At 57.2% G+C, this 51522-nt stretch overlaps 1 protein-coding gene, 1 long non-coding RNA gene and 2 other non-coding genes across 4 annotated transcripts; 3 read left to right on the forward strand and 1 right to left on the reverse strand.

Moving 5' to 3' along the window:
- Positions 1–1424: 1424 nt before the first annotated feature.
- On the forward strand, positions 1425–40191 carry IPO7 (importin 7). The gene is made up of 25 exons (XM_069740383.1): positions 1425–1634; positions 16363–16444; positions 16648–16801; positions 17989–18147; positions 22459–22615; positions 22700–22789; positions 22874–22968; positions 23061–23145; positions 24100–24234; positions 24312–24411; positions 24842–24918; positions 25488–25604; positions 26156–26245; positions 26528–26693; positions 26945–27105; positions 27435–27563; positions 27647–27713; positions 27791–27916; positions 31987–32084; positions 32255–32350; positions 37574–37794; positions 37905–38110; positions 38537–38740; positions 38824–38940; positions 39106–40191. Exons 1-25 carry the CDS (start codon positions 1551–1553, stop codon positions 39201–39203), a joined length of 3114 nt encoding a protein of 1037 aa, XP_069596484.1. The 5' UTR covers positions 1425–1550; the 3' UTR covers positions 39204–40191.
- Positions 26296–26475, forward strand: LOC138649891 (small nucleolar RNA SNORA23). Its single transcript, XR_011315396.1, has one exon. It is a non-coding gene; the product is annotated as a small nucleolar RNA SNORA23 (small nucleolar RNA).
- LOC138649890 (small nucleolar RNA SNORA23) lies at positions 27194–27373 on the forward strand. Its single transcript, XR_011315395.1, has one exon. It is a non-coding gene; the product is annotated as a small nucleolar RNA SNORA23 (small nucleolar RNA).
- Positions 40192–42897: 2706 nt separating the features above from the next.
- On the reverse strand, positions 42898–44526 carry LOC138648842 (uncharacterized). Its single transcript, XR_011315197.1, has 2 exons — positions 43881–44526; positions 42898–43563 (listed from the first exon to the last, which is right to left on the reverse strand). It is a non-coding gene; the product is annotated as an uncharacterized lncRNA (long non-coding RNA).
- Positions 44527–51522: the final 6996 nt, after the last annotated feature.

Consider the following 51522-nt stretch of genomic DNA (forward strand, 5'->3'; position numbering starts at 1 on the left):
ATAAGGGGCAGGAGTGCGGATGATAAGGGGCAGGAGTGCGGATAAGGGTCAGGAGTGCGGATGATAAGGGGCAGGAGTGCGGATAAGGGTCAGGAGTGCGGATGATAAGGGGCAGGAGTGCGGAGAATAAGGGGCCGGAGTGCGGAGAATAAGGGGCAGGAGTGCGGAGAATAAGGGTCCGGAGTGTGGAGAATAAGGGGCAGGAGTGCGGAGAATAAGGGGCAGGAGTGCGGAGAATAAGGGGCAGGAGTGCGGAGAATAAGGGGCAGGAGTGTGGAGAATAAGGGGCAGGAGTGTGGAGAATAAGGGGCAGGAGTGTGGAGAATAAGGGGCAGGAGTGTGGAGAATAAGGGGCAGGAGTGCGGAGAATAAGGGGCAGGAGTGCGGAGAATAAGGGGCAGGAGTGCGGATGATAAGGGGCAGGAGTGCGGATGATAAGGGGCAGGAGTGCGGATAAGGGTCAGGAGTGCGGATGATAAGGGGCAGGAGTGCGGAGAATAAGGGGCAGGAGTGCGGAGAATAAGGGGCAGGAGTGCGGAGAATAAGGGGCAGGAGTGTGGAGAATAAGGGGCAGGAGTGTGGAGAATAAGGGGCAGGAGTGTGGAGAATAAGGGGCAGGAGTGCGGAGAATAAGGGGCCGGAGTGCGGAGAATAAGGGGCAGGAGTGCGGAGAATAAGGGGCCGGAGTGCGGAGAATAAGGGGCAGGAGTGCGGAGAATAAGGGGCAGGAGTCTGGAGAATAAGGGGCAGGAGTGTGGAGAATAAGGGGCAGGAGTACGGAGAATAAGGGGCAGGAGTGTGGAGAATAAGGGGCAGGAGTCTGGAGAATAAGGGGCAGGAGTGTGGAGAATAAGGGGCAGGAGTACGGAGAATAAGGGGCAGGAGTGTGGAGAATAAGGGGCAGGAGTACGGAGAATAAGGGGCAGGAGTGCGGGGAATAAGGGGCAGGAGTCTGGAGAATAAGGGGCAGGAGTGTGGAGAATAAGGGGCAGGAGTACGGAGAATAAGGGGCAGGAGTGTGGAGAATAAGGGGCAGGAGTGCGGAGAATAAGGGGCAGGAGTGCGGAGAATATTGAGAACTTTATGGATTTGTAAATAAAGTGTAACAAGTTGTGGAAAGTTTGATTGTCAGTAACCATAGAAACAGCGACTAAAGAGCAAAAATGTGAAAAACAAAACTTGTGTCAGTGCAGAATCTTTGTGATCATCTCCTATTAGTTCCTCCCCTGCCCATGAAGCAGGAAGCGCAGGATGAGCAGGGCTGTGTCTAGCGTCCCGTGTTCTGTGCAGGTTTCCTCCTGTCAGCCCTATCACCCTCCTGTCTGGCTTGTAGGCTACAGCTGAACTGAAGCTGCCGGAGACTACAGTTCCCATGAGGCAGCGCAGCGCGGGCCGGAAGTGACGTCCTGCAACGCTCGGAGGAGGCGGATCCATCCGGGGCCTTGGCGCTCTCCTTCCTTTCGCGCCGGGCGCTGGGCTGTGTGGCGGCTCCATGTGCGCAGCTCGTCTGTAGCCCGGACACAGGCAGGAAGCGGCGCGTCTCCGGCACCATGGACCCCGGCGTTCTCATCGAGGCCCTGCGGGGCACCATGGACCCTGCCCTGAGGGAGGCGGCCGAGCGGCAGCTCAATGAGGTGAGAGCCGGGGCCCCGCGCCGCTCCTGAGGGCCCCGACATCCTCAGCTCCGGCAGCGCGAGAACACGGCCGAGAACCAATACGTAATAATGAAAACAAGGCGGTTGCTGTCCCCCCCCGGGCCTCCCCGCCGCCGTCTCTCCCCCCCCCCCCCCCCATCCCCCGGGCCTCCCCGCCGTCTCCCCCCCCCCATCCCCCGGGCCTCCCCGCCGCCGTCTCCCCCCCGGGCCTCCGGGCCGCCGTCCCCCTCCGGGCCGCCGTCCCCCTCCGGGCCGCCGTCCCCCTCCGGGCCGCCGCCCCCCTCCGGGCCGCCGTCCCCCTCCGGGCCGCCGTCCCCCCCCCCCCCGGGCCTCCGGGCCGCCGTCCCCCCCGGGCCTCCGGCCGCCGTCCCCCCCCCCCCCCGGGCCTCCGGGCCGCCGTCCCCCCCCCTCCGGGCCTCCGGGCCGCCGTCCCCCCCGGGCCTCCGGCCGCCGTCCCCCCCCGGGCCTCCGGGCCGCCGTCCCCCCCCCCCCGGGCCTCCGGGCCGCCGTCCCCCTCCGGGCCGCCGTCCCCCCCCCCCCTGGGCCTCCGGGCCGCCGTCCCCCCGGGCCGCCGTCCCCCCCCCCCTGGGCCTCCGGGCCGCCGTCCCCCCGGGCCGCCGTCCCCTCCGGGCCCCCGCCGCCACCACAACTCCCTCGTCGGTGTCTCCCGTTCCTCCTCCGCCCCCGTTGCCTCTCCGGTGTCCATGGACTGAGGCTCCTGGGGAGAAGCGGCGAGAGATCGGCCAATAACAGAACAATGTTCGACTTCTAGTTCCGTAATCTGCCGCCACTCGGAGCATTTCCAGAGGTAGGAAACTAGTCACAGCTGAGTGCTTGTTACAGTGGATCAGTCCGGACAGTCCTCTGTGAGCCACGTGGGCCGGACTGATACATTGTAACAACCCTGCAGCTGTGGCATCGCTCCATGCCGAGGTTTCAGCCTCTGGATGCTGTTATTCCCTCACAGCAAGCAGAGATGTGCGGTGACGCCGCCTTCATACGGTCACTGCTGTAGTCACATGATCTCCTCGCGCTGTTGTGGCGGCTGCGGATCCTTTGCTCACGTTTTGCTCGCTGCAGCGCTCTGGGGTCCCTGCTGATGAGGAGCAGTATTAGGCTGTGTGCCCACGTTGGGGATTTGGCCCTGCGGATCTGCTGCGCTCTGGGGTCCCTGCTGATGTGGAGCAGTATTAGGCTGTGTGCCCACGTTGGGGACTTGGCCCTGCGGATCTGCAGCGCTCTGGGGTCCCGACTGATGAGGAGCAGTATTAGGCTGTGTGCCCACGTTGGGGATTTGGCCCTGTGGGTCTGCAGCGCTCTGGGGTCCTGGCTGATGAGGAGCAGTATTAGGCTGTGTGCCCACGTTGGGGATTTGGCCCTGCGGATCTGCAGTGCTCTGGGGTCCTGGCTGATGAGGAGCAGTATTAGGCTGTGTGCCCACGTTGGGGATTTGGCCCTGCGGATCTGCAGTGCTCTGGGGTCCTGGCTGATGAGGAGCAGTATTAGGCTGTGTGCCCACGTTGGGGATTTGGCCCTGTGGGTCTGCAGTGCTCTGGGGTCCTGGCTGATGAGGAGCAGTATTAGGCTGTGTGCCCACGTTGGGGATTTGGCCCTGCGGATCTGCAGTGCTCTGGGGTCCTGGCTGATGAGGAGCAGTATTAGGCTGTGTGCCCACGTTGGGGACTTGGCCCTGCGGCTCTGCAGCGCTCTGGGGTCCCGACTGATGAGGAGCAGTATTAGGCTGTGTGCCCACGTTGGGGATTTGGCCCTGTGGGTCTGCAGCGCTCTGGGGTCCTGGCTGATGAGGAGCAGTATTAGGCTGTGTGCCCACCTTGGGGATTTGGCCCTGCGGATCTGCAGTGCTCTGGGGTCCTGGCTGATGAGGAGCAGTATTAGGCTGTGTGCCCACGTTGGGGATTTGGCCCTGCGGATCTGCAGTGCTCTGGGGTCCTGGCTGATGAGGAGCAGTATTAGGCTGTGTGCCCACGTTGGGGATTTGGCCCTGCGGGTCTGCAGTGCTCTGGGGTCCCGGCTGATGAGGAGCAGTATTAGGCTGTGTGCCCACGTTGGGGATTTGGCCCTGCGGATCTGCAGTGCTCTGGGGTCCTGGCTGATGAGGAGCAGTATTAGGCTGTGTGCCCACGTTGGGGACTTGGCACTGCGGATCTGCAGTGCTCTGGGGTCCTGGCTGATGAGGAGCAGTATTAGGCTGTGTGCCCAGTTGGGGATTTGGCCCTGTGGGTCTGCAGTGCTCTGGGGTCCCGGCTGATGAGGAGCAGTATTAGGCTGTGTGCCCACGTTGGGGATTTGGCCCTGCGGATCTGCAGCGCTCTGGGGTCCCTGCTGATGAGGAGCAGTATTAGGCTGTGTGCCCACGTTGGGGATTTGGCCCTGCGGTTCTGGATTCCTGGCTGATGAGGAGCAGTATTAGGCTGTGTGCCCAGTTGGGGATTTGGCCCTGTGGGTCTGCTGCGCTCTGGGGTCCTGGCTGATGAATAGCAGTATTAGGCTGTGTGCCCACGTTGGGGATTTGGCCCTGTGGATCTGCTGCGCTCTGGGGTCCTGGCTGATGAATAGCAGTATTAGGCTGTGTGCCCACGTTGGGGATTTGGCCCTGCGGTTCTGCAGCGCTCTGGGGTCCCGGCTGATGAGGAGCAGTATTAGGCTGTGTGCCCACGTTGGGGATTTGGCCCTGCGGATCTGCAGCACTCTGGGGTCCCGGCTGATGAGGAGCAGTATTAGGCTGTGTGCCCACGTTGGGGATTTGGCCCTGCGGCTCTGGGGTCCCGGCTGATGAGGAGCAGTATTGGGCTGTGTACCCACGTTGGGGATTTGGCCCTGTGGGTCTGCAGCGCTCTGGGGTCCCGACTGATGAGGAGCAGTATTAGGCTGTGTGCCCACGTTGGGGATTTGGCCCTGCGAATCTGCAGCGCTCTGGGGTCCCTGCTGATGAGGAGCAGTATTAGGCTGTGTGCCCACGTTGGGGATTTGGCCCTGCGGTTCTGGATTCCTGGCTGATGAGGAGCAGTATTAGGCTGTGTGCCCAGTTGGGGATTTGGCCCTGTGGGTCTGCTGCGCTCTGGGGTCCTGGCTGATGAGGAGCAGTATTAGGCTGTGTGCCCACGTTGGGGATTTGGCCCTGCGGATCTGCTGTGCTCTGGGGTCCCGGCTGATGAGGAGCAGTATTAGGCTGTGTGCCCACGTTGGGGATTTGGCCCTGCGGACCTGCAGCGCTCTGGGGTCCCGGCTGATGAGGAGCAGTATTAGGCTGTGTGCCCACGTTGGGGATTTGGCCCTGCGGATCTGCAGTGCTCTGGGGTCCTGGCTGATGAGGAGCAGTATTAGGCTGTGTGCCCACGTTGGGGACTTGGCACTGCGGATCTGCAGTGCTCTGGGGTCCTGGCTGATGAGGAGCAGTATTAGGCTGTGTGCCCAGTTGGGGATTTGGCCCTGTGGGTCTGCAGTGCTCTGGGGTCCCGGCTGATGAGGAGCAGTATTAGGCTGTGTGCCCACGTTGGGGATTTGGCCCTGCGGATCTGCAGCGCTCTGGGGTCCCTGCTGATGAGGAGCAGTATTAGGCTGTGTGCCAACGTTGGGGATTTGGCCCTGCGGTTCTGGATTCCTGGCTGATGAGGAGCAGTATTAGGCTGTGTGCCCAGTTGGGGATTTGGCCCTGTGGGTCTGCTGCGCTCTGGGGTCCTGGCTGATGAATAGCAGTATTAGGCTGTGTGCCCACGTTGGGGATTTGGCCCTGCGGTTCTGCAGCGCTCTGGGGTCCCGGCTGATGAGGAGCAGTATTAGGCTGTGTGCCCACGTTGGGGATTTGGCCCTGCGGATCTGCAGCACTCTGGGGTCCCGGCTGATGAGGAGCAGTATTAGGCTGTGTGCCCACGTTGGGGATTTGGCCCTGCGGCTCTGGGGTCCCGGCTGATGAGGAGCAGTATTGGGCTGTGTACCCACGTTGGGGATTTGGCCCTGTGGGTCTGCAGCGCTCTGGGGTCCCGACTGATGAGGAGCAGTATTAGGCTGTGTGACCACGTTGGGGATTTGGCCCTGCGAATCTGCAGCGCTCTGGGGTCCCTGCTGATGAGGAGCAGTATTAGGCTGTGTGCCCACGTTGGGGATTTGGCCCTGCGGTTCTGGATTCCTGGCTGATGAGGAGCAGTATTAGGCTGTGTGCCCAGTTGGGGATTTGGCCCTGTGGGTCTGCTGCGCTCTGGGGTCCTGGCTGATGAGGAGCAGTATTAGGCTGTGTGCCCACGTTGGGGATTTGGCCCTGCGGATCTGCTGTGCTCTGGGGTCCCGGCTGATGAGGAGCAGTATTAGGCTGTGTGCCCACGTTGGGGATTTGGCCCTGCGGACCTGCAGCGCTCTGGGGTCCCGGCTGATGAGGAGCAGTATTAGGCTGTGTGCCCACGTTGGGGATTTGGCCCTGCGGTTCTGCAGCACTCTGGGGTCCCGGCTGATGAGGAGCAGTATTAGGCTGTGTGCCCACGTTGGGGATTTGGCCCTGCGGCTCTGGGGTCCCGGCTGATGAGGAGCAGTATTAGGCTGTGTGCCCAGTTGGGGATTTGGCCCTGTGGGTCTGCTGCGCTCTGGGGTCCTGGCTGATGAATAGCAGTATTAGGCTGTGTGCCCACGTTGGGGATTTGGCCCTGCGGATCTGCAGCGCTCTGGGGTCCCGGCTGATGAGGAGCAGTATTAGGCTGTGTGCCCACGTTGGGGATTTGGCCCTGCGGATCTGCAGTGCTCTGGGGTCCTGGCTGATGAGGAGCAGTATTAGGCTGTGTGCCCACGTTGGGGATTTGGCCCTGTGGATCTGCAGCGCTCTGGGGTCCCGACTGATGAGGAGCAGTATTAGGCTGTGTGCCCACGTTGGGGATTTGGCCCTGCGGTTCTGCTGCGCTCTGGGGTCCTGGCTGATGAGGAGCAGTATTAGGCTGTGTGCCCACGTTGGGGATTTGGCCCTGCGGATCTGCAGCGCTCTGGGGTCCCGGCTGATGAGGAGCAGTATTAGGCTGTGTGCCCACGTTGGGGATTTGGCCCTGCGGTTCTGCAGCGCTCTGGGGTCCTGGCTGATGAGGAGCAGTATTAGGCTGTGTGCCCACGTTGGGGATTTGGCCCTGTGGGTCTGCAGCACTCTGGGGTCCCGGCTGATGAGGAGCAGTATTAGGCTGTGTGCCCACGTTGGGGATTTGGCCCTGCGGTTCTGCAGTGCTCTGGGGTCCCGGCTGATGAGGAGCAGTATTAGGCTGTGTGCCCACGTTGGGGATTTGGCCCTGTGGGTCTGCTGCGCTCTGGGGTCCTGGCTGATGAGGAGCAGTATTAGGCTGTGTGCCCACGTTGGGGACTTGGCCCTGCGGATCTGCAGTGCTATGGGGTCCTGGCTGATGAGGAGCAGTATTAGGCTGTGTGCCCACGTTGGGGATTTGGCCCTGCGGTTCTGCAGTGCTCTGGGGTCCTGGCTGATGAGGAGCAGTATTAGGCTGTGTGCCCACGTTGGGGATTTGGCCCTGCGGATCTGCAGCGCTCTGGGGTCCTGGCTGATGAGGAGCAGTATTAGGCTGTGTGCCCACGTTGGGGATTTGGCCCTGCGGTTCTGCAGCGCTCTGGGGTCCCGGCTGATGAGGAGCAGTATTAGGCTGTGTGCCCACGTTGGGGATTTGCTGCAGTGGAAACGCTTATAAACCGCATTCCCGTGCCATCCTCTGGCATTCCGCAGTTGCTGTTCCCAATGCTGCAGATTTTCCCACTGCAGAATCACATAGTCGTCCAGTCCACATGTTCATTATTTCTGCGTTATCGCTGTGATTCCGCCTCCATAGCAGTCCATTGAAACGCTCACTTTACACATGTTCAAAAAAAAATAATAATTAAAATATAAAATATTTATATACCGGTACTTACCTTCTGATGGCCCCCAGAGTCCTCCCGGCTCTCAGCGGTGCACGCTGCGGCTTCTGTTCCCAGGATGCATTGCGTAAATCCCCTGGGATGATGTCAGTCACGTGGCTGTGACATCACAAATGTCCTTCGCGCAAAGCATCCCTGGGAACGGAACGTGGCGGGAGCGCCGCTGAGATCGGGGGCCGTCGGAAGGTGAGAATAACCATAATTTTTATTTTTGTTATTTTTAACATTCTATCTTTTACTGTTGATGCTGCATAGGCCGCATCAGTAGTAAAAAGTTGGTCACACTTGTCAAGCACTATGCTTGTGACCAACCTGTCAATCACTTTCCCAAGCGATGCTTCAAATCACTCGGAAAATGCTAAAAACGCTTGCAAATTCCTCATGCGCTTTACCCGCAGCAGGGAGTTGCAGAGATGCTGCAGACATTTCTGCAGCGTGAAGCACATAGCCTTACTCTGCTGTTGCCACTTATCCACACTTCCTGGAGTTTTTGTGGCGCAGCTTGTCCTGAATTGTCAGCTACACTCTGTGTGTTGTAAGTGCCTTGACGGCAACTGTAGTGTGTGCGCACGTGCTCTTTCACGGCGACTACAGGCACACACACCGCAGATGCTGTCAAGGCGCGCACACACCTCAGTCCTTGCCGGCAACTGCGTCGTGTGTGTGCCTTGACGGCGTCTGCGTTGCGTGTGTGCCTTGACTGCGTTGTGTGTATGCATTCGCCGCGGCTGCGTTGTGTGTGTGTGCTTACGCCTTGACAGCGGCTGCGTTGTGTGTGCATTCACCTTGGCGGTGGCTGCGTTGTGTGTGTGTACACGCGCGCCTTTGCGGCAGCTGCGTTGTGTGTGTGTGTGTGCGCGCGCCTTGGCGGCGGCTGCGTTGTGTGTGCTTGCGCCTTGGCGGCGGCTGCGTTGTGTGTGCTTGCGCCTTGGCGGCGGCTGCGTTGTGTGTGCTGGCGCCTTGGCGGCGGCTGCGTTGTGTGTGCTGGCGGCGGCTGCGTTGTGTTTGCTTGCGCCTTGGCGGCGGCTGCGTTGTGTGTGCTTGCGCCTTGGCGGCGGCTGCGTTGTGTGTGCTTGCGCCTTGGCGGCGGCTGCTTTGTGTGTTTGTGCTTACGTCTTGGCGGCGGCTGCGTTGTGTGTGTGTGCTTTTTGCCTTGGCGGCGGCTGCGTTGTGTGTGTGTGCTTTTTGCCTTGGCGGCGGCTGCGTTGTGTGTGTGTGCTTGCGCCTTGGCGGCGGCTGCGTTGTGTGTGTGTGCTTGCGCCTTGGCGGCGGCTGCGTTGTGTGTGCTTGCGCCTTGGCGGCGGCTGCGTTGTGTGTGCTTGCGCCTTGGCGGCGGCTGCGTTGTGTGTGCTTGCGCCTTGGCGGCGGCTGCGTTGTGTGTGCTTGCGCCTTGGCGGCGGCTGCGTTGTGTGTGCTTGCGCCTTGGCGGCGGCTGCGTTGTGTGTGCTTGCGCCTTGGCGGCGGCTGCGTTGTGTGTGCTTGCGCCTTGGCGGCGGCTGCGTTGTGTGTGCTTGCGCCTTGGCGGCGACTGCGTTGTGTGTGCTTGCGCCTTGGCGGCGGCTGCGTTGTGTGTGTGTGCTTGCGCCTTGGCGGCGGCTGCTTTGTGTGTGTGTGCTTGCGCCTTGGCGGCGGCTGCTTTGTGTGTTTGTGCTTGCGCCTTGGCGGCGGCTGCTTTGTGTGTTTGTGCTTGCGCCTTGGCGGCGGCTGCTTTGTGTGTTTGTGCTTGCGCCTTGGCGGCGGCTGCTTTGTGTGTTTGTGCTTGCGCCTTGGCGGCGGCTGCTTTGTGTGTTTGTGCTTGCGCCTTGGCGGCGGCTGCTTTGTGTGTTTGTGCTTACGTCTTGGCGGCGGCTGCGTTGTGTGTGTGTGCTTTTTGCCTTGGCGGCGGCTGCGTTGTGTGTGCTTGCGCCTTGGCGGCGGCTGCGTTGTGTGTTTTTGCTTACGTCTTGGCGGCGGCTGCGTTGTGTGTTTGTGCTTACGTCTTGGCGGCGGCTGCGTTGTGTGTTTGTGCTTACGTCTTGGCGGCGGCTGCTTTGTGTGTTTGTGCTTACGTCTTGGCGGCGGCTGCGTTGTGTGTGTGTGCTTTTTGCCTTGGCGGCGGCTGCGTTGTGTGTGTGATGATGGAAGCTGTGAGGTAATTCCCCAGTGAGGCCGCCGTCACACGTCTGCCATGTCGGCCGTCGCACAGAGGAGTCTGGTTATTTCGGTGGTCCCTACTTTATCAGTCTGGCATTGCTGGACCTCGGATATCTTAGAATTGGGGGAGGGCTGTCCTGACAAACCTTCGGGCGACCACACGAAAGTGAACGGAGCCCCCAAATTCCGGACCAGTCCACCCACCACTCTTCAGAACAGGGGTCCCCCTTAGTGAGCTGTTCCCAGAGTCTGCAGTCGTCCTTTATCCATGGGGGCTTGTTATGTAGTGAACGCCAGGACCCCTGTGACCCTGCAGTGCCTGTTCTGAATGGAGCACAGTTGTCCGTCACTGCCGCAGACCCCGTCCAGTGCTGCTTCCACAAGTCCCATAGACCGTGACCCCTCCGCCCCATTATGTTGGGGATCTGCAGGGCTCCCAGTGATCAGTAATATTGCTTGCCTCTAGGATTGCTTAATTTTTTTGGAATATCCCTTTAAGGCCTGGAGGACCACTTTGCCTTTTCAGGACATTTTGGGCACCCCCTTCATAGTGGTGACTTAGACCCCTCTTGGATCTTTGCATTCCCTGTTGCTGGGGTCTTTCCCGTGTGTTCGGCCGCTCACACCCCCGGCCCCGAGGTGTCAGTATTGGGGCCGCTCCTGTGTGGTGCCTGCCCGGACCGGCCACCATGTGCCCCCGGAGCCACAGCTTCTACAAGTCCGAGGTGTCAGTATTGGGGGCCGCTCCTGTGTGGTGCCTGCCCCGTGTCCGTCCACCATGTGCCCCCGAAGCCACAGCTTCTACACGTCCGAGGTGTCAGTATTGGGGCCGCTCCTGTGTGGTGCCTGCCCCGTGTCCGTCCACCATGTGCCCCCGGAGCCACAGCTTCTACACGTCCGAGGTGTCAGTATTGGGGCCGCTCCTGTGTGGTGCCTGCCCCGCGTCCGTCCACCATGTGCCCCCGGAGCCACAGCTTCTACAAGTCTGAGGTGTCAGTATTAGGGGCCGCTCCTGTGTGGTGCCTGCCCCGTGTCCGTCCACCATGTGCCCCCGGAGCCACAGCTTCTACACGTCCGAGGTGTCAGTATTGGGGGCCGCTCCTGTGTGGTGCCTGCCCCGCGTCCGTCCACCATGTGCCCCCGGAGCCGCAGCTTCTACACGTCCGAGGTGTCAGTATTGGGGGCCGCTCCTGTGTGGTGCCTGCCCCGCGTCCGTCCACCATGTGCCCCCGGAGCCACAGCTTCTACACGTCCGAGGTGTCAGTATTGGGGGCCGCTCCTGTGTGGTGCCTGCCCCGTGTCCGTCCACCATGTGCCCCCGAAGCCACAGCTTCTACACGTCCGAGGTGTCAGTATTGGGGCCGCTCCTGTGTGGTGCCTGCCCCGTGTCCGTCCACCATGTGCCCCCGGAGCCACAGCTTCTACACGTCCGAGGTGTCAGTATTGGGGGCCGCTCCTGTGTGGTGCCTGCCCCGTGTCCGTCCACCATGTGCCCCCGGAGCCACAGCTTCTACACGTCCGAGGTGTCAGTATTGGGGCCTCTCCTGTGTGGTGCCTGCCCCGTGTCCGGCCACCATGTGCCCCCGGAGCCGCAGCTTCTACAAGTCTGAGGTGTCAGTATTGGGGCCTCTCCTGTGTGGTGCCTGCCCCGCGTCCGTCCACCATGTGCCCCCGGAGCCACAGCTTCTACACGTCCGAGGTGTCAGTATTGGGGGCCGCTCCTGTGTGGTGCCTGCCCCGTGTCCGTCCACCATGTGCCCCCGGAGCCACAGCTTCTACAAGTCTGAGGTGTCAGTATTGGGGGCCGCTCCTGTGTGGTGCCTGCCCCGTGTCCGTCCACCATGTGCCCCCGGAGCCACAGCTTCTACAAGTCTGAGGTGTCAGTATTGGGGGCCGCTCCTGTGTGGTGCCTGCCCGGGCCGGCCACCATGTGCCCCCGGAGCCACAGCTTCTACACGTCCGAGGTGTCAGTATTGGGGCCTCTCCTGTGTGGTGCCTGCCCCGTGTCCGGCCACCATGTGTCCCCGGAGCCGCAGCTTCTACAAGTCTGAGGTGTCAGTATTGGGGCCTCTCCTGTGTGGTGCCTGCCCCGCGTCCGTCCACCATGTGCCCCCGGAGCCACAGCTTCTACACGTCCGAGGTGTCAGTATTGGGGGCCGCTCCTGTGTGGTGCCTGCCCCGTGTCCGTCCACCATGTGCCCCCGGAGCCACAGCTTCTACACGTCCGAGGTGTCAGTATTGGGGCCTCTCCTGTGTGGTGCCTGCCCCGCGTCCGTCCACCATGTGCCCCCGGAGCCGCAGCTTCTACACGTCCGAGGTGTCAGTATTGGGGGCCGCTCCTGTGTGGTGCCTGCCCTGCGTCCGTCCACCATGTGCCCCCGGAGCCACAGCTTCTACACGTCCGAGGTGTCAGTATTGGGGCCGCTCCTGTGTGGTGCCTGCCCCGTGTCCGTCCACCATGTGCCCCCGGAGCCGCAGCTTCTACAAGTCTGAGGTGTCAGTATTGGGGGCCGCTCCTGTGTGGTGCCTGCCCGGGCCGGCCACCATGTGCCCCCGGAGCCACAGCTTCTACACGTCCGAGGTGTCAGTATTGGGGCCGCTCCTGTGTGGTGCCTGCCCGGGCCGGCCACCATGTGCCCCCGGAGCCACGGCTTCTACAAGTCTGAGGTGTCAGTATTGGGGCCTCTCCTGTGTGGTGCCTGCCCCGTGTCCGTCCACCATGTGCCCCCGGAGCCACAGCTTCTACACGTCCGAGGTGTCAGTATTGGGGGCCGCTCCTGTGTGGTGCCTGCCCCGTGTCCGTCCACCATGTGCCCCCGGAGCCGCAGCTTCTACAAGTCTGAGGTGTCAGTATTGGGGGCCGCTCCTGTGTGGTGCCTGCCCGGGCCGTCCACCATGTGCCCCCGGAGCCGCAGCTTCTACACGTCCGAGGTGTCAGTATTGGGGCCGCTCCTGTGTGGTGCCTGCCCCGTGTCCAGCCACCATGTGCCCCCGGAGCCGCAGCTTCTACAAGTCTGAGGTGTCAGTATTGGGGGCCGCTCCTGTGTGGTGCCTGCCCTGCGTCCGTCCACCATGTGCCCCCGGAGCCACAGCTTCTACACGTCTGAGGTGTCAGTATTGGGGCCTCTCCTGTGTGGTGCCTGCCCCGTGTCCAGCCACCATGTGCCCCCGGAGCCGCAGCTTCTACAAGTCTGAGGTGTCAGTATTGGGGGCCGCTCCTGTGTGGTGCCTGCCCTGCGTCCGTCCACCATGTGCCCCCGGAGCCACAGCTTCTACACGTCTGAGGTGTCAGTATTGGGGCCTCTCCTGTGTGGTGCCTGCCCTGCGTCCGTCCACCATGTGCCCCCGGAGCCACAGCTTCTACAAGTCTGAGGTGTCAGTATTGGGGGCCGCTCCTGTGTGGTGCCTGCCCCGTGTCCAGCCACCATGTGCCCCCGGAGCCGCAGCTTCTACAAGTCTGAGGTGTCAGTATTGGGGCCTCTCCTGTGTGGTGCCTGCCCTGCGTCCGTCCACCATGTGCCCCCGGAGCCGCAGCTTCTACACGTCTGCTTCAGTCATTTCCTGCAGATGAGTCAGGTCACACAGCAGCTGACACTACTCCTCCCATCATCCATGTGGCTCCGGCTCCTCCCTCTGGGCCGCTTCTTACGTCTCCCAAAACCATGATGGCCTCATCCCTCCGCTCAGAAGATCCTCTGAGTAAATAAAATGAAAGCAAACGGAGATCGTACAAGTGAGAAACTAAAACTCTGCTGCATCCAGGATTAAAGGTGATTAACATTTGGTTACAAAGAACAAAAACGAGGAAGAAGGAAAAAACGAGTGGAGAAAGTGCAGGATGATGTGGGGGATGAACGTCGTCATTGCTGTAGCTGCTTATATCCATTTTATGTGAATGTTCACACTCCGCTTCATCCTGCACTTTTTTACACTTTTTTTTTTTCTCCCTTTTTTCCCTCGTTTTTATTAGTTATTTTGTAATCAAATATTGTTACCTTTAATCTTGGTTGTTGTATAATTCCAGTGGATCCACATCTGTATTATTGTCTATGAACATATGCGGTTTATTGGAAAGTGGTGACACGTTGGCTCATACTGACCGGACGCAGGCCCTGGATGTGGAGGAGCGATCCCGGGGTCAGAATGTCGGGCGCTGTCCTGGAGAACGTGACGCTGCACAGAAGACCCTCGTTCTCCCCCAGATCATTCAGTCACTATACAGACATTTCACACCAATTATGTCTTGTTGCAGTGAATCACAAGGAGCCTGTAAGTGGTGGGGGCTTGCGGCAGTACATCAGCGTGCTGAGTGTGTGTATATATATATATATATATATACAGTACGTATATGTATGTCCTACTCATCATCCTGGGCCTCCTGGTTCATTGATTAAATTTGCATTGATGTCAATTCATTTGATTTGAAGACATTAACCCCCTTCTTACTCTTAACTGCGAACCAAGAGGAGAGCGGTACAATGTAACTCCACAAAGCTCAGCAGATTTGGAGGTCTCTCGGGGTCTGTGGATAGCTGGATTAGCTTGTTGTCCTCCTCCATGTTTGACCTTGGGTTACATTGTAGCGGTGAAGCGTGGCCGTGGATGGATTCATCTGCTGCTGAGGAGGCAGAGCCGGAACAGGTGAGCAGTGAGCCGGCACTTCTCCTCGTTCAGCACGTTCTATATAATCCATACCTTGGCTCCATTGTATCTCCAGCCCTACGGCCGTCACCCATGGCTGACCCCAGACCTGTCACTGTCCACTCTCTCGGTGGTCCTGAGATTTGACCTTGTTCTCCTTGTCTGTGTGCAGTCCTGGCACGTGTCCCCACTCTCCCGCTCCTCAGCCTGGCACAGCCCCACTCTCCCTGTTAACCAGCCTGACACCTCTACCGCACGCCCTCCTCTCTGGCCTGGCATGGCTCCGCCTGCGCCCTCCTCTCTGGCCTGGCATGGGTCCGCCCGCGCCCTCCTCTCTGGCCTGGCACAGGTCCGCCCGCCCGCGCCCTCCTCTCTGGCCTGGCACAGGTCCACCCGCCCGCGCCCTCCTCTCTGGCCTGGCACAGGTCCACCCGCCCGCGCCCTCCTCTCTGGCCTGGCACAGGTCCGCCCGCCCGCGCCCTCCTCTCTGGCCTGGCACAGGTCCGCCCGCCCGCGCTCTCCTCTCTGGCCTGGCACGGGTCCGCCCGCCCGCGTTCTCCTCTCTGGCCTGGCACGGGTCCGCCCGTCCGCGTCCTCCTCTCTGGCCTGGCACGGGTCCGCCCGTCCGCGTCCTCCTCTCTGGCCTGGCACAGGTCCGCCCGCCCGCGCCCTCCTCTCTGGCCTGGCACAGGTCCGCCCGCCCGCGCCCTCCTCTCTGGCCTGGCACAGGTCCGCCCGCCCGCGCCCTCCTCTCTGGCCTGGCACAGGTCCGCCCGCCCGCGCCCTCCTCTCTGGCCTGGCACGGGTCCGCCCGCCCGCGCCCTCCTCTCTGGCCTGGCACGGGTCCGCCCGTCCGCGTCCTCCTCTCTGGCCTGGCACAGGTCCGCCCGCCCGCGCCCTCCTCTCTGGCCTGGCACAGGTCCGCCCGCCCGCGCCCTCCTCTCTGGCCTGGCACAGGTCCACCCGCCCGCCCGCGCCCTCCTCTCTGGCCTGGCACAGGTCCACCCGCCCGCCCGCGCCCTCCTCTCTGGCCTGGCACAGGTCCGCCCGCCCGCGCCCTCCTCTCTGGCCTGGCACAGGTCCACCCGCCCGCCCGCGCCCTCCTCTCTGGCCTGGCACCCTGTCCTTTTCCTTCCCCATCATCACATCTGCACATGGGAATGAAAGTGAAACTCTGCTTCTCCCAGACACTCGGTGATATCATTCCAGTCATCCAGTCATTGAGCAATAACACGTACTTCATACATGTTGTTTTTTTAATAGAATTTTCAGATCTAGCAATTATTTTAATCCGCGCCGCTCTGTGGCCCCTCGTCTGGCGCCGCTCTGTGGCCCCTCGTCTGGCGCCGCTCTGTGGCCCCTCGTCTGGCGCCGCTCTGTGGCCCCTCGTCTGGCGCCGCTCTGTGGCCCCTCGTCTGGCGCCGCTCTGTGGCCCCTCGTCTGGCGCCGCTCTGTGGCCCCTCGTCTGGCGCCGCTCTGTGGCCCCTCGTCTGGCGCCGCTCTGTGGCCCCTCACCTGGCGCCGCTCTGTGGCCCCTCGGCTGGCGCCGCTCTGTGGCCCCTCGTCTGGCGCCGCTCTGTGGCCCCTCGTCTGGCGCCGCTCTGTGGCCCCTCGTCTGGCGCCGCTCTGTGACCCCTCGCCTGGCGCCGCTCTGTGGCCCCTCGCCTGGCGCCACTCTGTGGCCCCTCACCTGGCGCCGCTCTGTGGCCCCTCGGCTGGCGCACACATGCAGCAGATTATTTGCCCCTTTAGATATGCCGTTCACCCCTTCCCTCTGATTCTTCGCACCCCAGCAGGAAATGTTGCAAGTGGAACCCAAAGTTCCTTATTTTTGATGCTTAGTTTGCCGATGTCTCCTGTAAATACAGATTTCTATGTTTGGTTTCAATGTTTCCCTTTTCTCACTGTTTGCTGTCAGTGAATGGGAACCTTCTTGTGTCTGGCTCACAGCTGTGGCTTTGTTACAGTGTGTCGGCCAGCTTTCTCCTTTGTTACTGACTGTTTTGTGTTTCCCCTCCAGTCGCACAAGTCCGTGAACTTCGTGTCAACTCTGCTGCAGATCACCATGTCTGAGCAACTGGATCTACCAGTACGACAAGCGGGTAAGAGCGCGCCGGGCCGCGTACCAGCCCGACTGAGGATCCCGCGCGTAACCCTTCAGTGCCTGAGCATAGACACAATGAAATTACTGGGACCTGATTATCAAATATTCTGGATTATCAGATATTGTGAGGTCCTGTGTGCGGCACAAGTGTTATCCAGTGCATGGGTTATTCTATATTCGTTGTTGTCTTCCTCCTCGCAGGTGTCATCTACCTGAAGAATATGATCACTCAGTATTGGCCGGACCGTGAGGTGACCCCCGGTGAAGTGCCCACCCACACCATCCCTGAGGAGGACCGTCACTGCATCCGAGAGAACATCGTGGAGGCCATCATCCAGTCCCCGGAGCTGATCAGGTGAGGTCCGCATCTCAAAGTGCCAGTCCCGTCTTCAGGAAAAGGAGCCTCATGATTGCGAGTTTGTGATTCTACTCGTCACCATTCCTCTGCTTGCTGTCAGTGAAACCTTGCCTTACTATACGCAAGATGATTGTGACCTTTTGTTGTCTTCTCACACTGCAGACTGCTTAGATACACATCTGATTACTGTGCAGCTGATACATTGTACCAAACACATCGCTGTGTGAGCTGGACTAGAGCCAGCAGCTCGGTCACTGACTGTAAACCTGTAATGTTCCTAGTAAGCAGAGGTCTAGAAAAGTCAGCATTGAAGCAGAAGGTTAATCAGAGATGCAGAACGCGTCGCTCGTGGTCACAGTAACTGTATACAGCGAAGCGCGCCCTCGTCTGGCCTCTCCCTGCATGTCTGTGTATAGGGAGAGACCTGTCAATCACTGGCAGTGGGCGGGGCCGAGCCGCCGACAGCTCATCTGTCCACTAGTAGATTGGGCAACATGTAAAAATACACAAGAAAGTGAACCCTCCGTCCTGTTCTCAGTACGACAATCAATAATACGGCTGTTCAGTATCGCTGCGCCCGAAGTCTGATCTAAGAAAACGCAGCGAATAATTATCCCGGCCGGCAAACGACAGAGGAGAAAACAATCATCCAGAATAAAATGTTTTCTGGGGTTTTAAAATCCCAATAAAACGGGGAAAAAATCAAACCGTTATAAATAATAAAGATTATTATTATTATTAAACCGTTTTGTACCCCAAAGAGATGCGTCCCCCGCTCAGGTCTGACGGAAAACCCTCCCGGAGCTTAGGAAATGAAGACACAAACCACATGTTAATCATAAACCTAAGAATTATTACTTCACTACCAAAATATAAAAAGAAAACGTGTAAATGTTTATATATAATAATAATATATGTAGATTGTGTGTTTGGGATAAAGCTTTAGTTTTGTTATTCGCCAAAACCTATGATTGATTGTTTTTGTGTCGATTGCTTTTTCTCCCACGATTTCACTGCACTCGGATTTTTGCTCTCCGCTTTTCGGTACATTGTTACCGTACGTCGTTCCCACTCAGATTCCAATGAAGGCGCCGGAAACCTGAGCTGTGAATGTTCATAGCCGCCATGGAAGTTCTACTGCCACCGCTCTGCTCCACATCTGATGGTGTCATTCTCTCCTGTAGGGTCCAGCTCACCACCTGCATCCATCACATCATCAAACACGACTACCCGAACCGCTGGACCGCCGTCGTAGAGAAGATCGGCTTCTATCTGCAGTCCGACAACAGCGCCTGCTGGCTGGGTATCCTTCTCTGCCTCTACCAACTAGTGAAAAACTACGAGTAAGCGACAGCGGGGCGTCCAGAAAACCCCTCACTGGGCACTGTGTGGTGAAATGGGTATTATACCCCAGAGCTGCACTCACTATTCTGGTGCAGTCACTGTGTACATACATTACCGATCCTGAGTTACCTCCTGTATTATACTCCAGAGCTGCACTCACTATTCTGCTGGTGCAGTCACTGTGTACATACATTACTGATCCTGAGTTACCTCCTGTATTATACCCCAGAGCTGCACTCACTATTCTGCTGGTGCAGTCACTGTGTACATACGTTACTGATCCTGAGTTACCTCCTGTATTATACCCCAGAGCTGCACTCACTATTCTGCTGGTGCAATCACTGTGTACATACATTACCGATCCTGAGTTACCTCCTGTATTATACTCCAGAGCTGCACTCACTATTCTGCTGGTGCAGTCACTGTGTACATACATTACATTACTGATCCTAAGTTACATCCTGTATTATACCCCAGAGCTGCACTCACTATTCTGCTGGTGCAGTCACTGTGTACATACATTACTGATCCTGAGTTACCTCCTGTATTATACCCCAGAGCTGCACTCACTATTCTGCTGGTGCAATCACTGTGTACATACATTACATTACTGATCCTGAGTTACCTCCTATATTATACTCCAGAGCTGCACTCACTATTCTGCTGGTGCAGTCACTGTGTACATACATTACTGATCCTGAGTTACCTCCTGTATTATACTCCGGAGCTGCACTCACTATTCTGCTGGTGCAGTCACTGTGTACATACATTACATTACTGATCCTGAGTTACATCCTGTATTATACTCCAGAGCTGCACTCACTATTCTGCTGGTGCAGTCACTGTGTACATACATTACATTACTGATCCTGAGTTACATCCTGTATTATACTCCAGAGCTGCACTCACTATTCTGCTGGTGCAGTCACTGTGTACATACATTACATTACTGATCCTGAGTTACATCCTGTATTATATCCCAGAGCTGCACTCACTATTCTGCTAGTGCAGTCACTGTGTACATACATTACATTACTGATCCTGAGTTGCATCCTGTATTATACTCCAGAGCTGCACTCACTATTCTGCTGGTGCAGTCACTATGTTCATTACATTACTGATCCTGAGTTACCTCCTGTATTATACTCCAGAGCTGCACTCACTATTCTGCTGGTGCAGTCATTGTGTACATACATTACTGATCCTGAGTTACATCCTGTATTATACCCCAGAGCTGCACTCACTATTCTGCTAGTGCAGTCACTGTGTACATACATTACATTACTGATCCTGAGTTATATCCTGTATTATACCCCAGAGCTGCACTCACTATTCTGCTGGTGCAGTCACTGTGTACATGCTTTACATTACTGATCCTGAGTTACATCCTGTATTATACCCCAGAGCTGCACTCACTATTCTGCTGGTGCAGTCACTGTGTACATACATTACATTACTGATCCTGAGTTACATCCTGTATTATACTCCAGAGCTGCACTCACTATTCTGCTGGTGCAGTCACTGTGTACATACATTACTGATCCTGAGTTACATCCTGTATTATACTCCAGAGCTGCACTCACTATTCTGCTGGTGCAGTCACTGTGTACATACATAACATTACTGATCCTGAGTTGCATCCTGTATTATACTCCAGAGCTGCACTCACTATTCTGCTGGTGCAGTCACTATGTTCATTACATTACTGATCCTGAGTTACCTCCTGTATTATACCCCAGAGCTGCACTCACTATTCTGCTGGTGCAGTCACTGTGTACATACATTACATTACTGATCCTAAGTTACATCCTGTATTATACCCCAGAGCTGCACTCACTATTCTGCTGGTGCAGTCACTGTGTACATACATTACTGATCCTGAGTTACCTCCTGTATTATACCCCAGAGCTGCACTCACTATTCTGCTGGTGCAATCACTGTGTACATACATTACATTACTGATCCTGAGTTACCTCCTGTATTATACTCCAGAGCTGCACTCACTATTCTGCTGGTGCAGTCACTGTGTACATACATTACTGATCCTGAGTTACCTCCTGTATTATACTCCGGAGCTGCACTCACTATTCTGCTGGTGCAGTCACTGTGTACATACATTACATTACTGATCCTGAGTTACATCCTGTATTATACTCCAGAGCTGCACTCACTATTCTGCTGGTGCAGTCACTGTGTACATACATTACATTACTGATCCTGAGTTACATCCTGTATTATATCCCAGAGCTGCACTCACTATTCTGCTAGTGCAGTCACTGTGTACATACATTACATTACTGATCCTGAGTTGCATCCTGTATTATACTCCAGAGCTGCACTCACTATTCTGCTGGTGCAGTCACTATGTTCATTACATTACTGATCCTGAGTTACCTCCTGTATTATACTCCAGAGCTGCACTCACTATTCTGCTGGTGCAGTCATTGTGTACATACATTACTGATCCTGAGTTACATCCTGTATTATACCCCAGAGCTGCACTCACTATTCTGCTAGTGCAGTCACTGTGTACATACATTACATTACTGATCCTGAGTTATATCCTGTATTATACCCCAGAGCTGCACTCACTATTCTGCTGGTGCAGTCACTGTGTACATGCTTTACATTACTGATCCTGAGTTACATCCTGTATTATACCCCAGAGCTGCACTCACTATTCTGCTGGTGCAGTCACTGTGTACATACATTACATTACTGATCCTGAGTTACATCCTGTATTATACTCCAGAGCTGCACTCACTATTCTGCTGGTGCAGTCACTGTGTACATACATTACATTACTGATCCTGAGTTACATCCTGTATTATACTCCAGAGCTGCACTCACTATTCTGCTAGTGCAGTCACTGTGTACATACATTACATTACTGATCCTGAGTTATATCCTGTATTATACCCCAGAGCTGCACTCACTATTCTGCTGGTGCAGTCACTGTGTACATGCTTTACATTACTGATCCTGAGTTACATCCTGTATTATACCCCAGAGCTGCACTCACTATTCTGCTGGTGCAGTCACTGTGTACATACATAACATTACTGATCCTGAGTTGCATCCTGTATTATACTCCAGAGCTGCACTCACTATTCTGCTGGTGCAGTCACTATGTTCATTACATTACTGATCCTGAGTTACCTCCTGTATTATACTCCAGAGCTGCACTCACTATTCTGCTGGTGCAGTCATTGTGTACATACATTACTGATCCTGAGTTACATCCTGTATTATACTCCAGAGCTGCACTCACTATTCTGCTGGTGCAGTCACTGTGTACATACATTACATTACTGATCCTGAGTTACATCCTGTATTATACTCCAGAGCTGCACTCACTATTCTGCTGGTGCAGTCACTGTGTACATACATTACATTACTGATCCTGAGTTACATCCTGTATTATACTCCAGAGCTGCACTCACTATTCTGCTGGTGCAGTCACTGTGTACATACATTACATTACTGATCCTGAGTTACATCCTGTATTATACCCCAGAGCTGCACTCACTATTCTGCTGGTGCAGTCACTGTGTACATACATTACATTATTGATCCTGAGTTACATCCTGTATTATACCCCAGAACTGCACTCACTATTCTGCTGGTGCAGTCACTGTGTACATACATTACATTACTGATCCTGAGTTACATCCTGTATTATACCCCAGAGCTGCACTCACTATTCTGCTGGTGCAGTCACTGTGTACATACATTACATTACTCATCCTGAGTTACATCCTGTATTATACTCCAGAGCTGCACTCACTATTCTGCTGGTGCAGTCACTGTGTACATACATTACATTATTGATCCTGAGTTACATCCTGTATTATACCCCAGAACTGCACTCACTATTCTGCTGGTGCAGTCACTGTGTACATACATTACATTACTGATCCTGAGTTACATCCTGTATTATACTCCAGAGCTGCACTCACTATTCTGCTGGTGCAGTCACTGTGTACATACATTACCGATCCTGAGTTACATCCTGTATTATACTCCAGAGCTGCACTCACTATTCTGCTGGTGCAATCATATGTTAAATAGTATTACTCTGTAGAGCGGCACTCTCAGCCAGCAGAACTGTGATTCCAGCTCCGCTCTACACTAGTTAGGGGAACACTATGTAGAAACCATTTTCCTTGCAGGGGGAGTGAGATGCTGAGTATTTTCCACACTTGTAGCGGGTGGTCCTGTAGTCCTGGCTGTACGGTCACATGCAGATATTGGGGTCTCTCTTCCCCCCCCCCTGTACATTACATTCCTCCATTCTGTGCCCTCCCCAGGTATAAGAAGCCGGAGGAGAGGAGCCCGCTGATCGCCGCCATGCAACACTTCCTGCCCATGCTGAAGGAGCGTTTCATCCGTCTGCTTCCTGACCCCTCCGAGCAGTCTGTCCTGATCCAGAAACAGATCTTTAAGATATTCTACGCCCTGGTCCAGGTGAGCGGGCAGCAGCCAGAGCAGCGCTCATTCAGCACTGTGGACGAGTCCTCCGTCTGACGGCGCCGTCTCCTTACCTTGCAGTATACGTTGCCCCTGGAGCTGATCAATCAGCCAAATCTGACTGAGTGGATAGAGATCCTGAAGACGGTGGTGGACCGCGATGTGCCTGCAGTAAGTATCCCGGGATCAGGCGCTCGGGACGTTTCGCTCCATGGCGTCCAGCTCTCCTCCATCTTGGTCCTCTCTCTCGTACAGGAGACCCTCCAGGTTGAAGAGGATGACCGGCCTGAGCTGCCTTGGTGGAAGTGTAAGAAGTGGGCGCTGCACATCCTGGCCAGGCTGTTTGAGAGGTAAGCTGTGCCCTGGGTGTGGGGGACGCAGGGTGAGGGGTCTATGTGTAAATGCGTGCAGACACAGCACAGTCACTGTCCTCGTGTTTCAGGTACGGGAGTCCAGGGAACGTGTCCAAGGAGTACAACGAGTTTGCTGAAGTATTTCTGAAGGCCTTTGCGGCCGGCGTTCAGCAGGTTCGTGTAGTCTCTGCTTTCTAATCTTAATGTTTTGTTTGATCTCGGCCTCAGACAGGATATTATTATTCTAAAGTGTCCTGGTCACGATGGAGTTCCACAATAACGTTATTCTGAAACTTGTACAGCTGAGCCTTATAGGTGTGTGTGCACAGTGTCAGCGTGCGGCTGGTAGAGCCGAGCCTTATAGGTGTGTGTGCAGTGTCAGCGTGCGGCTGGTAGAGCTGAGCCTTATAGGTGTGTGTGCACAGTGTCAGCGTGCGGCTGGTAGAGCTGAGCCTTATAGGTGTGTGTGCACAGTGTCAGCGTGCGGCTGGTAGAGCCGAGCCTTATAGGTGTGTGTGCAGTGTCAGCGTGCGGCTGGTAGAGCTGAGCCTTATAGGTGTGTGTGCACAGTGTCAGCGTGCGGCTGGTAGAGCTGAGCCTTATAGGTGTGTGTGCACAGTGTCAGCGTGCGGCTGGTAGAGCCGAGCCTTATAGGTGTGTGTGCAGTGTCAGCGTGCGGCTGGTAGAGCTGAGCCTTATAGGTGTGTGCACAGTGTCAGCGTGCGGCTGGTAGAGCTGAGCCTTATAGGTGTGTGCACAGTGTCAGCGTGCGGCTGGTAGAGCCGAGCCTTATAGGTGTGTGTGCAGTGTCAGTGTGCAGCTGGTAGAGCCGAGCCTTATAGGTGTGTGTGCACAGTGTCAGCGTGCGGCTGGTAGAGCCGAGCCTTATAGGTGTGTGTGCAGTGTCAGTGTGCAGCTGGTAGAGCCGAGCCTTATAGGTGTGTGTGCACAGTGTCAGCGTGCGGCTGGTAGAGCTGAGCTTTATAGGCGTGTGTTCAGTGTCCGCATGCGGCTGGTAGAGCCGAGCCTTATAGGTGTGTGTGCACAGTGTCAGCGTGCAGCTGGTAGAGCCGAGCCTTAGAGGTGTGTGCAGTGTCGGTGTGCGGCTGACGTCACTTTACGCTTTAGGTTTTGCTGAAGGTTCTGTATCAGTACAAAGAGAAGCAATACATGGCTCCACGAGTCCTGCAGCAAACGCTGAACTATCTGAACCAGGGGGTGTCTCACGCGGTGACGTGGAAGAACCTGAAGCCGCACATCCAGGTGAGTGTTGTGTGTCCGCAGCCCCTGAGTGGTCACCTGCTGCTGGATCTGATCTTTGGCTTTTCCCCTGACCTCAGGGCATCATCCAGGACGTAATCTTCCCCCTGATGTGTTACACGGACTCGGACGAGGAGCTCTGGCAGGAAGACCCCTATGAATACATCCGCATGAAGTTTGGTAAGATAATTGTGCCGTGCGGCGTCAGTCTGACCCCGGCCGTTGCAGCAGTTTATACTGTGATTGGACTTTTATAACTGTGGCTTCCAGACTTGCGTGAAGTGAGGGGAGGGATTTTTGAGCCCCTGAACCTGCAGTTCTTTGTTCATACACGGAGTTCCAGGCGGTTCAGCTTCAGATGAGCGGCCGGACTCCCTGGCGCTCTGCGTGGTTGCGTATCATTGGCACCCGCGTGGCAACGTTAATGCCGCTGTCAGTGATTGACCGCAGTGTTTAGCGGGTTCCAGCAGTTGGCGCTCAGCTGCTGGGGACCGCACCTCAACCGCTGGCGGATCTATCCATGAGGGGCATTAAGGCGCGAAGATCTGTAATGGGCTCCTGTGTGGGGGTCCGCATGCTGAGAGTTGTCTGATCACTTCTCTCTTCCTAGATGTGTTTGAGGATTTCATCTCCCCCACGACCGCGGCACAGACACTGCTCTTCACGTCCTGCAGTAAGAGGAAAGAGGTAGGGCTGAGTGTGGCCGGCATCTCCCTGCCTGGCATCGCTTACTGTTGCTGCGTCTCCTGCTGGGAACATCTGGATTTTGCTTTTCCGGGTTCTCTCGGATTGATCATTTATTTCCGCGTTCAGTTCTCTGCTTGCTGTCAGTGAATCGCTCCTGTTGTGAGCAGAGTTTAGTGCATGTGACTCCGGACTGATGCGGTTACAGAGTCAATGTAGGAAATCGGCCGGTTTGGTGCTCAGAACTAAGGCTTTCCCACCTCTGGCTGCAAGTGCGGTTTCCATATTAAGTGGAGAGGAATTAAAGGGGTTGTCCTGCCAAACCGATATGTATAACTCATAAGAGGCCCGCCCTCTGGCCTGGAATATGTATAACTCGTACATGCCCTCCGGTCCCAGGTCAGAACGGTGCGAGCACCAGGTGGATTCATACGTCTGCAGTCACACAGCGAACGTCACGTAGCCTATAAGCCCCGGAGGGAGGGGATTTGTGACCTGACCTCCGTGTTGCCTCCCGTGTGACTTGTTACTGGTCGTGAGGTCGATTCTGACTTTTCCCCGTTTCGCTCCAGGTTTTACAGAAGACGATGGGATTCTGTTACCAGATTTTAACGGAGCCAACAGCAGATCCCCGGAAGAAGGATGGCGCTCTCCATATGATCGGCTCGTTGGCGGAAATCTTGCTGAAGGTGCGTGTGACGGAGATGGATGGCGACGTGTTCTGTGGGTTATCGACTGTACGACGCTCCTGCCTCTTGGCCGCAGGGACATGCGGATCCGCTTAGTGTAACCCACGCGTGTGCATTCTCGGCTCTCGGGGTCAGCGGGCTCCTGAGCTCATCCTTTACACTATATGTGGAGAATTTCCACAGCTCTAAGGAGGAATCGTGCGAGGGGCTCCTGGGGTCCCCATCACTGTTACATTGTCTGCAGATCCTTACATTGCTGGTATTGTACAGAAGGACCCCACTAAGCGCCCAGATTTCTGTGCAGATCGCGGTGTCAGCTGCTGGAACTCGCGGCCTCCCTGATTTCTCCAGAGCTGAACTCGCTGTTCTTCTGGTTGTTGGAAACAGTCAGTAAGCTTGTGGCCATCGAATCCCTACTCCAGAAGCTTAGCTTATCTCTTCCAATGCCCAGTTGTTCCATATCCCGCCCTGACACAATGCGTGCACTGGTCGGAGTCGTGTGACGGTACAATATGGCGTCGGCTCGTTCCCACTTTATTACTTTGTTACAGAAAAAGATCTACAAGGACCAGATGGAGTTCATGCTGCAGAATCATGTGTTCCCCCTCTTCAGCAGCGAGCTGGGATACATGCGGGCGAGGGTAAGTCACCTGCAGGGTGTTGGTGGGCGACGCAGATCTCCATGGCGGCTGCAGGACTGTGTGCACAGTGTCCGTCTGTGTCTGGTAAAGCGGTCTGCCTGCGTCTTGCTGGAGGACTGCTCTGCTCACACAAAACCTAAGGGCCAAGATAATGGTGAGATCATAGTACTGGTCTAGTGACGTCTGCTGGACGCTCCACCACTGGCCAGCCTCCGACTTCTCCCACATGTCTCCATATAACAATACGGGGGGATTCCTCTGACTTGTCTGCTCTTTCTGCAGGCCTGCTGGGTTCTTCACTATTTCTGTGAAGTAAAGTTCAAGAATGACCAAAACCTGCAGACGGCTCTGGAGCTGACCAGACGCTGCCTCATCGATGACCGGGAGATGCCCGTGAAGGTGGAAGCCGCCATCGCTCTCCAGGTTCTCATCAGCAATCAGGAGAAAGGTGCGTCCGGCGTGTGATGGTGGCCGTAGTCCAGTGCTGGTGGCTACATCTCACCCCACATGTCCAGGAGCTGACGAGAGGGTCTTATAGCGAGGTGAGCGCCCCCTAGGGGTGGCTGCTGACAGTTAGAACGCGAGACTGTGGATTCCCTCCCGCCAGCTAACAAGGGGCTCTGACTGTCTCAGTCCCGACCTCTGTAGTCAGTTTCTTCTATATACGGAGCATGTAATAATGGCGCTGTTACGTTACAGCCAAGGAATACATCGCCCCCTACATCAGGCCGGTCATGCAGGCCTTGCTGCACATCATCCGGGAGACGGAGAACGACGATCTCACCAACGTGATTCAGAAGATGATCTGCGAGTACAGCGAGGAGGTGACGCCTATAGCGGTGGAAATGACGCAGCACCTGGTGAGTCTGACGGCGTATTGCCATGACCGATGCAGATGCCGAATATAGGGGGCACGTGTGTAATGCATTACGCCGTGTATCTGGGGCTGCAGGGCAGTGTGCACAGTGCCAGTCTGTGTCTAGTAAAGCTGCTCGCTGGCGTCTTGCTGGTCAGCTGCTTCGCTCACACAAATCCTGCGGCCCAAGAGAATCCTGAGATCATAGTACTGGTCTAGTGACGTCCCCCGGACGCTCCACCACTGGCCGGCCTCCGACCTCTCAGACACCACCGGATGGACACCGGATCGAGCCTTGCGGTTGGGTCTTATTCCCGTCTATTTCTTTTCCAGGCAATGACGTTCAATCAGGTTATCCAGACTGGTCCTGACGAGGAGGGCAGCGATGACAAAGCCGTCACAGCCATGGGAATCCTCAACACTATCGACACCCTGCTCAGCGTTGTGGAGGATCACAAAGAGGTGGGCAGCGTTGTCAGACCGCGGACTGTTGCTGTGTTGGGTGACGTCTGTGGCCGCTGAGTGTCTCTTGTCTGATTCCTCAGATCACGCAGCAGCTGGAAGGAATCTGCCTGCAAGTCATCGGCACGGTTCTGCAGCAGCACGTTCTAGGTGAGCCTCGGCCGCAGCGTCGCGCAGCTCCGTGGGTTTGGGGGTCTGTCATTGACTCTCCATCCTCGTGTCTGTAGAGTTTTATGAAGAGATCTTCTCCCTGGCGCACAGTCTCACCTGCCAGCAGGTGTCGGCTCAGATGTGGCAGCTCTTACCGCTGGTCTTTGAGGTGTTTCAGCAGGATGGATTTGATTACTTCACAGGTGAGACCGGCTGATAAAACTAAGACACCCCACTAACCCCCCTTCCCACACACACTTCTTCAGATCTTTCATGTTTTGGTGCTATTGTTGGGTAACAGAGTTTCAGCTTCCTCTAAAGACATTCTATTGGGTTCAGGTCTGGAGACTGGCGAGGCCACTCCAGGACCCTGAAATGCTTAAGCAGCCGCTCCTTAGTTGCCCTGGCTGTGTGTTTTGGGTCATTGTCATGCTGGAAGTCCCAACCACGACCCGTCTTCAATGCTCTTACTGAGGGAAGGAGGTTGTTGGTCAAATTCTTGTGATAATTGACCCCATCCATCATCCCTTCAATACGGTGCAGTCGTCCTGTCCCCTTTACAGAAACCCAACCCCAAAGTATATCAAGAAATGAAGAGAGATGTGGCAACACTCACCGATCCTGTGAAGCGGGCTTTACCTTTTATTAAAGCAAACGTGAGACCATCTTCACGGCACGGGGGAGACAAAATAGAGGAGGTGAGCGGGGGAGAGGACAACAGCCGTTTCGCGCCCACACTGGCGCTTCTACGGGTCCACCGTGGACCCGTAGAAGCGCCGGTGTGGGCGCGAAACGGCTGTTGTCCTCTCCCCCGCTCACCTCCTCTATTTTGTCTCCCCCGTGCCGTGAAGATGGTCTCACGTTTGCTTTAATAAAAGGTAAAGCCCGCTTCACAGGATCGGTGAGTGTTGCCACGTCTCTCTTCATTTCTTGATCTACATGTCTGCTGTGCCTTGGACGTGAGCACCTCGCTGTACACGCTGGGCTCAGTGGTTCCCGCGGTGACTCCATATAGTTACTCTGTATCGGGCTGTGCTGCTTTCTACCTTTTTATATATCCAACCCCAAAGTATGATGTTTCCCCCACCATGTTTCATGGTTGGGATGATGTTCTTGGGGTTGTACTCATTCTTCCTCCTAACACAGCGAGTGAAGTTGATAACAAAGTTGTTGTTTTTTTGGTCTCTTCTGACCACATGACCTTCTCGGGATCATCCAGATTGGCGAATTTCAAACTGCCCTTGTCGTCTGTTGACATGAGCAGGGGGACCTAGCGTGTCCTGCAGGATTTTAATACAGGACGGCGTAGTATTACTAACGGTAATGTTTGAGACTGGTCCTAGCTCTCTTCAGGTCACAGACCAGGTCCACCCGTGTAGTTAGGGGCTGAGTCCTTACCCCACGAGGTGAAATATTGCATGAAGCCCCAGATTGACAGTCATCTCGTTTCTTCCATTTTCTAATAATTGAGTCAACAGTTGTTGCCTTCTCACCAAGCTGTTTGCCTATTGTCCTGTAGTCCATCCCAGCCTTGTTTGTGCCGGTCTACAATTTGTCCCTGTTTGGTCTTGGCCATGGTGGAGGGGTTGGAGTGTGATTGCATGTGGGAACAGGTGTTTATCAGGTAACGAGGTCAAACGGGAGCTATTAATCCAGGTAATGATTGCGGAGTAGGAGGCTTCTTACAGAAAAACTAACAGGTCTGTGAGAGCCAGAATTCTCGCTGGTTGGTCGGGGATCAAATACTTAATTCATGCAATAAAATGCAATTTAATTATGTAAAAATCCTACAATGTGATTTTCTGGATTTTATTTTTAGATTAGGTCTCTTACAGTTGAAGTAGGTCTATGATAAAAATTACAGACCTCTCCGTTCTCTATAGGGGTAAAAACTTGCAAAATCTGCAGCGTATCAAATACCTTGTACCCAAAATAGTCAAATCTGGGTCATTTATACTGCGTGGCAAATGTCATGAAAGTTAAGCTAAAAAATGGATAGCAGAACGGCTTTTATCTTTAAAAGTAGGTAACAAAATAGTTTTATACCTATAATATTTAACCCACAACCAAAATATCATAACGCAAAACCAATTTAAACTCCAAAATAGTTTATTTCCTCTGCACCTGTCACAACATGCAATAAAAAGTGACCAAAACTTCACATCTATCCCAAAAATACCATAAAAAACCACAGCTCGGGCCACAGAAAACCAGCCCTCCTAGAAGGATTACTTGCACGCAGATTCTCGATTTGTTTTTTTGAATCAGATATTTTTATTAAACCATCAAAATTGTGCATAGACAATAAAAGGAATAGTTTGTTTTCAGCAATATACAAATACACAATACTTTTTTTTTTGTTAGAAAACTTATTTAGTCCCAAACCAAACTCCCACCCCCCTTCCCCCCACCCACTAGAGACCTGTCAAGAGTCATCCCCCACTAAATTATCACATACAAAAGTACAAGAAGAGAAAGATGACTTGTCAAAAAATATTTCCATAGGGGCAAAAGGTCTTCAGGTCACATTGATTCAAGCCACGGGCTCCACAACCTGTCAAAGAGGTCCATCTTATTCCTCCTAACGTAGATACTCTTCTCCAAAGCAATGATATGGTCCACTTGCTTCATAAAGTCTCTCCTTGTTGGTGGCTCTTCCCTAATCCAGAATTTGGCGATCAACTTTCGCGCAATAAATAACAGTCTAGCTATAACCGTTTTATACAGCTTATCAGTTATTACCTCCTCCACATAGCCCAAAACACATACCAGAGGATCCCGAGGCACATTACAACTATATGCCAAACCCACTTTATTCAACACCACCACCCAAAAGGAGGACAGCCTGGGGCACTGCCACAACATATGAAGGATGCCTGCTTCGGACTGCGAGCATCTAGGGCATTCTGAATTAGGCCTTAATCCGGCTTTGAACAACATGTCTGGGGTTCTGTAAGCCCTATGAATGACAAATAATTGTGACAGCCTACCAGGCTCACTCATTGATATCTTGGGCACATAATCCAATACTGATTCCCATCGGTCATCATCAATCGCCCCCAGGTCAGCCTCCCATTTCGCCCTTGCTCTAATAGGGTGCTCCGCCAGAAAAGAAAATAGAAGGAATTCATATATACCCGAAATCACCCCCTTCGTGCCTCCCCCTTCAAGGATAAAATCCAGCATAAGATCCACCTGGATTTCAACAGGCCCTCTCTTACACTGTGCCCGGTACGCATGAGAAAGACGACGGTATTGGTACATCTCAGACTCCGGGAGTAAAAATTCTTCCTGCAATATATCAAAGTCTCTAATTCTACCCTGATGTAAAATCTGGCCCATCCGAGAGATGCCTGCCTCCCTCCAAATATGAAATCCCTCCATCTGTCTAAACTCCTGTAGGACACAGTTGTTCCAAATGGGTGAGAATCTAGTGAGTGCCCGTACACCCCTAATTCCTTTAACTTTATCCCACACCTTGTGAATGAGCCTTACAGTGCAAAATTTAGAACCTTTCTCACGGAAATGTCCCCCCTCTAGGCCCTCACTCAACACCTTTGTCCCAATCAATGATCTCAGGCTGCAAGGTGCCCGCATCCCACCTGACCCATCTCCCCATCCCTTGAAATGCTGACACTGTGAGGCCAAAAAATACAACCACGGATTGGGCAATGCCACCCCTCCCTCCGTCTTTAGTCTCTGTAGGGTTTCCTGTTTAAATCTGGGGCTCTTCCCACCCCAGATCAGCTCACCAAACAAAGATCTAATCCTCCGAAACCTATTCTGCGATATCCATATAGGGGAATTGTGCAACACAGAGTAACTGCGGCATCACAATCATCTTTATCAGGTTAATCCTACCAATTACCGATAAGTGTAGCTTTTTCCACGCCTGGACCTTGGTACGTATCTTACGCAGAAGAGGTGCCAAATTCAGTTCCTCAAAGCTAGTCAGAGGGAGTGCGATCTGAATCCCCAAGTACTTAAATTTCTCAACTAGCCTCAACCTTGACAGAGTCCCCCCCATCACCGTCCCCACTATCCCCATCTATCAACATCATATTCGATTTGTCCCAATTGATCCTTAAGCCCGAATAACTCCCGAATTCCTCAATAATGGCCTCCGTCTTTACCAAGGTCCCCTCGGAATCCTCCAAGAAAGATTCTCGATTTGTAGGTTCTTTTTGTTTTATTTTAAGAAGGTTCAGAATGGTAGCAACTAAAAAAAAAAATAAAAGTAGTGATAAAGCTCCTTGTGTCCTGACCCTAACAGATATGATGCCTCTGCTGCACAATTATGTCACTGTGGACACGGACACCCTCCTGTCAGACACCAAGTACCTGGAGATGATCTACAGCATGTGTAAAAAGGTAAGAAACCATTATAACCAGTGCACACGGACCACTTTCCACACTGATCAATGGTCTGTGGGGAAGATGGAGCAGGCACAAGTTTAAGGCAGCTGTGCCCCCGTCTGTGGAGCGGCCGTTCTTCCAATATGTACGTCTGAACCCAGCCTAAGATAGAGGTTTCCCTCCAGGTGCTGACAGGTGTGGCCGGAGAAGATGCAGAATGTCACGCAGCAAAACTACTAGAAGTCGTCGTCATACAGTGTAAAGGACGCGGCATTGACCAGGTGAGACTTGTATCATCGCCCCTCGTTCAGACCAGATGTGCTGCAATGGATTTTCAGGTCCACCATATTTCTCTCATACTGGCCTTAAAGGCAATTTATGTTGGTCTTCTCGGAAACATTGTGTATTGCATGTTCAGGTACAGACCCCATATGTGGCTGCTGCTTCCCATGTGTAGCAGGGGTCAGCAGTCCCCTCTGGTGCAGGCTCTCTCCTTCCATGTTTCTCGGCCATAGTCCTCTGGTGCAGGCTCCTTCCATGTTTCTCAGCCATAGTCCTCTGGTGCAGGCTCCTTCCATGTTTCTCAGCCATAGTCCTCTGGTACAGGCTCCTTCCATGTTTCTCGGCCATAGTCCTCTGGTGCAGGCTCCTCTCCCTCCGTGTTTCTCGGACGCAGTCCTCTGGTGCTGGCTCTCTCCCTCTGTGTTTCTCAGGCATAGTCCTTTGGTGCAGGCTCTCTCCATCTGTGTTTTTCGGCCATAGTCCTCTGGTGCGTGGGGTCTCTCCCTCTGTGATTCTTGGCCATAGTCCTCTGGTGCAGGGTCTCTCCCTCAGTCCTCTGGTGCAGGCTCTCTCCCTCAGTCCTCTGGTGCAGGCTCTCCCCCTCCGTGTTTCTCGGCTGCAGTCCTCTGGTGCAGGCTCTCTCCCTCCGTGTTTCTTGGCCGTAGTCCTCTGGTGCAGGGTCTCTCCCTCGTTTCTTGGCCGCAGTCCTCTGGTGCGGGGTCTCTCCCTCAGTCCTCTGGTGCAGGCTCTCTCCCTCCGTGTTTCTTGGCTGTAGTCTTCTGGTGCAGGCTCTCTCCCTCCGTGTTTCTCGGCCGCAGTCCTCTGGTGCAGGCTCTCTCCCTCCGTGTTTCTTGGCCGTAGTCCTCTGGTGCAGGGTCTCTCCCTCGTTTCTTGGCCGCAGTCCTCTGGTGCGGGGTCTCTCCCTCAGTCCTCTGGTGCAGGCTCTCTCCCTCCGTGTTTCTTGGCCGTAGTCCTCTGGTGCAGGGTCTCTCCCTCGTTTCTTGGCCGCAGTCCTCTGGTGCGGGGTCTCTCCCTCAGTCCTCTGGTGCAGGCTCTCTCCCTCCGTGTTTCTTGGCTGTAGTCTTCTGGTGCAGGCTCTCTCCCTCCGTGTTTCTCGGCCGCAGTCCTCTGGTGCAGGCTCTCTCCCTCCGTGTTTCTTGGCCGTAGTCCTCTGGTGCAGGGTCTCTCCCTCGTTTCTTGGCCGCAGTCCTCTGGTGCGGGGTCTCTCCCTCAGTCCTCTGGTGCAGGCTCTCTCCCTCCGTGTTTCTTGGCCGTAGTCCTCTGGTGCAGGCTCTCTCCCTCCGTATTTCTTGGCCGTAGTCCTCTGGTGCAGGGTCTCTCCCTTGTTTCTTGGCCGCAGTCCTCTGGTGCAGGCTCTCTCCCTCCATGTTTCTTGGCCTCAGTCCTCTGGTGCAGGGTCTCTCCCTCAGTCCTCTGGTGCAGGCTCTCTCCCTCAGTCCTCTGGTGCAGGCTCTCTCCCTCCGTGTTTCTTGGCCGTAGTCCTCTGGTGCAGGGTCTCTCCCTCGTTTCTTGGCCGCAGTCCTCTGGTGCAGGCTCTCTCCCTCAGTCCCCTGGTGCAGGCTCTCCCCCTCTGTGTTTCTCGGCTGCAGTCCTCTGGTGCAGGCTCTCTCCCTCCGTGTTTCTCGGCCGCAGTCCTCTGGTGCAGGCTCTCTCCCTCCGTGTTTCTTGGTCGTAGTCCTCTGGTGCAGGGTCTCTCCCTCCGTGTTTCTCGGCCGCAGTCCTCTGGTGCAGGCTCTCTCCCTCGTTTCTTGGCCGCAGTCCTCTGGTGCGGGGTCTCTCCCTCAGTCCTCTGGTGCAGGCTCTCTCCCTCCGTGTTTCTTGGCCGTAGTCTGGTGCAGGCTCTCTCCCTCCGTGTTTCTTGGCCGTAGTCCTCTGGTGCAGGCTCTCTCCCTCAGTCCTCTGGTGCGGCGTCTCTCCCTCCGTGTTTCTTGGCCGTAGTCCTCTGGTGCAGGGTCTCTCCCTCGTTTCTTGGCCGCAGTCCTCTGGTGCAGGCTCTCTCCCTCCATGTTTCTTGGCCGTAGTCCTCTGGTGCAGGGTCTCTCCCTCAGTCCTCTGGTGCAGGCTCTCTCCCTCCGTGTTTCTTGGCCGCAGTCCTCTGGTGCAGGCTCTCTCCCTCAGTCCTCTGGTGCAGGCTCTCCCCCTCTGTGTTTCTCGGCTGCAGTCCTCTGGTGCAGGCTCTCTCCCTCCGTGTTTCTTGGCCGCAGTCCTCTGGTGCAGGCTCTCTCCCTCCGTGTTTCTTGGCCGTAGTCCTCTGGTGCAGGGTCTCTCCCTCCGTGTTTCTCGGCCGCAGTCCTCTGGTGCAGGCTCTCTCCCTCGTTTCTTGGCCGCAGTCCTCTGGTGTGGGGTCTCTCCCTCAGTCCTCTGGTGCAGGCTCTCTCCCTCCGTGTTTCTTGGCCGTAGTCTTCTGGTGCAGGCTCTCTCCCTCCGTGTTTCTCGGCCGCAGTCCTCTGGTGCAGGCTCTCTCCCTCCGTGTTTCTTGGCCGTAGTCCTCTGGTGCAGGGTCTCTCCCTCGTTTCTTGGCCGCAGTCCTCTGGTGCGGGGTCTCTCCCTCAGTCCTCTGGTGCAGGCTCTCTCCCTCAGTCCTCTGGTGCAGGCTCTCTCCCTCCGTGTTTCTTGGCCGTAGTCCTCTGGTGCAGGGTCTCTCCCTCGTTTCTTGGCCGCAGTCCTCTGGTGCGGGGTCTCTCCCTCAGTCCTCTGGTGCAGGCTCTCTCCCTCCGTGTTTCTTGGCCGTAGTCTGGTGCAGGCTCTCTCCCTCCGTGTTTCTTGGCCGTAGTCCTCTGGTGCAGGCTCTCTCCCTCCGTGTTTCTTGGCCGTAGTCCTCTGGTGCAGGCTCTCTCCCTCTGTGTTTCTTGGCCGTAGTCCTCTGTTGCAGGGTCTCTCCCTCAGTCCTCTGGTGCGGCGTCTCTCCCTCCGTGTTTCTTGGCCGTAGTCCTCTGGTGCAGGGTCTCTCCCTCGTTTCTTGGCCGCAGTCCTCTGGTGCAGGCTCTCTCCCTCCATGTTTCTTGGCCGTAGTCCTCTGGTGCAGGGTCTCTCCCTCAGTCCTCTGGTGCAGGCTCTTTCCCTCCGTGTTTCTTGGCCGTAGTCCTCTGGTGCAGGGTCTCTCCCTCGTTTCTTGGCCGCAGTCCTCTGGTGCAGGCTCTCTCCCTCAGTCCTCTGGTGCAGGCTTTCCCCCTCTGTGTTTCTCGGCTGCAGTCCTCTGGTGCAGGCTCTCTCCCTCCGTGTTTCTTGGCCGTAGTCCTCTGGTGCAGGGTCTCTCCCTCCGTGTTTCTCGGCCGCAGTCCTCTGGTGCAGGCTCTCTCCCTCTGTGTTTCTTGGCCGTAGTCCTCTGTTGCAGGGTCTCTCCCTCAGTCCTCTGGTGCGGCGTCTCTCCCTCCGTGTTTCTTGGCCGTAGTCCTCTGGTGCAGGCTCTCTCCCTCCATGTTTCTTGGCCGTAGTCCTCTGGTGCAGGGTCTCTCCCTCGTTTCTTGGCCGCAGTCCTCTGGTGCAGGCTCTCTCCCTCCGTGTTTCTCGGCTGCAGTCCTCTGGTGCAGGCTCTCTCCCTCCGTGTTTCTCGGCCGCAGTCCTCTGGTGCAGGCTCTCTCCCTCCGTGTTTCTTGGCCGTAGTCCTCTGGTGCAGGGTCTCCCTCGTTTCTTGGCCGCAGTCCTCTGGTGCGGGGTCTCTCCCTCAGTCCTCTGGTGCAGGCTCTCTCCCTCCGTGTTTCTTGGCCGTAGTCCTCTGGTGCAGGCTCTCTCCCTCCGTGTTTCTCGGCCGCAGTCCTCTGGTGCAGGGTCTCTCCCTCGTTTCTTGGCCGCAGTCCTCTGGTGCAGGCTCTCTCCCTCCATGTTTCTTGGCCGTAGTCCTCTGGTGCAGGGTCTCTCCCTCCGTGTTTCTTGGCCGTAGTCCTCTGGTGCAGGGTCTCTCCCTCGTTTCTTGGCCGCAGTCCTCTGGTGCGGGGTCTCTCCCTCAGTCCTCTGGTGCAGGCTCTCTTCCTCCGTGTTTCTTGGCCGTAGTCCTCTGGTGGAGGGTCTCTCCCTCGTTTCTTGGCTGCAGTCCTCTGGTGCAGGCTCTCTCACTCAGTCCTCTGGTGCAGGCTCTCTCCCTCCGTGTTTCTTGGCCGTAGTCCTCTGGTGGAGGGTCTCTCCCTCGTTTCTTGGCCGCAGTCCTCTGGTGCAGGCTCTCTCCCTCAGTCCTCTGGTGCAGGCTCTCTCCCTCCGTGTTTCTTGGCCGTAGTCCTCTGGTGCAGGGTCTCTCCCTCGTTTCTTGGCCGCAGTCCTCTGGTGCAGGCTCTCTCCCTCAGTCCTCTGGTGCAGGCTCTCTCCCTCCGTGTTTCTTGGCCGTAGTCCTCTGGTGCAGGTTCTCTCCCTCGTTTCTTGGCCGCAGTCCTCTGGTGCAGGCTCTCTCCCTCAGTCCTCTGGTGCAGGCTCTCTCCCTCCGTGTTTCTTGGCCGTAGTCCTCTGGTGCAGGCTCTCTCCCTCAGTCCTCTGATGCAGGCTCTCTCCCTCCGTGTTTCTTGGCCGCAGTCCTCTGCTGCACTCTCTCCCTCCATGTTTCTCGGCCGCAGTCCTCTGGTGTGGGGTCTCTCCCTCCGTGTTTCTTGGCCGCAGTCCTCTGATGCAGGGTCTCTCCCTCCGTGTTTCTCGGCCGCAGTCCTCTGCTGCACTCTCTCCCTCCGTGTTTCTCGGCCGCAGTCCTCTGGTGTGGGGTCTCTCCCTCCGTGTTTCTTGGCCATAGTCCTCTGGTGCAGGCTCTCTCCCTCCGTGTTTCTTGGCCGCAGTCCTCTGATGCAGGCTCTGTCCCTCCGTGTTTCTCGGCCGCAGTCCTCTGCTGCACTCTCTCCCTCCGTGTTTCTCGGCCGCAGTCCTCTGGTGTGGGGTCTCTCCCTCTGTGTTTCTTGGCTATAGTCCTCTGGTGCAGGCTCTCTCCCTCCGTGTTTCTTGGCCATAGTCCTCTGGTGCAGGCTCTCTCCCTCCGTGATTCTTGGCCGTAGTCTGGTGCAGGCTCTCTCCCTCCCTGTTTCTCGGCCGCAGTCCTCTGCTGCACTCTCTCCCTCCGTGTTTCTCGGCTGCAGTCCTCTGGTGCAGGCTCTCACTCCATGTTTCTCGGCTGCAGTCCTCTGGTGCAGGCTCTCACTCCATGTTTCTCGGCTGCAGTCCTCTGGTGCAGGCTCTCTCCATGTTTCTTGTCATCGTTTTCAGCTGTGTCCTGACTCTTCCTGTTGCAGTGCATCCCGTTATTTGTTGAAGCTGCTCTGGAGAGGTTAACCCGAGAAGTGAAGACGAGTGAGCTGAGAACAATGTGCCTCCAGGTGGCCATAGCTGCTTTGTACTATAGTCCTCCCCTCCTTCTCAACACCCTGGAGAACCTGCGCTTCCCCAATACAGTAGAACCAGTCACCAACCACTTCATCAAGCAGTGGCTGAACGACGTGGACTGCTTCCTAGGGTGAGTGCGGCGCGGTCCATGGACGGTCCTGCTCGTCTCGAACTTTGCGGCGTACAGCCGCCATGTTGGGTTTCATAAGAGGTCTAATGCCAGCTCCTTCCTCTCTGCAGGTTACACGATCGTAAGATCTGCGTCCTGGGACTTTGCGCACTTATAGAGCTTGAACAGAGACCCCAAATATTGGCTGAGGTCTCGACACAAATTTTGCCAGCTTTTATTCTCTTATTTAATGGTCTGAAGAGAGCTTACGCCTGCCATGCAGAGCAAGAAAATGACAGTGACGACGAAGAGGATGGCGAAGAGGACGATGAAGCTGGTGAGAAATGCCATGGCCTTTTCTAATTGGGGGGGTTATTTTTCTACAGTTAATGGGGTTGTCTTGTGGCATGTGGATGTAATAGCCGAGCTTGTCCCACCGGGCACCTCTCACGATAAGCTGCTCAGTCCAAAATCTTTTTATGGGGGTTCCAGAGTGGAGGTCTGCAATGAAAAGGCCAGCTATGGGGGACCTGGTGCTGATTATTACATCTTGCTGGATTTTCCAGCCATAACATTGGTCTTTTTTGTGTTCAGCAGCTACACTCATTGTGCTGAGAAATCCTCTAAGGTTTATGGAGATCTCTGCAGATTTTAGGACAAAGTTTTCCACCATTTTTCTTGCTCGTGTTGCCTGTCTCGCTGCCTGATTAGGAAGCAGTCCCTCCGCTGAGGCCGGGTTATAACCACTTGGCTCTGATTTCAGAACTTGGTAGTGATGAGGATGATATAGATGAGGACGGTCAGGAATATCTGGAGATGTTGGCCAAGCAGGCGGGTGAAGACGGGGACGATGAAGATTGGGAAGAAGACGACGCGGACGAGACGGCACTGGAGGGTTATAATACTCTAATCGACGATGAAGATAACCCCGTAGATGAATACCAGATATTTAAAGCTATATTTCAGAGTAAGTGACAGTGATCCCTGGCTCCGCCACGTTCTGGGTGGCTCCGTTTTGAGTAATCGCCATGTTGATGTTTCCGGTTTCAGAGTTGCAGGGTCAGGACCCGGCCTGGTATCAGACGCTCACTCAAGGACTAAATGAAGAACAAGGAAAGCAATTACAAGATATCGCAACGCTGGCGGATCAGAGGCGGGCGGCTCACGGTAAGGCGGGCGGCGCTGTAACGCGCAGCCGTACACACCGGCAAACCTCCATGATTTACACTGCAGGAATATTTCACTTTATTTCAGATCACCTTGTCCCCTGTTCTATACTTTCATGGTGATGACTTTGTTTTTAAGTTGCTGATCCTTTTTGTTTCTCTGCAGAATCTAAAATGATCGAGAAACATGGAGGCTATAAGTTCAACGCTCCAGTTGTGCCAAGTTCCTTCAATTTTGGGGGCCCGGCCCCGGGCATGAATTGAGCCGTCGCTTCCTGTCCTGCTAACGTGTGACTGATTGTAGTGAGAAAAGCTTGTGTTCCTCCCGATAGTGGATCCAGAAGCGCTCGGTCTGAACTGTGACATAGGATTCTGGAGAGTGAGAGCGGATCATGCGACTCGGCCCTGGACAGCAAACACAGGGGTTTCCTTCAGATAAACTTTTCTCTTTTTTTTTTTTTTTTCCCTTGTATTTTTTTTTATCTGCAGCCTTCCTCAGAGATGTCATCATTGCAGCTTTTTTTTCTAACACCCCCTTTCCTTTTTGGGTGCAGTAGAAAACACCATAAATCCATGAAATCCGGGACTATTTAAGAGCTTTTTTCACTCACGAGGGCCAATTTTACTTCACCCGTTTTAGACTCCAGCGTAGAACTCGTCTATTGTCTCCGATTGATTTTCATTCTTTTATTGTAAAATATAAAAAAAAAAATGAAGAGGCAAGAGTCGTAGCCTTAGTTGGCGACGTCCTGGATCAGAGCCCGGTCCTGATGTCGAGGACTTGTAGCACTACACAATTACTGAGGATATTGAACGGCACTTTTTATACGCTTCCCACTTGGTGTAAAAAGAAAAAAAAACAATTACAATAAAAAGCGACTGATTTTTCAGTTTCTGCATTAGAAGGGACAGACAGGCTCGGTTCTGTGTTTGTGGCTCGGCCCGAGCTGCTCCCTGGATGTAACTTGAATCTGGTTCTGTAATTTTGGGGTTGGTAATTCATTGCTGCTACATTCGGCGATGCCCTTCTTTTTTTTTTTTTTTTCTTTTCCATTTTTATTTTTTTTAAAACCTCTAAGATGTACGATTCGGATACACAGCGGTCATGTGAGCGCTGAGCCGGACGGACGGCCGCTATCTTCTGACGCATGTTATACTCGGACATGAATCTCTACTCTCAAAGAGTGTGAAGTGTGGATGAAACATCTGTATATGCAATCTATTAAAAAAATATCAAGATGAATTCGGCTAATCGCTGCCTCCTGCTGATTTATTATGTTGGCTCTGAGCCGCTGTATCGGGCCCGGGAACATCGGGATACGTCATAGTTCAGACACCCGAGCCGTCCACGTGTCTGTGCCGCCGTGACTGCACTGCTGTCTGTGCCGCCGTGACTGCGCCAATCTTCACTTTGAGCACTTTTCTGCTCACATGATTTAGTAGCTGCCCGCCTCGGGTCTACGTGCCTCGCTTACAGTATTGGGAGCCGAGCAGAACTGCCACCCAGATTCTCTTTATTCGTTTTGCTGGACAGCCCCTTTAATGTTTAATTTCTACCAGCTACAATGCTGACAAATGGAAAAGAGATAATAAATGTTAACGCCGCTTTAGCCAATTTTAAAGAGGTTGACAGTGGATAAAGTTTAGGAACGTTGGCAAATAAAAGTAATTTGAACGAACAAATATTCCTGTACAAAGTCTGTTCTCCACTCCTGATGGGGTAGACATTAATTTATTGATCAGTGGAGGACCGATTGTTGGTGGCCAAATCCCCCCTCGTGTGGAGCAGGGGTTGATGTAGTGTCACCGAATATCCAGCGTTCCCTTAGTCCGTACAATCCACCTGAGTGCGATGCCCCCTTAATGATCAGTTATTACGGTGTATAACCCCTTATCGGGGGTGGCGGCTGCTGCTGTGTCTGCAGTATACTATGTGGGAACTACAATATACTGGATGGAGGACTATCTGGTCTCATCATTCTTCCTCAACCAGTGTATAGAAACAAGCGTCAAACGATTTATTGTCAATAATTTATTTCTATAGCACCAACATACTCCACAGCGCTTTACATTATAGAGGGGATTTGTAAAGACAATAGACATTACAGAAAAACAAACAGATCAAAACCGATAGCGGGGGGGAGGGAGTGAGGGCCCCGACCACCAGATACGGGGGGGGGGGGGAGGGAGTGAGTGAGGGCCCCGACCACCAGATACGGGGGAGGTGAGGGCCCCGACCACCAGATACGGGGGAGGGGGAGTGAGGGCCCCGACCACCAGATACGGGGGAGTGAGGGCCCCGACCACCAGATATGGGGGGGGGGGAGTGAGGGCCCCGACCACCAGATATGGGGGGGGGGGGGGGGGGGTGTGTGAGGGCCCCGACCACCAGATATGGGGGGGTGTGAGGGGCCCGACCACCAGATATGGGGGGGGGGGGGGATGGTGTGTGAGGGCCCCGACCACCAGATATGGGGGGGGGGGGGGGATGGTGTGTGAGGGCCCCGACCACCAGATATGGGGGGGGGGGTGTGAGGGCCCCGACCACCAGATACCGAGGGGGGGAGTGAGGGCCCTGCTGCTCACAAGCTACAAACTATGAGGAAAAGGGGAGACACGAGAGGTGGATGGTAACAATTGCTTTCGTTATTCGGACCGGCCATAGTGTAAGGCTCGGGTGTTCATGTAAAGCTGCATGAACCAGTTATCAGCCTAAGGCTTCTTTCACACTAGCGTCGGAATCTCCCCGTCGCAATGCGTCGGGGAGAGATTCCGACGCTAGCGTTTGCTGCATTGCACAATGGGTGCAGCGGATGCATTTTTCCGGCACATCCGCTGCCCCATTGTAAGGTGGGGACGGAAAAAGTGGTCCGTCAGGAGAAAAAAGTTACATGTAGCGTTTTTTGCTCCCGATGGTCCGCCAAAGCACGACGCATCCATCGCAAGACGGATGCGAAATGTGGCAATCTGTCACAAATGTGTCGTCAATACAAGTCTATGGGGAAAAAACGCATCCTGCAAGCACTTTTGCAGGATGCGTTTTTTCTGCAAAACAACGCATTGTGACGGATTTAAAAAAACGCTAGAGTGAAAGTACCCTAAGTATGTAACAGTACAGACACAGGGGGCTAATAACTGCATAAAGTGTATGAGAACATGATGCGAGGAGCCTGATTATTGGCCAGAGAATGTATCAGATCACGCTGGTTTAACGGCCTGAACTCAGTGCACATAAATACAACCAAACAGTTTCGTCATGTGGAATATTTTAGTATTTGAGGCCCCACAAAGACCAAACATGTGACGTGGGAAACAAAGGTGGCAATGTCCACATCAGGCAAGTAGATAAATCATGTTTAACACTATCACTATTATACCTTTTTCAAAAAACTGACCGTCACATCGAAACATAGAATAAGTGTGAACAGGTGCTGAACCTAGAGTCGCCAACTCCTATAAAGTCAAATAAGGCAGCACACTGCGGCGCTAAAACAAGCAAACATGAAAATTAAACTGCACTAGAAATATGAAAAAATGAGAGCGTTTAGCTCATAAATTGGCCAATTTACGTTTACCTGGTAGCCACATTAGGGCATCTCTCTTATACCAGATTCAATACCAAGGTACAAATTCTTTTTGAAATTTGTATTCTTTAGCCTTCTGACCGAGCACTCCGCCTCCTAGCCACAGGTGTTTTAATCAAAGCAGGTCCATTACCCCTCCAGAGAGAGAAATTTAGTCTAAGAGGAGGTTTCGCTGGTACCCATTCAGATGGAGACGTTTATTCTCAACGAGGAAAGTGTAGGACCTGGTGTACGAGAGATGCCCTAATGTGGCTACCAGGTACACACAAATTGGCCAATTTATGCGCTAAGCGCTCATTTTTTCATATTTCTAGGGCAGTTCATGTTTGCATGTTTTAGCGCTGCAGTGTGCTGTCTTATTTGACTATTATACCTTTTTGACACATCTGGCAATGTAACAATTATATTTTCTTTATGGCCATTACTGCCTTTGTTCCCCACATCCCAAAGGTTTTTTTTTTTTTGGTTCATCCCCATTTTCATCTACATTAACCTAATCTGCAATTTATCAATGCTGTGGAATTACTTGGGGACTTAACCCTTAGGGTATGTGCACACATTTCGGATTTTCCCATGCGGATTCTGCAGATAAAGTGACCTGCATATTACCTGTGGATTCCTATAATGGAAAAGTTGAAAAATGCTGTGGAATCTGCACAAAGAATTGACCTGCTGCGGAAAATCAATGAGTTATCCCACAGCATGTGCACAACGGATTTGGTTTTCCATAGGTTTACATGGTACTGTACAACGCATGGAAAACTGCTGCAGATCCGCAGCCAAATCCGCAATGTGTTCACATAGCCTTTACAGTGCACTGTGAAGAGTCAATTCAACGATGCAAATCCCATTATTGATCCTGAGTTACCTCCTGTATTATACCCCAGAGCTGCACTCGCTATTCTGCTGGTGCAGTCACTGTGTACATAAATTATATTACTGATCCTGAGTTACACCCTGTATTATACCCCAGAGCTGCACTCACTATTCTGCTGGTGCAGTCACTGTGTACATACATTACATTACTGATCCTGAGTTACCTCCTGTATTATACTCCAGAGCTGCACTCACTATTCTGCTGGTGCAGTCACTGTGTACATACATTACTGATCCTGAGTTACCTCCTGTATTATACCCCAGAGCTGCACTCACTATTTTGCTGGTGCAGTCACTGTGTACATACATTATATTACTGATCCTGAGTTACACCCTGTATTATACCCCAGAGCTGCACTCACTATTCTGCTGGTGCAGTCACTCTGCACATACATTGATTATCCTGTATTATCCTCCAGAGCTGCACTCACTATTCTGCTGGTGCAGTCACTGTGTACATACATTACTGATCCAGAGTTACCTCCTGTATTATACTCCAGAGCTGCACTCACTAGAACCACTTTATAGTGTATCCCCCCTTGGATAAAGTTCCTTGCTTTGTCCAGAGACCACGCTGATCTGACATCGTGCAGTGGCCCTCACAGTCCGGATGGCTTCCTTGCCTGCGTTTGCTGAGGACTGCAGTCGGTTTGGAGACACTGTCAGGCTTGTGCTCAGGCTCCGCAGATGTGGTGTCGATCTCGCAGCACATAGTGGATGGAGTTTCAGGATCTCCCATGTTAATATCTCTTGCGGAGATGCCACAATGTATTGGACGCAGCGAACATGCGCTACTTGTTCCAGAGCGCGGACTCCGGCCTCAGACTCCTGCAGCGACTCCTCTCCTCCTCCTCCCTTGTATAACAGCCATCACTGGCTAACAGCACTGCGGAGCCAATGTCACATGTGCAATGGAAATGTGGGACTGGAGCAGCAGCGCGACGGAAAACCCCAACAACACAGAGCACGTCAGGGGCAGGTTACCGTGTCAGGAGGGGCCGAGTTCCCCGGGGGCGCAGACCGTGTCAGGAGGGGCAGAGTTCCCCGGGGGCGCAGACCGTGTCAGGAGGGGCAGAGTTCCCCGGGGGCGCAGACCGTGTCAGGAGGGGCAGAGTTCCCCGGGGGCGCAGACCGTGTCAGGAGGGGCAGAGTTCCCCGGGGGCGCAGACCGTGTCAGGAGGGGCAGAGTTCCCCGGGGGCGCAGACCGTGTCAGGAGGGGCAGAGTTCCCCGGGGGCGCAGACCGTGTCAGGAGGGGCAGAGTTCCCCGGGGGCGCAGACCGTGTCAGGAGGGGCAGAGTTCCCCGGGGGCGCAGACCGTGTCAGGAGGGGCAGAGTTCCCCGGGGGCGCAGACCGTGTCAGGAGGGGCAGAGTTCCCCGGGGGCGCAGACCGTGTCAGGAGGGGCAGAGTTCCCCGGGGGCGCAGACCGTGTCAGGAGGGGCAGAGTTCCCCGGGGGCGCAGACCGTGTCAGGAGGGGCAGAGTTCCCCGGGGGCGCAGACCGTGTCAGGAGGGGCAGAGTTCCCCGGGGGCGCAGACCGTGTCAGGAGGGGCAGAGTTCCCCGGGGGCGCAGACCGTGTCAGGAGGGGCAGAGTTCCCCGGGGGCGCAGACCGTGTCAGGAGGGGCAGAGTTCCCCGGGGGCGCAGACCGTGTCAGGAGGGGCAGAGTTCCCCGGGGGCGCAGACCGTGTCAGGAGGGGCAGAGTTCCCCGGGGGCGCAGACCGTGTCAGGAGGGGCAGAGTTCCCCGGGGGCGCAGACCGTGTCAGGAGGGGCAGAGTTCCCCGGGGGCGCAGACCGTGTCAGGAGGGGCAGAGTTCCCCGGGGGCGCAGACCGTGTCAGGAGGGGCAGAGTTCCCCGGGGGCGCAGACCGTGTCAGGAGGGGCAGAGTTCCCCGGGGGCGCAGACCGTGTCAGGAGGGGCAGAGTTCCCCGGGGGCGCAGACCGTGTCAGGAGGGGCAGAGTTCCCCGGGGGCGCAGACCGTGTCAGGAGGGGCAGAGTTCCCCGGGGGCGCAGACCGTGTCAGGAGGGGCAGAGTTCCCCGGGGGCGCAGACCGTGTCAGGAGGGGCAGAGTTCCCCGGGGGCGCAGACCGTGTCAGGAGGGGCAGAGTTCCCCGGGGGCGCAGACCGTGTCAGGAGGGGCAGAGTTCCCCGGGGGCGCAGACCGTGTCAGGAGGGGCAGAGTTCCCCGGGGGCGCAGACCGTGTCAGGAGGGGCAGAGTTCCCCGGGGGCGCAGACCGTGTCAGGAGGGGCAGAGTTCCCCGGGGGCGCAGACCGTGTCAGGAGGGGCAGAGTTCCCCGGGGGCGCAGACCGTGTCAGGAGGGGCAGAGTTCCCCGGGGGCGCAGACCGTGTCAGGAGGGGCAGAGTTCCCCGGGGGCGCAGACCGTGTCAGGAGGGGCAGAGTTCCCCGGGGGCGCAGACCGTGTCAGGAGGGGCAGAGTTCCCCGGGGGCGCAGACCGTGTCAGGAGGGGCAGAGTTCCCCGGGGGCGCAGACCGTGTCAGGAGGGGCAGAGTTCCCCGGGGGCGCAGACCGTGTCAGGAGGGGCAGAGTTCCCCGGGGGCGCAGACCGTGTCAGGAGGGGCAGAGTTCCCCGGGGGCGCAGACCGTGTCAGGAGGGGCAGAGTTCCCCGGGGGCGCAGACCGTGTCAGGAGGGGCAGAGTTCCCCGGGGGCGCAGACCGTGTCAGGAGGGGCAGAGTTCCCCGGGGGCGCAGACCGTGTCAGGAGGGGCAGAGTTCCCCGGGGGCGCAGACCGTGTCAGGAGGGGCAGAGTTCCCCGGGGGCGCAGACCGTGTCAGGAGGGGCAGAGTTCCCCGGGGGCGCAGACCGTGTCAGGAGGGGCAGAGTTCCCCGGGGGCGCAGACCGTGTCAGGAGGGGCAGAGTTCCCCGGGGGCGCAGACCGTGTCAGGAGGGGCAGAGTTCCCCGGGGGCGCAGACCGTGTCAGGAGGGGCAGAGTTCCCCGGGGGCGCAGACCGTGTCAGGAGGGGCAGAGTTCCCCGGGGGCGCAGACCGTGTCAGGAGGGGCAGAGTTCCCCGGGGGCGCAGACCGTGTCAGGAGGGGCAGAGTTCCCCGGGGGCGCAGACCGTGTCAGGAGGGGCAGAGTTCCCCGGGGGCGCAGACCGTGTCAGGAGGGGCAGAGTTCCCCGGGGGCGCAGACCGTGTCAGGAGGGGCAGAGTTCCCCGGGGGCGCAGACCGTGTCAGGAGGGGCAGAGTTCCCCGGGGGCGCAGACCGTGTCAGGAGGGGCAGAGTTCCCCGGGGGCGCAGACCGTGTCAGGAGGGGCAGAGTTCCCCGGGGGCGCAGACCGTGTCAGGAGGGGCAGAGTTCCCCGGGGGCGCAGACCGTGTCAGGAGGGGCAGAGTTCCCCGGGGGCGCAGACCGTGTCAGGAGGGGCAGAGTTCCCCGGGGGCGCAGACCGTGTCAGGAGGGGCAGAGTTCCCCGGGGGCGCAGACCGTGTCAGGAGGGGCAGAGGTCCCCGGGGGCGCAGACCGTGTCAGGAGGGGCAGAGGTCCCCGGGGGCGCAGACCGTGTCAGGAGGGGCAGAGGTCCCCGGGGGCGCAGACCGTGTCAGGAGGGGCAGAGGTCCCCGGGGGCGCAGACCGTGTCAGGAGGGGCAGAGGTCCCCGGGGGCGCAGACCGTGTCAGGAGGGGCAGAGGTCCCCGGGGGCGCAGACCGTGTCAGGAGGGGCAGAGGTCCCCGGGGGCGCAGACCGTGTCAGGAGGGGCAGAGGTCCCCGGGGGCGCAGACCGTGTCAGGAGGGGCAGAGGTCCCCGGGGGCGCAGACCGTGTCAGGAGGGGCAGAGGTCCCCGGGGGCGCAGACCGTGTCAGGAGGGGCAGAGGTCCCCGGGGGCGCAGACCGTGTCAGGAGGGGCAGAGGTCCCCGGGGGCGCAGACCGTGTCAGGAGGGGCAGAGGTCCCCGGGGGCGCAGACCGTGTCAGGAGGGGCAGAGGTCCCCGGGGGCGCAGACCGTGTCAGGAGGGGCAGAGGTCCCCGGGGGCGCAGACCGTGTCAGGAGGGGCAGAGGTCCCCGGGGGCGCAGACCGTGTCAGGAGGGGCAGAGGTCCCCGGGGGCGCAGACCGTGTCAGGAGGGGCAGAGGTCCCCGGGGGCGCAGACCGTGTCAGGAGGGGCAGAGGTCCCCGGGGGCGCAGACCGTGTCAGGAGGGGCAGAGGTCCCCGGGGGCGCAGACCGTGTCAGGAGGGGCAGAGGTCCCCGGGGGCGCAGACCGTGTCAGGAGGGGCAGAGGTCCCCGGGGGCGCAGACCGTGTCAGGAGGGGCAGAGGTCCCCGGGGGCGCAGACCGTGTCAGGAGGGGCAGAGGTCCCCGGGGGCGCAGACCGTGTCAGGAGGGGCAGAGGTCCCCGGGGGCGCAGACCGTGTCAGGAGGGGCAGAGGTCCCCGGGGGCGCAGACCGTGTCAGGAGGGGCAGAGGTCCCCGGGGGCGCAGACCGTGTCAGGAGGGGCAGAGGTCCCCGGGGGCGCAGACCGTGTCAGGAGGGGCAGAGGTCCCCGGGGGCGCAGACCGTGTCAGGAGGGGCAGAGGTCCCCGGGGGCGCAGACCGTGTCAGGAGGGGCAGAGGTCCCCGGGGGCGCAGACCGTGTCAGGAGGGGCAGAGGTCCCCGGGGGCGCAGACCGTGTCAGGAGGGGCAGAGGTCCCCGGGGGCGCAGACCGTGTCAGGAGGGGCAGAGGTCCCCGGGGGCGCAGACCGTGTCAGGAGGGGCAGAGGTCCCCGGGGGCGCAGACCGTGTCAGGAGGGGCAGAGGTCCCCGGGGGCGCAGACCGTGTCAGGAGGGGCAGAGGTCCCCGGGGGCGCAGACCGTGTCAGGAGGGGCAGAGGTCCCCGGGGGCGCAGACCGTGTCAGGAGGGGCAGAGGTCCCCGGGGGCGCAGACCGTGTCAGGAGGGGCAGAGGTCCCCGGGGGCGCAGACCGTGTCAGGAGGGGCAGAGGTCCCCGGGGGCGCAGACCGTGTCAGGAGGGGCAGAGGTCCCCGGGGGCGCAGACCGTGTCAGGAGGGGCAGAGGTCCCCGGGGGCGCAGACCGTGTCAGGAGGGGCAGAGGTCCCCGGGGGCGCAGACCGTGTCAGGAGGGGCAGAGGTCCCCGGGGGCGCAGACCGTGTCAGGAGGGGCAGAGGTCCCCGGGGGCGCAGACCGTGTCAGGAGGGGCAGAGGTCCCCGGGGGCGCAGACCGTGTCAGGAGGGGCAGAGGTCCCCGGGGGCGCAGACCGTGTCAGGAGGGGCAGAGGTCCCCGGGGGCGCAGACCGTGTCAGGAGGGGCAGAGGTCCCCGGGGGCGCAGACCGTGTCAGGAGGGGCAGAGGTCCCCGGGGGCGCAGACCGTGTCAGGAGGGGCAGAGGTCCCCGGGGGCGCAGACCGTGTCAGGAGGGGCAGAGGTCCCCGGGGGCGCAGACCGTGTCAGGAGGGGCAGAGGTCCCCGGGGGCGCAGACCGTGTCAGGAGGGGCAGAGGTCCCCGGGGGCGCAGACCGTGTCAGGAGGGGCAGAGGTCCCCGGGGGCGCAGACCGTGTCAGGAGGGGCAGAGGTCCCCGGGGGCGCAGACCGTGTCAGGAGGGGCAGAGGTCCCCGGGGGCGCAGACCGTGTCAGGAGGGGCAGAGGTCCCCGGGGGCGCAGACCGTGTCAGGAGGGGCAGAGGTCCCCGGGGGCGCAGACCGTGTCAGGAGGGGCAGAGGTCCCCGGGGGCGCAGACCGTGTCAGGAGGGGCAGAGGTCCCCGGGGGCGCAGACCGTGTCAGGAGGGGCAGAGGTCCCCGGGGGCGCAGACCGTGTCAGGAGGGGCAGAGGTCCCCGGGGGCGCAGACCGTGTCAGGAGGGGCAGAGGTCCCCGGGGGCGCAGACCGTGTCAGGAGGGGCAGAGGTCCCCGGGGGCGCAGACCGTGTCAGGAGGGGCAGAGGTCCCCGGGGGCGCAGACCGTGTCAGGAGGGGCAGAGGTCCCCGGGGGCGCAGACCGTGTCAGGAGGGGCAGAGGTCCCCGGGGGCGCAGACCGTGTCAGGAGGGGCAGAGGTCCCCGGGGGCGCAGACCGTGTCAGGAGGGGCAGAGGTCCCCGGGGGCGCAGACCGTGTCAGGAGGGGCAGAGGTCCCCGGGGGCGCAGACCGTGTCAGGAGGGGCAGAGGTCCCCGGGGGCGCAGACCGTGTCAGGAGGGGCAGAGGTCCCCGGGGGCGCAGACCGTGTCAGGAGGGGCAGAGGTCCCCGGGGGCGCAGACCGTGTCAGGAGGGGCAGAGGTCCCCGGGGGCGCAGACCGTGTCAGGAGGGGCAGAGGTCCCCGGGGGCGCAGACCGTGTCAGGAGGGGCAGAGGTCCCCGGGGGCGCAGACCGTGTCAGGAGGGGCAGAGGTCCCCGGGGGCGCAGACCGTGTCAGGAGGGGCAGAGGTCCCCGGGGGCGCAGACCGTGTCAGGAGGGGCAGAGGTCCCCGGGGGCGCAGACCGTGTCAGGAGGGGCAGAGGTCCCCGGGGGCGCAGACCGTGTCAGGAGGGGCAGAGGTCCCCGGGGGCGCAGACCGTGTCAGGAGGGGCAGAGGTCCCCGGGGGCGCAGACCGTGTCAGGAGGGGCAGAGGTCCCCGGGGGCGCAGACCGTGTCAGGAGGGGCAGAGGTCCCCGGGGGCGCAGACCGTGTCAGGAGGGGCAGAGGTCCCCGGGGGCGCAGACCGTGTCAGGAGGGGCAGAGGTCCCCGGGGGCGCAGACCGTGTCAGGAGGGGCAGAGGTCCCCGGGGGCGCAGACCGTGTCAGGAGGGGCAGAGGTCCCCGGGGGCGCAGACCGTGTCAGGAGGGGCAGAGGTCCCCGGGGGCGCAGACCGTGTCAGGAGGGGCAGAGGTCCCCGGGGGCGCAGACCGTGTCAGGAGGGGCAGAGGTCCCCGGGGGCGCAGACCGTGTCAGGAGGGGCAGAGGTCCCCGGGGGCGCAGACCGTGTCAGGAGGGGCAGAGGTCCCCGGGGGCGCAGACCGTGTCAGGAGGGGCAGAGGTCCCCGGGGGCGCAGACCGTGTCAGGAGGGGCAGAGGTCCCCGGGGGCGCAGACCGTGTCAGGAGGGGCAGAGGTCCCCGGGGGCGCAGACCGTGTCAGGAGGGGCAGAGGTCCCCGGGGGCGCAGACCGTGTCAGGAGGGGCAGAGGTCCCCGGGGGCGCAGACCGTGTCAGGAGGGGCAGAGTTCCCCGGGGGCGCAGACCGTGTCAGGAGGGGCAGAGTTCCCCGGGGGCGCAGACCGTGTCAGGAGGGGCAGAGTTCCCCGGGGGCGCAGACCGTGTCAGGAGGGGCAGAGTTCCCCGGGGGCGCAGACCGTGTCAGGAGGGGCAGAGTTCCCCGGGGGCGCAGACCGTGTCAGGAGGGGCAGAGTTCCCCGGGGGCGCAGACCGTGTCAGGAGGGGCAGAGTTCCCCGGGGGCGCAGACCGTGTCAGGAGGGGCAGAGTTCCCCGGGGGCGCAGACCGTGTCAGGAGGGGCAGAGTTCCCCGGGGGCGCAGACCGTGTCAGGAGGGGCAGAGTTCCCCGGGGGCGCAGACCGTGTCAGGAGGGGCAGAGTTCCCCGGGGGCGCAGACCGTGTCAGGAGGGGCAGAGTTCCCCGGCGGGTCAGACCGTGTCAGGAGGGGCAGAGTTCCCCGGGGGCGCAGACCGTGTCAGGAGGGGCAGAGTTCCCCGGCGGGTCAGACCGTGTCAGGAGGGGCAGAGTTCCCCGGCGGGTCAGACCGTGTCAGGAGGGGCAGAGTTCCCCGGCGGGTCAGACCGTGTCAGGGGCAGGTTCCCCGGCGGGTCAGACCGTGTCAGGGGCAGGTTCCCCGGCGGGTCAGACCGTGTCAGGGGCAGGTTCCCCGGCGGTCAGACCGTGTCAGGGGCAGGTTCCCCGGCGGGTCAGACCGTGTCAGGGGCAGGTTCCCCGGCGGTTCAGACCGTGTCAGGGGCAGGTTCCCCGGGGGCGCAGACCGTGTCAGGGGCAGAGTTCCCCGGGGGCGCAGACCGTGTCAGGGGCAGGTTCCCCGGCGGGTCAGACCGTGTCAGGGGCAGGTTCCCCGGCGGGTCAGACCGTGTCAGGGGCAGGTTCCCCGGCGGTCAGACCGTGTCAGGGGCAGGTTCCCCGGCGGGTCAGACCGTGTC

The sequence above is a fragment of the Ranitomeya imitator genome, chromosome 9 (assembly GCF_032444005.1).
Source record: "Ranitomeya imitator isolate aRanImi1 chromosome 9, aRanImi1.pri, whole genome shotgun sequence".
Taxonomy (NCBI): Eukaryota; Metazoa; Chordata; class Amphibia; order Anura; family Dendrobatidae; genus Ranitomeya; species Ranitomeya imitator.

Bases quoted from the DNA above. Each gene is read 5' to 3' on its own strand.
- IPO7 (XM_069740383.1), top strand. From the start codon at position 1,551: ATGGACCCCGGCGTTCTCATCGAGGCCCTGCGGGGCACCATGGACCCT. The intron at 32,351-37,573 runs GTGAGACTTGTA...TTCCTGTTGCAG, and splicing joins AAGGACGCGGCATTGACCAG to TGCATCCCGTTATTTGTTGA. The intron at 38,111-38,536 runs GTGAGAAATGCC...CTCTGATTTCAG, and splicing joins CGAAGAGGACGATGAAGCTG to AACTTGGTAGTGATGAGGAT.